This window comes from Melozone crissalis, unplaced genomic scaffold (assembly GCF_028551555.1).
Source record: "Melozone crissalis strain CALT ecotype California unplaced genomic scaffold, PUWL_Pcris_2 ptg000016l_1, whole genome shotgun sequence".
NCBI classification, from domain to species: domain Eukaryota; kingdom Metazoa; phylum Chordata; class Aves; order Passeriformes; family Passerellidae; genus Melozone; species Melozone crissalis.
In genome coordinates, this window is record NW_026535794.1 from 15,616,454 (window position 1) to 15,688,542 (window position 72,089).

The 72,089-nt window shown below is 39.5% G+C and overlaps 1 protein-coding gene across 4 annotated transcripts; it reads left to right on the plus strand.

The window, feature by feature from the left end:
* Positions 1-6,217: 6,217 nt before the first annotated feature.
* ZNF438 (zinc finger protein 438) lies at positions 6,218-58,314 on the plus strand. Of its 4 annotated transcripts, none has more exons than XM_054273483.1 (7): positions 6,218-6,249; positions 8,316-8,397; positions 8,804-8,936; positions 38,269-38,325; positions 48,250-48,354; positions 52,901-54,743; positions 56,283-58,314. In XM_054273483.1, the coding sequence occupies exons 4-7, from the start codon at positions 38,298-38,300 to the stop codon at positions 56,893-56,895; spliced, it is 2,589 nt and encodes an 862-aa protein (XP_054129458.1). In that variant the 5' UTR covers positions 6,218-6,249; positions 8,316-8,397; positions 8,804-8,936; positions 38,269-38,297; the 3' UTR covers positions 56,896-58,314. The 4 variants fall into 4 exon arrangements, with proteins under 4 accessions (XP_054129458.1, XP_054129456.1, XP_054129459.1 ...); XM_054273481.1 differs by having other exon boundaries at positions 8,883-8,936; XM_054273484.1 differs by lacking the exon at positions 48,250-48,354 and having other exon boundaries at positions 8,883-8,936; positions 56,283-58,313.
* Positions 58,315-72,089: the final 13,775 nt, after the last annotated feature.

Genomic DNA, 72,089 nt, shown 5'->3' on the forward strand with positions numbered 1-72,089 from the left:
TAGTAAAAAAACATTTCGTGATACTGAAAGAAGGGAGTTTGCTTCTTCCTGCTTGCAAGCCTGCAGGTTTCCTCTCAGTCATGTGTGTTTCCTTGGCTTCTCATTAAGAAAAACAAAAAAAGAGACAAGAACTATGTGTTCTTGGCTTGTCACAGTATTTTACTACCTTGAAGGACAGAGATCAACTTGTTGGGCACAAAATGAAAACTTTAGAACAAGCAGCTTGTGGGTTTTTAAAAATAATTTTTATTTGGCATCACCAGTCAAGCCTTTCATGTTGCTGAAATCTATTGCTGTCTCTGAAAAATCAGTCAACCTAAGCTGGTACAAAATCAGTTCAAAGAGAGATTTTTCTTACTTAACAATTTCCTAGAAGCTTTTGAAAGTGTCACCTCAAAAGAAGGATAATAAATACTTAAAATTTGTTCCCACTCTCTTCCATAAAGCAATAATAAAGGACATAAATCCTGGCCTTCGCAACACAAAAGCTACATTGAAAGAATTTTAGGAGGTTGAGAAATCACATCCTGATTCTGGCTTTCATACTCTTGATGATGATACAGCTCTTACTTATGTGTGTCCAACTTTTTTTTTAAAAAACAGAACAAGAGTTGGACTAAATGAGTGATTACAGTGTATTTACTTCCTCCTTCAGGCCAGGTGGGTGATTAACCATACAGAGTGCTGTTGTTTCGACTACTGTGCTGACCACCAGCAGTGATAAATTCCCATCTTCTGTGCAAATGAATATATATGCTTTTGGCCTTTAATCTGCAGATATATGTTATGTTAAGGGGAAATATTAAAATTAAGCATCTCTAATCCATTCTAGGATTTGGAATAGGGCATGTTCATGTGTGCAAGATTATTCTGCTTGCTGACTATGAATCAGTCCTTTCTCCTAATACCTACTCCTGCAAGTCTATCTTGTCCCTCTTCAGCAAACTGAAGACTTTTTCCTTCACTTATGGGACTCTGTCTAATCTCAGTCTCCTTGTCCAGTCTGTTTCAAGATAAGATCAAAACCATGACCTGAAAATCTCCATTTGGCCATCCCCTAACATCAGAGATACTTGAGCTCATATATCTGAGGTGGTGCCATAGGCTTCTCTTAGAGGAGAGGAAACAAGAACTTACATGGCACCACTGATCGGTTTGAGTGGGAGTTAAACTGCTGCCCAGACTTCTCTGACACATTGTCTTAATATGCATTCACTTTCAATCTTATGCAAAGGTGTTTCTTAGCAGCATATTAACCACCCTTCCAATTCCAACAGCATTTGTTTCAGATTTCTTTCTTTTTATTTTTCTGAGCTGTAAATTTTGATCTGCTCCGTCCCTTGGATTTTCCCCCGGTATTTATTTTAGTTGCTTGTTCTGCCTATTTGATCTGGATCTTGGCTTCTTTATTATCTTAGTTGGCATTTCTCCTTTTTCTTTATTCCAAGAGCAGTGTTTCAGCACTTAAATGTCTGACAGGTTAATCATGACAAAAAGGAATGTACTTAAATCTCATTATATTTTTCAACTTCAAAGAGTTTTGCTCATATTTATTAATGTATCATCACAATATTTAAGTCAGAATTACCACCGCTGTTTCAAAGGTAGGTGAACTGAAGTGCAGACATTAAAGCTTAAATCTCTTATACATTTTAAAAGTACAAATAGTCAGCAGGAGGCCTAATCTGTAGGAAGCAGGAGAAGTCTGGTACTAAGAGGTTTTTCAAAGCTTGTGTTTGGTATTGTCCAAGTTTCCCAACTTCTTTGAGTCTGTGCTCTAGTGCAGTGGATTTAAGTACCTTCGTCATCTTTCAATAACAGTGTTCTGAAGAACTACAAACTTCTACCTAAACCAACATCAACCTCAATGATTCTCTCCCTCGTCTAAAGTAAATTATTACAATGCAGTAATACCTTACTGCATGTGGGAGGATTGTCTTTACAGGTGATGTAAAATTCCTCCATGCAGACTGAAGACAGAACAGTAAGGTAACAATTAATGTTCTAAAAGTTCACAGATTATGGGAGGGTGGGAAATACTACAGTTGTTTGTTGCTGCTGCTGTCCCCATAAAGCCTCCAGCTCACAGTACCACAGAACACAGTGGTTCCCCTCTTTATGACCATGTTTTGGCATTTCCACTTGCACTGATACATGGCAAAAGCCCTGCTGTGCAAACACCTCTATTGATTTAATTCTGAAAATATAACACACTGCTAAATACAAAAAAAAATTAATGTGAGCATTGCAACTATGGATTTTTTATTACCCTGAATTCCAGGTAGTGCACATTAATACTGTACATAATAAAACTCTTAATCATGTAGGTATACTCTTCAGTTCATACTATCTGATAATACACTACCACTCTTCGAAATCATTACCAATGTAATCTTTAAAACAGTAGTTCTTTGTCCACTGTAGGTGATAAACAGAGAAAGTATTATCTTCATCAGATATCACAGCCTTGATTTTTTCTTATGATATTGTTTATTGGTGACTAAGGTCTGCTTACTTTCAATTCTAAGCAGGAACTCACTCTATTACTTAGCTTTTAAGAAAAACTCCTTCACAAAAGCCTGTAAAATAAGATTGAAATCACTGATACACTTTTTTGAAAAGTATTCAGGAAACAGTACTACTGAATATTATAAGCTCAGATGTTGAGGTACTAAACCACAAAAAATATTTTCTTCAACTAGTCACAATGAAATATTTTTTCCAGTGTTGTTTTAAAACATAATATTCCAGATCGACATTAATTATCACTGCTACTAATTTTCTACAGTATATAATGAAGTAAGGCTTGAGGAAAATTATTGCACTCTCTAATAGAAATGACTGATATTTTCTGTGAATACTGAAAATAGTCTATACATTAACTTTATATTATCATCAGATCTCTTTTCTTTTTCACCAGCAACAGATAAATCCACTGTTGCATTTCATTTTATTTTTAGATGAAAACTAATAGTTGGTAAAGGTTCAAACACATGTGCACATTGGAAAGTATATTTTGTTTTTCTCCAAGTGGCAAGAACCATTATTGTATACTCATTATGCCACATCTGTGGTTCAGAAAGGCAGTACATACAATGGATATAGTAACACTTCTGCGTAAGCAACAGCTAGTACTTGTATAAATCCAAAAGGAAATACAATTATTTAACAACATTTGGAAGATTCACCTTCAAATTCACTGTATTCGATAAGCTCTGTAACTACAAACCACTTCAGCTTTAGTGGTACATAAAGGTTAAGAATAAGTATGTTTATTTTTAAACTTCAGTTTCTGTTGAAATTGTCAATGACTTTTAAAGGAAGTATTCTGAAGCACCAGAACAATTATTTCAGATACAGAACTTCCAAGTGGAACACATGCCTGAAGGAAAGTGCCATACCATAAATGTTCTGAAATGACTTTGAGCCAGTCCGCCTGTTTTATCACCACAAATTTCATTTGCCAAGATGCAGTTACTGTATTCACAAAACTGTGCTCATGTTCAGAATCACTAATTCTAATTCACATTTAATTTCAGGAAATCTGAGTTCAAAAGGAGCCTAATCTTTTAACTTCTTTTTATTGTATGGCAAGACTAGAAAAAAGTGTCAGGTACTCAGGATATCTGCTGCCTTAGCTGCCACTTTGCAGCAAGCTGCAGAAACAGGTTTTCAGAAAACTGCACAAACATTTTAAATCTATTTTTAATTGTTAGCATGCTCCCTATAGCTACTCAGTTCAAATTTCAGCCTTAGGTACATGGAAAGAAATGTGACTATTTGGAAGACATTCCATATTTCTCCTATCTTCTGCCACACCGATTTCTTTTTCCACTTTTGGTGCTTTTGGGCTTACTATCACAGCAGCATCATGATGCTAAGTACATGATAGCACAAACCATCAGAATGAAATTCTTAGCTTAACACCACTTCCTCCTTTCCCTTACTCCCACATTCCAGAAGCTGTGTCAATGCTTTTCCAGAGATTCTTTGTTCCAGCTGTGGCTAGAGGATCCCTGTCACCCATTCTTCCTGCAAAGGGCTATGGCAGAAAGCTGTGCTGAGTGCAGGCTCACAGAGATGGGGGTGTCTTGGCAGAGCACATGCAAGAGGAGCTCATGAAGATGGAGACAGTCCTGCATCACAGGATGAGGCTGGAAAAGGATGTGGCCTCAATGCAATAAACTTTGAAGTGGTACAGACAGAAGTCCTTTGCTTCCCCACAAGAAACATGTAGAAGAGATGGTAGGAAGGTCAAGAAAAGTGGTTGCCTTTTTTTTTTTTTAAATTCTGAATGTTGCTTCTCTTTTTTTTTTTTTTCACATCTACACATTATACACTTCCCTTATTTCTTCTGTGCCTTCCCACCTCTCTCCTTTCAGCTTTCTCTTAAATCCCATATGATCCTATTTCTGTCACACTTTCATTTTTCCTTTCAGAGAACCACAGAATTATAGAACCATTTAGACTGGAAAAGACTTTAGGATCATTGAGTCCAACTGTTAACACAGCACTATGAATTCCACCACTACACCTTGTCCCTAGGCCCAATGTTTTTAAACACCTTTTTAAACATCTTTTAAATACCTCCAGGGATGGTGACTCCATCACTGCCCCTAGCAGCCGGTCCCAGTGTTTAACAACCCTTCTGCAGAAGACATTCTTACCAATATCCAATCTAACCCTCCCCTGGTGCAATCTGGGGCCTCATTCTAGTTCTTGTTACTTGGCAGAAGAGATTGACACCCACCTGGGCACTCACTGGCTCAGGTTCAGCTGCTGTCCACCAATACCCCCAGGTCCTTTTCCACCAGGCAGTTTTCCAGATGCTCTCCCCCCAGTCTGTAGCACTGCAGGAATTGTTGTGCCCCAAGTAGAGGGTCCAGCATTTGGCTTTCTTGAACCTTTACCACTGGCCTCACCCCATGGATCCAGCCTGCCCAGATCCCTCTGCAGAACCTTCTGACTTTCCAGTAGATCAACATTTCTGCTCAAATTGTGTACGCAGACTGAGGGTGTTCTTGGCCTCCTCAGTCAGATCATGAATAAAAGTATTAAATGTGCCTGACCCCAACACTGAGCCCTGAGGAACACCACCATTGACCAGCTGGATGGAGCTCCTTTCACCAACTCTCTCTAGGCCTGGCCACCTCAACACGTTTTTTACACAATGAAGGACACACCTGTCCAAGCCATGAGCAGTAGTTTCTCCAGAACATTGTGAGAAATGGTGTCAAAGGCTTTACTGATGTCCAGTAGAGGATGTGTAGACACATCCACAGCCTTTCCCTCATCCACCCTGTCACAGAGGAACAGGTCAGTCAATCAGGACCTGCCTTTAATAAACCCATGCTAGCTAGGCCTGATTACCTGTACATGCTGTATGAGGCTGAGAGGATCCTCAATATAATATGTTTTGTATCCGAACTAAACCTGCCCTGTCACAACTTTGAGGCCACTTCCTTTCATTCCATCACTTGTTACTTGTGAGACTGGAACCTACCTCACTCCAACCTCCTTTTAGGTAGCTCTGAAGAGCAATAAGGTCCTCCCTGTTCCTCCCGTTCTCCAGACTAAGCACCCCCAGCTCGCTTTAGCTGCTCCTCATCAGACTTGTCCTTCAGATGCTTCACCAGCTTCGCTGCCTTTCCCTGGACAGGCTCCAGTACCTCAATGTTTGCTTTAAAATGAAGGCCCCAAACCCAAGCCTGGCGCTTGAGACACGGCCTCACTGCTGCCAAGTACAGAGGCACAATCACTGTCCTCATCCTGCTGGCCACACTATTGCTGATACAGGCCTGGATGCCACTGCCCTTCAGGTCAGCTCATGTTTAGACATCTGCGCTCCCTCTGACCCAGTGCTTTCAAGTCTCTTATGCTTTTTTTCCAGCACAATTCCTGTATTTTTTAGAGATTCCTTTTTCTGCCTTGTCCCCCAAAACCCCCCTATCCCACTGCCTGACAAGCATCACTTTCGGGGACCGGCTGGGAGCGCAGTTTCCCCCCAGCAGTGGCTGCCTGGGACGGGGAGAGAATGCCTCACTCAGCACAGCGCTGCCCAAGGCCGCAGCGCCGCATCGCCGGGGCAGCGCCGCCGAAGCCCGGGCGCAAAACCAGCCCCAGTCCCGGCCCCGCTGCCCCATTCGGTCCGACAGCGCCCGCCCGCCGGCGGCCCCGCCCCTGCGCCTTCCCGCGGGGTGACGCCGCCGCCCCGCGCCGCGGAGGCGGGACCGGGCACGGCGGGTGTTCGTAAGTTCCTTCCCCCCGCGGCGGTGGGGCCGCGGCCCGGGCTGGGGGCGGGCGGCGCCGGGGCGCGGCTGTCCCGCTCCCTGCCCGCCTGCGGAGCCGGCTGGCGGCGCGGGGCCGGGAAGCAAGAGGCGGAGGGGTGGCGGCTGCCGGCGGGGCGGGCGCATTCTCCGGCCCTCACTCGGTGAGCCCGAGGGGTTTCTCGCCGGAGCTCCGCGCCTGCGGGGCCCTTGGCTCGCCCCGGTACGGCACGGCTGGTCTCGCGGCTCGGCCGAACCGCCGGGCGGCGCGGAGGGCTCGGCAGCGTCCCCCGGGCCGCCGAGGTGTGTGCGGGGCCCGCCTGGCTCCCGCCGCCGGAGCTCGGGAGCGGCCGTGCGGGGCCCGCCGCGCTCGGCCGGGGGCGCCGTGCGAGCGCTGGGCCAGCAGGGCCACCCGAGCCCCGGCCCGGGGGGTGCCACAGCCCCTGCCCGGGGTATCAGCCCCGCGGGTGCGGAAACTGCGAGAGGGCGTGACTGCCGTTGGCGGTGCTGGTGTTGTAATAAAGACCTGCAGAAAGGCCGCGTATGACCGGTTCCTACAAGACACGATGGTTGCCTGTACATCTCACGCTTTTTCGGTGGTGGCCATAGAGCGAGACCTCTGTGAGGGGTGGCAGTGGTGCCTCAGGCTCTGGGGCAGCCTTTGGCTCCCGTGCTGTCCTGGCAGCGTGAGTCAGAGCTGTGCGCCCCGCTCTTGACTCCAGGCCTGAGCGATGTTTCATAACCGTGCTGCTGCTTCCATAAAAGTACAAATACGATGCGCAGCCCTCTCGGGCTCCTCACGGTTTGGAAGGGACTGACGGCCAAAGGCGTTTTGTCCTGTGGCTGCAGAAATGAATGCAGTAAATGGGTGTAGTGTTTGTGTGCGACTTACTGAGGCCTGTCGGCTTATGAATCCATTGGAACTTTTAATAATGACATCAGGAACAAATCCTAGGTTCCGAGTGATCAGATGTGTCTGGCGTAGATAATACAAGGAGGGAAGCATTTTAAAGCCACATAAAAGTTTTAAAAAGACTCTGCAAATGTCTGCAGAGTTGCAGATTTAAAACAATATGAAAGATTGGCTTGTTTCAATTAATTTTGCCCAAAAGTCATACTCTGTTAAAAGATTTGTCTAGTTCTATACCTAAATTAAAATTGATGTGGTATGTCTTGTGCTCGCTTCTTTTCTTCTTCAACATAACTGTTGTAACTTTTTAATGTGTATTAAAGTCTCAGTCAACAGTCTAGCTCTTAATTTCTGTATAGTTAAGCTAATTTTAGTCTTGAGTTTTCTCGTACTAACTTGTTTGAACCTTTTTAATATGCCATTAAAAGTGGTCTTTCATGTTATTATTCCTTAATAAAAAGGAAAGAGGGGGATAACAGGGTAAACGCACAGCTGCCTTGCTTCACAGTAGTTTATTGCAGTTTTTTCCCCACAGAACTATTCAGCAGTGAAAATACAGAGCTGTTCTTTTGTTTGTTTGTTTTTTCAATAACTTGATTGTAGGTAGTTATTTTTAGTAATAGCTTAAGTTAATATTTTTCAAAGTTACTTTTATGTAAAGCAAAATACATCAGGGATGAGTGCATTTTTTTTCTGCTTCAGTAGCTAGAAGAATTGGATTTTTTCCATCTTAAAGTTTGTCAAAAGACAGAAAGGAAAATGGAGAAATAAAGTGTATGACAAGTCATATATTTAAAGTATTTTTTGTAATGATCTATTGTTCTTAGCATTTAATTCTAAAGGTATTCTTGGGTAATGATAACTGGAGGATCAGAAGAAAACCAGCACTATGCAAATGCGTTTAGCTTTTGAGCAGGCTGTTAAAGAAATAGATTGGGATAGCTGAAGTTGTAATTAAAGTGTTTTTCAAAGCATTTAATGAAGAAAATACTGGTTTCTTATGTTTCCTGCATCTTATTTGTGAGTGAGAATATCAGAACTAGCAGTGATGGGGAGAGCATATATGAGATATTTCTGACTTTCTCACTGAAGCCTTAGAAACATGTAGTGATTGTCACACATATGTTTTTGATGTACAGGTTCAAGGATTATGTTGTGCTAGGTGGGAGGAGTGTTCTTCATCAGTGACTTGGACTGTTTCAAGCGTTTTTATGTGCACAGGTAACACATTTATAGAAGTGGTTTAATGTTTTAAATGTCTGTATGAAACTGGTGATGGTTTTATGTATTTATTTGCACCTAAGGAGGTAGATGGTGTCAGGTCAAAGTGAAATAGCCAAGTGTTGAGTGTAGAACTTGGATTGGAAGCTGACTGGAAATATTGCTGCAGTTGTAATTAAAGAGACTTCAGAGTTTTAAAAGCGGATGGAAAAATCAGAGATGTATGAACTTTCATCAGTAATTTTAGCTATGTTTATTTAGATATTATTATTGTAATCTCTAGTCTAAAGTCCTGTTAGTGTATGGTGTACCTCAGAGGAGATGCTGTTGTATTGTGGGTAAACATGTTTTATTAGGATTCTTGTTTATTCACTGCTTCCTAAAATGTTTATCTCTTCTATTATAGATTTTCTGTCCTTTGCTAATATATTTCCTGAGATATTGGAACTTTCTGGTTTTGTTTGTTTTTTATTTCCTCGAAATAGGAATTAAGATGGATGAAACATTTCATTGGTCATAGCAGCAGCAGGACAAATAAGGTGGGTATGTTGAAAGATTACAGTAATATCTTTACAGAGTGTTTTAGATTTTGATTGTGTCCATCTGAACACAAAGGCAGTTTTTGCCTCTGTGTCTGAGTTGCTGTTTATTTGCCCATTTGCAGTTCTTTAAGTCCATTGAGGGTGTACTCCATTGGGCTTGTACTCCAGTGAAACTGATTGTTTTTATAATTTCCATAAAAGATATTAGTGGTTCAGCAGCAGGAAAGTATGTTTTGATGCTTGTCCTTATTTGCTGTCAAGACAAGACATGGACCTTATTTTCTAAGACTCAGTACTTCATGTTGGTGTTTTAATTCACTTACAGAGATCCAGAACATGTTTTACTTAAAAAGATTTTTTTAAAAACAAATTTAAAACATGACCACATATTTTTACAAGACTAACATTGGCAAATAAGAGGAACAGTGCTGATTGAGTAATAATTGAGCTCTTTCTCATGGAGTATATTTGCATGTTTTTATCAAAGTTAAATGAATTTCAGACTTCTTCACAATGTAACCACCATTAAATTATATGACAGAGATCTTTATTTTTTATATGTCTTTTTTAAGTTAAAAATAAAAAGTTGTGAGTTGTTTTTTAAATTTCATTTTTTTCTTGTGCTGATGCAATAAAGAGATTCTTGCTACCCATTTAAAATGGCATTTTGAGATGTTGTTGTCTTTGTATTGTATTTGCTCTATGACTGTTGGTCTTGTCACCTCATGAAACCACAGAACAACTGGGTCAAAACCATTCTATTCAAATATCATGAAGTGTGATATTTGCTAATTGTGTCTTTGACTTATTGTACTATAGTACTGTATTTTCTGGTATTAATTTGTCCCTAATTGGCTGATTAAACCTAGTGTCAGTAGTATTCAAGCATTACTTTTTTAAAGGCCTGATTTCATGGGTATTTATAGTGGAATTGAATGTTGTAGGAAAGTTAGTGTCGTTTTTGTAGCAATACATTGTAGTCTGATAACTCTTCCAGTTGATATCAAGAACATAATCCAAACACCATAAGCCTCACTGTGGTAGAACTGTACTGTGTATTGAACAAGGATGTGAAAGGGCATCAATTAAGGAAAGACTGTCTTTGCTTTGTCACTTCAGTCTTTTACCATTTCAGGAAAGAATGTTATCCTCACTTAAACTGTGCACTGTCCTTTTTCTCTTTGGTTCTTTTCTTGCATCTTTTTGAATGCTGTGCAATACTGAAAGCCTTGTTTGCAGGGAAGCTGGCTGGTGTCCTCATGCCAGGAGAAGTTTAGTACTTAGCTGTTAGTTCACCTTGAATTGTTGCACAGATGGAAAGGAAAGAATGTAATCAATAGCTCAGTCCATCTTTTAGAATTGTAGTACATTGTGGTCACTTCATTTGTGGTTAAACTTTTATTTTTGCAGAATAATGATGTTTTTTTTCATGGAATCATATAAAGAGTAAAATTATGGAGTATTGAATCATAAACATGCTTTTTTTTTTGAAGTGTGACTTTTACTTTTAGAGGCTGCTATAGGATGATAATTTCTGTGTATGCATCATGTTTCATTCTGTGGCTTAGCAGTTTATTGTTTTTCAGAAAGTGTAAACCCAGGGTTGTTGGTTTAGAAAAAGTGTCATGGTTAATGCCAAGAAGAGGTCATGTGGTGAGCTTCAGAGCTGGGCTGTCTCAGCCCTGCTGAAGAGCCTCAGTCACAGCAAGTCACTGGGGAGTCAGGAGTGTTCTTGTGGCTCACTTGGGTATTTGCAGGTGCTAAAAAGATGGAAAAGCAGCGTGGATAATTTGTTGGGTGGGTAAAGGAGTTGTGGGGAAAGAAACAACTTCTGGGAGACTTACTAGGATCTATCACAGAAATTGGTTTGGGATATGAGCTTGGTTGTAAGTTACAGTTCCAGGGAATATTTTTGCTGTTCAAGTGTGAGTGGCAGAGCAGTCAGAGCTGTGTTCCCATACTCAATCTTTTTCATGGAGCCCTTTGCTGCCAGTAGCTGAATGCTGCAATGTCTGTAGGAATAATTTAATGGTTTTATGTGACCCCAAAGCAGAAACCAAATCAAAAAACCCCTCAAAGGTGCATTATTTAGCTGTGAAGGACAATTGCAAGGGACTGTGTCTCTTCTTTTGGGCCAACACTGTGAAAATGGTGTATGGTGACAAATTACAGCTTAGGCTGATGTCATTGCTGTTATACCTGTGCTTCTTTGCCACTTCTCTTATATGTATGTTTGTGGTTATTTGGGATGAACTGTAGAAAATAGGGATTTTACAAAAAATGTTACTGATTTTTATAGTTTTGAGCACGCTTCAGTCTTCTGCTGAATGACACAGAACTTAATTTTGGTGGATTTTTTTGGCCATGACTGGTTGGCGTCCTAAGGTAGACTGCAGTCTGCTGATTGTGAGGGTGTGTGATCTCACATTTATATCAGGCTGTCCTTTCAAAGAGTGCTACATACACCAAGACATGAAGTTCTGACAGTTTTTGCTCTTCTTCAGCTCAATGAAAGCAGAACTGCTGGTGGAGCAATAAGGTAGATCCATGTTTTTGGGAAGCAGGGCAGTACAGCTGAACTACCCAACGTTGGTCTCTGCTAATCATGTGCAGAGTCCTAAAGATAAAACTATACAACCCCTCAAAATACTGTTAGGGAATTAAAAAGGATCAGTCTATAGAAACCTGCATAGTCCTCCATAGTGTAAGTGTAGTACTCTGTGTGTGATGAGCCAAACACTTAGAAGTTAGCAGCCTGCCAGTAAATTAATATGGATGTTCACTGGGTTGTGTTGCTTTTGTCATCAAGATTTTGAGGCTTTACTGAAGCAGGAAAACAAATCAGTATTGGATTTAGAAAAAAGGAACTGTTCTATATTACAGGACTCAAATGGAGACCACCCAAATGCCTTCAGCTGGTTTTTGTTATTTTCACAAATAGTTTGTTCTTTTAGCAGAGTGTTTAAGAACAGAGAGTCAGGTCAATCGCTCTATTATGTTTTTCCCCAAACAGCAATATTAAGCAAACTTTACAATATTGTTCATCATTGAGAAAAAAGTCTTATAGATTGTCTTGTTTTTTTTAGCTTCCAGAGAAAAATAGTGATAGGCTGTTGTGATTTTAAATCTTCAAATTATAAATGTAATGCACTGTGTTTTTGGAAACTTTTTGTAGTTTTGGCTGGATTGCACCTTGTAAGGGCCAGTGTAGTATCTATTAGATTTTATGATATTTAGCAAGTTAATTCAGAGATGTTATATATTTTCCATAGTTCTGGTAGAATAAGTAGGATGCAGAATATTCTTGTCCTCCATAGTATGATTTATCTTTTTTATTACAGTTTTAGTAAAAAATGCAGCAGACCTACCCTTTGAAAAATTGACTTGTTTTTGTGCCAAAGCATACTTGGTTCCTCACTGAAGACCTAAAAGCAAACAGTCCTGGGCAGTTACCTTTGCTTAGTGTGTGTTTGTGTTCTCCTGTAAACCAGTGATTTTCTTTCTGGGAGGATACCCTGATAGGCAATGACAGAGATTTGCAGTTTGTAGTGGGTGAGATAGAAAGAATAAATTATGCTGAAGGACAAAAAAGCAAAGACTGCCTGGCTCCAAATGATGTCTTGGCATGCTAGTAATGCCACATACTCAAAGTAGGGGACTGTGTGTTAAAAATCTTGTTTCTTCTCTTCTGATACCTGTGTTCATACTTGCAATCAAACTGAACAAAATGTGATGGAGTATAAAATGCTGTGGTAAAAATCAGTATCTTACTGTCATACAGCATGCCAACACAGTGAATGTGGTGCTGGATGCCTCTAAAAAGGATGTAGAGAAGAAGGGAATCAGGGAAGAGTTTAAAAATATAATTTGTGGGGATGGAAATTTGCTTTTATAAAGATAAATTGGAAAAAAAAAGAGACTGTTTAGCCTTTGAAAGGCATGGAATATGGACAGGTGTAACACAAGTACACAGGAAGATGAATGGTTTGAGAAGTAACTCAAAAGCTTTTGTTTTTTTTGGTTCATGCTCTAAGAATAAGGGGACATTCTGTGAAATTCGGGTGACAAAGTGAAAAGGAAACTTGAGAAAGGATCTATTTCTTAATAAACTGGTAAGACTGAGCTCTGCAGTCTAGGGATAATTTTAATTTAGAAAAATTCTAATGAAATTGAATGAGTTAGAGTGCAAGAATGTTTACACAGGCTCAGGTTACCTTTTCTCCTTAAAGAATATAATCCCTCATCTTTTTGTCACTTGCAAAATTATTTTTTCTATCATGATTTTTAATAAAGCTCATCTAAAAACCCTGTGTTGGTGGTGTGAGTGAAGGAATTAAGTCTATCCCTAGTTTCTTTATGGGAGAAAGAGTTACAGCATCTCACTGATTTGTTCTCTTTCCTTGTATTGGGTTATATCTAGGTGAGACACCCACTAGGTAATTTGTCTAGTTCCTTTGTTAGAGTGCACTGATTTACTTTGTTTCTCTTGTAGATATTGGAGAAGAGGTTTTGGGGATTAATATCAGGCTCCTCATGAAATTGGAAAGAATTTATGTAGGCCAGTTGTTTGTGTGACTTGCTACTTGTGAGACACTGCTCTGTTCAGCTTTGATTTTTCTGTTGCCTGGGCTCGTGCATGAAGTTGGTGTTCCTGCAGTAATTTAATTGGAGTCAGTACACAAGTTTGTTCTGTACCTAGTGATGGAATATTTTGGGAGGATGAAATGAGCTAACGCTGGCCTTCTGTGTCAGCCTGCCAACTCCCAGCAAGTATGTAAAAAGTCATAAAAATAGCAGTGGGGGTATCTTAATTAAATGAGCATGCTTGTCGCTTTGCCAGTCTTTTCTCTTGGCATGGTTCAAGTCCTAGAAACTGTTTGCTTTCAGTCTCTATCAAACTCAAATATAAAACTCTGTGATAAAAGCATCAGGAGCAGTGTTCAACAGGAAAAGACTGCAGAGTAGGCTTTTTCTCATTCCCACTTAAATGCCCTTTTCTCTCTGTTTAGTGCAGGCTGCAGTTTTTACTTTTGGTGTGTTTAGCAGCAGATTGAGTTAAATTTGTTGTATTTGGCTCTAGAACAGCAAAGAGCAGATGTCACGGAGATGCCATGACAGGAATAAAAAAATTCAGAAGGCTTGTGGAAATTTGGGGGTGAGAGGGAAATCTTCCTCCTATTTTTTCCATGCTAGAATCCATATTGTAGCATTTGGAGCTGGCATGCAGTTCAAAACTTGCTGTGCTACAAGGGTTGATGCACTGACGCAGACATTCTTTCCCACAGCTCAAATTATGGAAACAGAGTTTATTTATAAAATAAAACATGCCTGTGAAATTATAATTGATACCTTAATTACAGGGAACTTGCCTGAAGCATGGTAACTTAGCAATCCGTGGGACATTTTCCTGGCTTAGAATAGCCACGATTTATACTGAAACATTTTCTCTGCGTGAATCCTAGAAATGGAATTCCCCTGTCAAGGCAGAAAAACTTTAGTAACTGAGAGGTACTCTGCCAGGGATGATAAGTCTAAAGTAACAGTCAACTTTTAAACATTATTTAGAGTTGGAACCTCTGAAAAGTAAACTTTGCTATTCTGGATTGTCACTACTTGAAAAATACACGTTTAAAAGCCACTGGTGCATGTTGCCATTCTTTACATAATCAAGTGTGTCCTAGATGTGTGTGGGATCCTGGAGAAATTCCTTGCTTTGGATTTCTTTTCACTTTTATAGATTAACATAATGCTCTGAAAGTCAGTGGTGGCTTCTTCTTTCTTTAAATATTACTTTATTAAGGGCCATTTCTGAAAATACCTGGTGTAGTTTGTTAGTTAGCAGCCTGATTGCTTGTTTGTCTTTCTTTCTCACATCTTTGTTTTTCATTCACCACCTACTTGCACTGCAAGAGTATATATTGCCATAGTATAGTTTATAGAAACATAAACATGATGTAATTTATGTCATATTTACATAATATTGATTGCATGTTGCTGTATTTGAAAATGGTACCAATTCTCTGTTGTTGTATGTGTAGAATGATGTACTTGATAATTTCTGGAGGAATTTTTTTTTTTTTCTGTGAGGAAAAAGTTTTATTTACACAGCGATCTAGAGGGTAAGATCTATAAATGTACTTTTCCTTGAGATGATACTCACTGATCTTGTATTAGTGTTTTAGTAAACCATGTTGACTCCTGTTTTGGGTCTTCTGGTGGGGAAGCCGAAATCTTGTCTAGCTCTTATAATTTGCTGGGGAGATGAGATTTGAAATAAAAGGAATATATGTTATTGTGCAGTTAGGAAGGATATGAAGTCTGACTTTATTTTAAAAAGCAATTAGCATAGTGGGGTCACTTGACAGAAGCATCATATGTGTAAGGTATATAATGTGCGTGCTCTATTCTCCTCTACAAAGTGCTGGGCAGAGTGTGCTGCTGTTCAGGTTTGAGAACAAACCTTCCCATGTCTTTTGTTGAAGAAAAATGTCAGTGCACTGCTAAAAGAACACAGGACTAACTTGCCTGTTGGCTGTAGCATTTTGAGTTTCTTGGTTAGACAGCTAATTTCAGTGACTTGAAAGTGACAGGCCTGGGGATAATTGTGGTCAGAGCTGCTCCAAGAGGATTGAGTGAAGCCTTCTGGACTTCCTTAAAGATAAGGAAGCCAGGTTTGATCAACAGCTGCTGGGAGGGTTTTTCAGACACTCAGTCTAGTCCAGTGCAAGATTTTTCACCCCTGACCAGTTTAGAGCATGTGCTGCCTAAGGTGAGCTGGTGAAACTAACAGTTTTGGCGTGTTTGATTAGCATCATTTATGTTTGCCCTGAAGTTAATTTCTTATAGCTATTTTTCACCTGGTTGTCAAATTTCTTTGTGTCAGAAAGACTTTGTGACCACATAAAAAAAAGTTAGGAAAATGGTTATGTTTTGGATTCTGTATTTAAAGACTGTGTTCTAGAGGATTTAAGTAATTAAGTATTTGTAAGATTTCTTTTACATGATAAGGTTTTGCTTCAAAAGAAGCATGAAACTGTAGAGTGTTTAGGCTAGATCAAGGTTGTACCTGTTTTATTTCTCTTTAATGATTTCATGCAAGTGTCAAACCTACAGTAATGTAATAGTATGGTTTGAAGACAGCTGGGTATAGCTGGGTGGCTCTCTGAGGAGAGCTGGTCTAGGGTGTTATTAAGATTTAATTGATCTAATTCACTGCAAAAGTTTTGAAACATTTTTGAAGGTGTTTTTTGCATCTAAAAATCTTCAAATATTTGGTATGAAATATTGCTGTTTGTTGGAAAGTGAAATTTCTGTTCAGTTTTGAAAGAAAACTTTGTTCATGTTCAAGATTACAGTGGACCAAACCTGCTTTTCTATTTAAATTTTAAAATTATTCTACACTTACAGAAATATGGGTACCTTTGAAAGATTTAGCTAATCAGCTTTTGAGAAGCATAAAAATTCCGTAGATTAATAATAACACTACCAAAATTGATGGAAACTCCTGAATATACAACTGGTTTGCTCTGGTTAAGTCTCTTCCTATTCCAGGAAGCTGTTCATTTTGGAAAAGCAAAAAAATCAAAAATATAAAATCTTAGTTATACAGTTAGTTAAAACCCATTATTCCACAACTATTATTCCCATAGTTGTGGAATAATGTGTTTTAATTTGATCATCATCAAAAAATGCAAGTCAAGGAAAAAGAATAATGTATTGATGGTAATATCTGAGAATTTGTAAAGCATCTTTCCCCTAGAAAACAAAATGCAAAAAAATAATCTGTAAAGTGGTCTGTACCTATAGACTATTGCAAGTATTCCATCAGGGGACCAGGACAGGCTTAGTATCCTGAGCCTTATTTAACCCTGAGGGATTTCAGTGATGAGAGATGTAATTAACTTGGGCATGTGAGCCTTTTTTTTGTCAAAGTGGAATTATGTTTTAAAGTGTTCAATAATGAAAACTGTTTATTTGAATTCTCTTCATATTATTTCAAACATGAAACACTAGAAAGACCATTTCCAAGATATTAATTAACAATTGCAAAATTAATGAATAAACCTAAAGAATTCATAGGTGTTAGTAATGGTTGAGAGAGAAAAGCCATGCTTGTCTGATGGAGGATGTTTACAGAGAACGGTTGCCCCTCTCTCTCCAAGGCTTGTGTGTCACTGGTGTAGTTACCTGATAATTCAGTTTTTGGTAATTATCTTTAGAAAGCTTCTCTGGATTGGGAAGGATAAAATGTTTAATGTGTATACTTGCAGTAAGGAAGGCACTGGGTGGGAATATTAATTCGTGTTAGGTTGCCTGATTGTAGATGTCCCCAAAAGAGGAAGTTTTACATTTCTATTCTATTCTATTTCTAGTCATATTACAAATAACTGTATTTAGAAGCATAGTAATTTTCAAAGATAGCATCTTTGAATTCACTTTTTCATTACAAAGTGGTTTCATAGGCCCAAAATAAGACATTTTTTACTTTAAGGATTTTAAAGTTGATTACATTTCTTTCTAGAAATAAGATGAGTGCCAGTAACCTCCCAATTAAAGAGCATTACTTGCAGTGGTACACTAGAATTGTGGAATATCCTGAGTTGGAAGGGGTTTACAAGGATCGCTGGGTTCAACTCCTATAAGTTTTCAGATACAGATTCTGCAGAGATTTCACAAAGAGCAGATGTGGCCAGGTGGAAAAAGTCAATTTGCAAAGGAATCCTGTGCAGTGCCCAGTGCTGTGAGCCACAGTGCTGCTTCAGGGTGCAGCAGATGAGTCAGTGGCAGATTCCTCATGAGAGGAATGCTCAGATTCTGACCTGCTGCCTACACTGGGAGGTGCAGGGAACCCTTCCCGTGGCTGTTGCCACCAACGCCTTTGCACAGTAATAGCCCTTGTAGGCAGCTCCTGCCTTCTGACAGACTGCAGTCAGCTCACCTGGCTCAAAATAGCCTGTGGTTTTAAACACATTGAGCTGAAAAAAAACACAGTGTCACTGGGAGTACTTTTGCTTCACATGTACAAGTCCTTTGAAAATAGAATATCTTGCAACAGTACTGAAATGTTTTTTTCTGACTGATGGACAAACAGAACACAGTTTATCTGCTGTGGATAGATTCATGTTGCATTCATAGCTATTGAAAAACTAGTGGCTCATCCACTACTGCGGCTTTTTTGGCTAACATCTTGTATGAATATTGTACTGCTAAATCTTTAATCTGCTGTGGAGACAGACAAATTTAGGAGCAGTGACTTTAATCTTTGAAGAACATGTATTGACTGGGAAAGCTAGTTCAGTTTATTTTTGCAAATCACCAACCCTTAGAAGTGGGATTACGTTTAGTGCAGGAGAAGATGGAACTTTCCCTTTGTCTCCAGAGTGAGGTCACTGTGCTTGTCTCTTTCCAGCTTCCATCTCAGTAAAATAATAGAAAATATAATTGTTTCATGTTTCAGTTTTATCTGCTGAAGAATGGGAGTTATGGTTACTTGTGCAGGCCATAATGTCAGCAATTACTTCTTGTCCTTGTTGCTTCTTTACTGCACTGTCTCTGCCCTATTTGCATACCTGTAGTTGAAATTCTCATGTGCTGCTTTTGTATTTTCTTCTTTTTTTGCCACTTGCTTTTATTTATTTAGAGATTCCACTGAGCAGGTAGCTGAGTAAACATCAGCCATGCAGGAATTGGTTGTGCATGTGACTTTAGTGATGGCAAAATCCCACCCACCTTAGATGTGAAGGCAAGGAAAAGGAAACAAAACTTAATCCAACAGAAGAGATGAGAAAAGAAAGGCTTTGGTAGTAAAGAAAGGTAGAGGGGAACACCTGAGTCACAAGGTTGGAAGAGAAGAAGCTGAAGTGATACACTGGTTTTGGCATTGCAATGTATCATGATACTGTTCTGATTTGTAATTTTAAGAACAGCTAAAGAAGTCTGTTGCTTAAATAAGGTAATTCACTGATTCTTTTTTTAATTGTAAAAGTATCTTTTGACCTCATTTTTCAGTAGAGCAGCTAAACACTAGGACTCATTTTAGAGGAGCATATTTTTGTTTAATGAGGATATGTTTATGGTAATTTTAATCAATAAATTAATAAAAACAGTAGTGCTTGGTTGCTTTATTGCTCCTCTCTTATCTGACTGGGGTCATGTACAGCATTAGGTCTTGGTAGATTCTAAGGAATGCTGTTTTCCTTACTGAGTAGCTGAGGAAAAAATCTCTCACTAAAATGAATCCCAGTTCTGTGTGAAGGACAGGAGTGTGATCACTGTTCACTTTCCAATATCACACTTGAAGGCTTTCTAACTTGCCTGAACTACAATCAGGTCACTCAATGTCCCTAGAGAATAGGGATTGTTTCACCAGCAAATGCATGAAGTATTTTGAGCCCATTCTGCTGAATTATGGGGTTTATTTCAGAATTTGGGAGATTAATTTTTATGGAACAGGTAACTGAGAGTTAGCATTCTTGCTTGAATAATGCCCTACATATTTTCTTGACTAAATAAGGACAAGATATTTGACCATCTTCTAGAGGGAACACTGTTTGGTCAGCGTAAATTTAAAAGAAAATTCCAGAAGAGACAACTGACCATTCTTGTGTGATGTTTGCAACTTTTTCATGTTTCTTCTGGGCTTTAATTATACTGCATATACATGGCAAGAAGAAAGATCAGGGGTTTTGCTCTTTTCATGGAGGTGTAGTTTTATCACATCGTTGGGAATTTATAGTCTGGTAATATATAGTGTTTTTTCCAGTCCTGCATTTTGCAATTGGCTTGTGCAGCCTTATAGTCTGGCAGCTGAGAGCTCACTTTTTCATGATTTCTTTTGGCAGGAAAGGGTTACTGTTCACATTTCCTGTGTAATTCCTTCTGATCTTGCTGGGCTGTAATTACTTTCTTGATGTTAAACATTCCCAGGCTCCTATAACCTTCTAGCCTGCTTGCACTGGCCAAGTTTGTCCCAGGTGATCATGTGGGCGAACCTCCTGTTTTTAAGGATAAAAATCTCTCCTTCCTGTGGAAGATAGGCTACATACTCATTGCTTTGCTCTGCAATCCCAAGAGAAATCTTTTAAAAAATAATAATAAGGTAGCACATCACTCTTTCAGAGTCAGAATTAGCAGCCAAAATACATCACAAATCAAGTGTGTGGGTTAAGAATTTGCTGAATCTTGGTTGAATGACTGCGAGTTCACATTGAAGATATTTTTTCTTAATACATTTGGAAAATAGGTTATGATATAAAAAAGATTTTGACTGTAGCTTCTTACTTTTGGCCATATAATTGGCAAATCTTTTTAAGCTTGTTTGAATGTAGAACTACTTAGCTGAGCCTTCAGGAATCTTTTCTTTTGAATTCTTTGCAGTAGCAGCATATTAAAAAAAAAAAAAAGAAAAACCCCCAGAATCTTACTCAGTTCTGTCTTTCTTACATAGTTCAGTTATCCTGTGTTTCTTCTGATTTTCAATTTTAGTATATAAACAGTAAACCCAAGGTATTATTTTGTTTTTAAATAGAAGTGACTGTATACTACTGAAAAATGTTGACTTCAGAGGTGTGGGAACTGAGGTGTTCTGTTCTGCAAAGGCACCAAAAGGTTTTCTGTGCTGCTCTTCAGCTTTAATGTGGAGGAGACACCTGTAAGAATGTCAGTGAAGTTTGTTTTCCATGACCTTTATACTGTTTTCTCACAGTGCCAAGAAAGATGAAAGGTTGTGATGGCAGGGTTTTTTTAGGGTGTGAGGAGTTGTAATGTGCTGATACATTGACACTGGTGAATATTGGGTTGGTTTTTGGTTGTTTTTTTTTTTTGTTTTACTGACAATGTCAGAGAAAGTATTTGGAGGTTCTGTGCTCTGTTGGTTCAAGAAGTAGCCTGAATTTTGATACTTCAGTTAAGAGCAATCTCATCATTTTATTATTGTGTTATAGGTAACTTTTCTGTCATAATCCTAGTCTTACTAACTTAATTAGCTGCTTTGTGAAATTCTCAGGCTGCAGGTAATTCTGTTTAGCTGTATTATTGTACTTGCAGCACAGATACTCAGAAGTGTTCCCAGTAACTGACTGAAGTCTTGTGAATGTAACTGTGAGCTCAATGGGATTATATGATCATACCTGGAAGAAAATGCTTTGTAGGTAATAAATTATATCAGTTTGAGCCCTTTTCTTAATGTAATTCTCATGCACTCCAATGCCTGTGCTTTACTATATAAATAGAAATTAAAACAGTTGGCATGTGTGTTTTGACTGTGCTGCTATGCTAGTGAAAGATAGGAAGAATATATTTTAATGAAAATGTCTTTAATCTTTTCAGGAAGTCTTAAATTTGACGCTTTAGTTACAATTGCAATGCAGTCAGTATGCTGCCCAGTTCTTAGTTGCATATTCCATCATGTAACTGGGAACATGGCTGTCAGATCTGTCTGGTTTTGTTGTTGAACCCAATGTTCTTATGGGATATTATTCAACACAGAGAAATCCAGTCCTGGCATAAAGTATTTATAGAGTAGTTATGTGAAAAAAATCATGAAGCACTAGGTGAGTGTAACTGGTCAGAAAAGGATGCTGCTTGTAATTTCCAGTTACATAGTCATTTTATTGTGGCCTGCTTGTCATCTTCAGATACTTGGGATTTGTTAGAACACTTTGTATGAAGTGGGTTTACCTTTGCATATCCACTTGGGTATGTGTTCAGCATATTGCAAGCATGATAGGCTTCTGTGCAGCAGGGTAATACTTTGGTTAAAGCTTTTTTTTTTTTCCAAAGCAGCTCACTTTTGACTATAAGTTATGAAAACACTGATGAATTTAGATTTAGTTGAGGGGCAAACCCTCCTGAGGCCTGTTTTCCATCTAACAGGATGTATAGTTCATCTTGCCATTCACTTTACCTGTTTAATTTTGCTTCTGCTTAGATGAAGGCAGAGAGGAATTATTCACTGTTTTGTAATTAAAGGTAACCTGTTTTGAATTTGTTTTGTAAAATACTTAGAATGTAACTAACCAGACTTTGTTATGAATTTCACCTCCATGGTGGAAAGTACCCTGAGTGGCAATGAATTTTCTTCCATGAAAAATTTGTGGTGTCAGAGTCTATGTGAATTGCCTCTTGCTTTTTGTGTAGAAGTCATGTACAGGATGTAAGCTGGTTCTGTTTATCCTCTGTGTGTGTGTCCATGCTGATCTAGTGATTTAACATAAAACTCTTGTGGACTTCCTTGTCTGTAATGTACTAGAGGCAAGGTGATGCATATAATTGTGGTGCAGGGAAGAATTGGACCTAACCTTAAGTGTATTTAGTGCAGAGAAAGAAGCTCTGGTTTTAACAAGCTGCTATAGAAATAAGGAATGATTTGAATTAGGGGAGCTTTTAAGCTTTCAGACAATGCAGACAAATGTATTTTTATATTCAGAGTTGTTCTCTCTTAGGGAGGACATGTAAATTACTGTTGTGACAAAATGCATAAATGTGTCTAGGATTTGATAGTAATTAATTCATTTTACTTATCTAAGGATAGATTAAGTGCCTCAGTTTGGAACTGGCTATAAAAAGTAGCATGTAAACAAATTTAACACACATCCGGTGTAACAGCACGTTTGGTAGAACTGAAGGCGCTTTGTTTTCAAATGCAGTGGTTTCTCACTTTCAGTGTTCACAAGCTGTTCAGTCACAGGGCTCCTCTGGACTGGATTTTTAAGGGCACATTTATCTCCATGGCTTTCTTGACTTGAACTCTATATGACAGAGTCTTAAGTACTGCTAAAATGTTGACGAATTATGTTGTTTCCTATTGGTGCATAGAAAGAATCACAGAATATCCCGAGTTGGGAGGGTCCCACAAGGATCATCAAATTCATCAAATTCCAGCTCCTGGGCCTTCACAGGGCAGCCCCAAGAGTTACACCCTGTGCCTGAGAGCATTGTCCAAACACTTCTTGAACTCTGGCAGGCTCGGTGCTGTGAACATTTCCCTGGAGAGCCTGTGCCGGTGCCCAATCACCCTCTGGGTGAAGAACCTTTACTAATATTGAGCCTAAACCCTCCATGACACAGCTTCAGGCCATTCCCTAACGTCCTGTCGCTGGTCACCAGAGAGAAGAGATCAGTGCCAGTCTCTCCTCTTATCTTCATGAGGAAACTAGACTGCAGTGAGGTCTCCCTTCAGTCTCCTCCAGACCAAGCGACCTCAGCCACTCCTCACACGACTTCCCCTCAAAGCCCTTCACATTTTGGTAAAGGATCCTTTTTACCCTTTCTAACAACTTTGTCTTTCTTGCATTGTGGTGCCCAAAACTGCACAGAGGCTTCCAGGGCAGGCTGGGCCAGTGCAGAGTGGAGAGGGACAGTCCCCTCCCTTGCTCAGCTGGCCATGCTGTGCCTGATGCACTCCAGGGAGGCCCTGCAGAGAGATCTCAGCAGATTAGAGGTCTGGGTAACCACCAGCCACATGAAAGTCAAAAGGCAAAGTGCTGGATTCTGTTCCTGTGATGGGGCACCCCTGGGTGTAGAGACTGGGCAATGAAAGCTGGAGAGCAGTGCCACTGAAAGAGACCTGGGGGCCTGGTCCCTGGCAAGCTGAACCTGAGCCAGCAGTGCCCTGGCAGCCAGGAGGGCCAACCCTGTCCTGGGGCGCATCAGGCACAGCACGGCCAGCAGGGCAAGGGAGGCATTGTCCTGCTCTGCTCTGAGCTGGGGCTGCCTCACCTTGAGTGCTGGGGGCAGGTCTGGGTACCACAATATAAGAAGGATACAAAACTGTTAGAAAGCATAAAAAGGAGAGCCACAAAGATGGAGCAGGGCCTTGAGGGGAAGTCTTGTGGGAGGCAGCTGAGATCACTTGGTCTGCTCAGCCTGGGTGAGAGGACACTGAGGGGAGACCTCACTGCAGTCTGGTGAGGGGAAGCAGAGGGACAGGCACTGATCTCTGCTCTGGTGACCAGTGACAGGACATGAGGGAATGGCCTGAGATTGTGTCAGGGGAGGTTTAGGTTGGAATCCAGAAAAGGTTCTTCACCCTGAGGGTGGGTGGTGCCTGGGACAGGCTCCCCAGGGCGGTGGTCACAGCACCAAGCCCAATGGAATTCAAGAAGTGTTTGTACAATGCTCTCAGACACACGGTGTGACTCTTGGGGGTGGTGCTGTGCAGGGCCAGGAGTTGGACTTCGTGCTCATTGTTGGTCCCTTCCAACTCAGGGACTGATTCTGTGATTCTGTATTTTTAAGTCTTTTTAATTTTATGGTTTTAGATTAACAGTCAGGAAAACAGAGAACCTTACAAGGTGTTTAGCAATTTGAAAGATGTTAGGAAACAGAACACACTATGTCCTTATTATCCTTATTATGTGTTTCTTCTGTAGAGAAAGAGTCCTTTTCTTGTCATCTGCTCTCATGCTATAAGTAATGTTATGTTTTGTCATCTGGGAAATGTATATATATTGTCTAAATTTTTTACTTATTGGAGGCTTCTTCTAAAATTTCCATCCAAAACTTCACATTTCAGAAACTTAAGCTCAGTTCTTACATCTGTATAAAATGAATTTGGCTTCCAGTCTGGGAATTTTCATGGTACTTGAATACTGTAGGTGCTACAGCTATTGCAGTCAACAGTTTTAAAAATGCTTGCAAATTAAATACATATATAGCCAGAAATCCTGAAAAAATATTTACTTATTTCTCTTTGAAGGTAACTGTCATCAATGGAAATACTTATGTTTTTAGATTCATCACAGGACTGTGGGTTTGAGGGGAACTCTTTGTCACTGCAATTTTGTGTTTCATTTTTAAGGTTAATTCAGTTCTGACTTGTGGCATGGTCATTGACATTTACATGGTATGGACCATGAGGTCTGCATGCAGCAAGTGAATTCACGCAGATCAGAAATAGCTTAGAAGAAAAGTGCAAAATGTCTTTGGCACTTATCACCATTATTTTTAATCTCCCCTCCTCCCTTCCAGTGCCCTAAAAAGAAGTAGTTGAGCTGGATGAATCAGTGTTTGGTACAGAGGACGATGCAGATTGTTGGCATTCACCCAGTGCACATCTCGAAACTACAAACTCAGATCTTACATTATTTCACTACTAGTGAAAGGTGAATGACTTTGAAGAGCAGAAGTGAATGTGGTAGAAATAATATGCAGGGTTTTCTGCTTTGCTGCAAGGGAAGCACTGATTTTTGTTTTTACAGAAATATGTTTGGTAATGTTCTTTCCATATTAAAACCCTTATCTAAATCTTAAAAGATACCATGTTCTGTGTCTAGGCTTGTATCTTTTGCTATTTAGTGCAAGTTTTTGAGATAAAGCAAAATGATAGATTAAAAAACCAAATCACAGCTGTGTAAAGAAAACTATACCTGACTGAAATAATTTGTATGTTAAAACATGTTCAGTGAGTCTTCACTAGAGAACCTCTGAAAAATGAAATGTCACAGCAAAACCTTACAGACTTTTCTGTGGTTTTGTGTATTAAATGTTCTGTTGCCTGCTTGAACAGTTCTCACCATTCAGAAGGCGAGTAGAGTAGTATTGTGCCGGTGTTTTTTATTTGAAAAAATATATTGGAAACTTTTTATCAATGTAATTCAGATCCTAGAAAGATGAGCAGTTTCTTAAAGTCATTCTATATTCAGTAAAGAAAAATTAGGAGAATTCAGCCTGTTGCAGGTATTGGGAGCTTATGCTGATAAATCACTTGGCCACTAATCAAATTTTGAAGTTTCAAAAATAATTCTTTACATCTATCTGACAGTTTTCAAACAAATAAAAGCCACTCTGTTGTCTTCTGTACAGGTTTTTCTTTCTGAGGCATGTAGAATAAATAGAGCAGGTGTGTTAGGAGCTGTGATCTAATTTTGCAGGTTGGGAGCCAAGAACAAGTTCTGCATGCACATACCTCCAGCTTTAATCTTTAAAAGAAGAGCAGACTTAAAAACAAGGAGTACTTGAGCATAAAAATGTGACTTGCTTGACACCTACTTGTTCATTTAGTTACTCCCAGAACAATTCTTCTCTTAGGAAGCATGATTTGTTTGGTTGAAACAAGGTAAGGAAGGGAGTGAAGCAATCCAGTTTTAAAGAATGGGGAGCTGATGATGGCAAGCACTGTATGGGCTGGAGACAGGAGATTAAGGAGGTAAAGTTATTAATAAAAATCTGTGGGCAGTAGAGTACAATGGAGTTCTTTAAATATAGAGGATGTTCTTGAAGGGTACAGAAGCTTAGTAGTGATAGAAGTCCAATACTGGGCAAGGATCATAAATTTCTGCTGTGCAGAGAAAGGCATAAATATTCAATAAATATTTTGTTCTGTGTTCAGAAAGAGGCTGGATGATGCTTTTACATCTCACCACCTCCATCATTAGTGATGGGAAGAATGTATTATCACTGTACCAGCAACTATTAATGTTAAATGTTTTTAAATCTGCTGCACTGACACCTACAGATACTAAAAAAGAAAAAAGCTTAGAAGCTGTATGAATTATTCATTTTGAGTTTTAACAAATCATGGAACAGTGGAGAAATTTTAGAAGGCTGGAGGTGAAGGGGAACTAATGTGCCCAAATTTAGAAAGTATAATAAGTGCACCTTGAAAAGGCTGATAGTAGTATGCTGTCAGTGAAGATTTAAAGGAGAATTACATAATTTATGCTGATGAGAATGGGCAAGTCAGACCTACATTGTACTGCTGCATGGGGTTACTCTTTCTGTAAACTGATATTAGACCTACTGGCCTGTAGCTCCCCAGGTCCTCTCTCTTGCCTTTCTTGAAGATGGCTATGTGCCTTTTTCCAGTCTTTGGGAATCTCCCTTGATGCTATGACTTTTGAAAGATGATAGAGTGCGTCCTTGTGGTGACACTGATCAGCTCTCTCAGCAGTACTGAATGCATCCTTCTGATCCTGTGGATTTGTACCACTGCACCTTCATCTACTCTTGGTAATGTTATATCAGTGCCTCAGCCTCTTCCATGGCTTCATTCACCTTCTCTGCTCAGTATTAGGCCCACTTTTTCCTTAGCCTTTCTTTTGTGACCTTTGCCTTTTTTTCACACTCTATGTGCATGCTTGAGTAGTGTCCTAAATAGTTAGAACTCTGCTGTAATCTACAGACACTGAGCATGACTAGCAAAGTTTGGATTTGGACATAAAGTAGGAATTAGTGCTGCTATTCAAAAAAATCAATGTTTGGTTATTTAATTGCCCTAAGTGAGCAGAACTTGAGTGTTAGAATTTGAAGGCTTGACATGACTCAAGCAGTGTAGGTGTCCCACAGCATGGCTTTTATGGTAAGTTAATGAAAAGGTACTGTGTGTCAAACCAAAAGAATGTAACTGCTTTAAAAGCTTGGTCATGCTTAATTGTTTTCCTCTTGAAGTACTAATTCAGTTTGGTCTTGCTTAGTTTGAGATTTAACTGAATGCATTTGGAATACAAATATCTGTAGGAACAGAAGACAAAGCTGGAGGCCCATAGAGAAAGAAGAATGTTCCCAGGGTTAGCATAGCCTGCACGCCACAGCTGGTTGCTGGACAGCATCCAGGAATAATTTTGACATGTTTATTTCACATTTTTTCTCCGTGAACATGTTTTAAGGACACTTCATTAAAAATGTCCGATAGTCTTTGAAGCTCTGTGCCTTTAACGTTTTTCAGACAACAAACAGGGTGGTGGATACAAAAACGAAAATTATTTTGGCAAGGACTGTTTGCACAATGAGAACAGCACAAGCTAAGTGAGTGAAGGCAGTAAACTAGGACAGGTTGGATTTTGATTTATTCTTTTTGGTGTTTTTAACTGTATGAAAGACTTTTTAGTAAGTATGGTTCATCAGTAACGCAGTGCTGATAGACAATAAGAGACTGCAAGAAAGAGAATCATTTAAGTAAATCACAGAATATGTTGTCCTGTATATTTTCTAGGAATGGTGTACCAGTTTTGAACAACAGCTGATATTTTATGTGCTTCTTGATGCTAGTCAACAAAGCATGTCAGCAAAACTAGCTACATCTGGAATGTTTGTGTCTATTTAACTTCTACTATTTGTATTAAAAAATGTATGTATACCAGATTGACTAGAAAATACACTCTATTGTGTTCTGATTGTTCTTAAAGTAAATGACACATTAGTCACTTCAGCCCAGCAGTTGCTTTTTCAGTTGGGTCAGAGCTCTGGGAGCTCCCAACCAGGGAATTGTGACATTCCATGCAGGAGAATCCATCAGAGTGGTGACAGTCCTTTCCCAGAGAATGAGAGGGATGTGACCGAGCGCAGAATGTGGGTGAGCAGTTGAACCTCTGTGCTGGGGTCTGTATGGATCAGTCTGGGCCCAGCAGCAGGGAGGGCAGATGCTGCCTCTGCTGCCTGTGCTCAGCTCTCAGCTGGGCTGTCACTTCCCTGGCTGCTGCTCTCGTGAGGCTTCCAGAGCTGTAGTTCACATCTTCAGCTGTGGATGTTGAACTGCCCTTAATTATGCAAGATAATTTTGAGTGCAATGGTTGCATGTTGGGAATTCTTTTTATCTGCAAGTATAAAATTTACACAATATTCTTTAACACTTAAGGCACCTACTGTGACAGAATTTATATAAAATGTGACCTTTTAATTTTTGCACTAAATTTGGAACTCTGGGTTTTATGAGGGTGGTTCAGCGAGATTATGTTCTAATTTGTCAGCTTACTATTTGATGATTCTTCTAATGCAGAACAGTTTATTATGTGCTTGGGAGGCAGTAAAGGTGGAAGCTGCTTATGCTAGTCATTAGATTTTTACAGGATTTTTAGGTATGACCTGTTAAGCACATATTCCTTTCTGGTGAGTAGGATTGTGTTTGGGAAACATAAGATACAACTCACAATTGAGCAATGTTTTTAATGTTGGGTATTTTTTTAAAAAAATCCAACTATTGTATTTGCATTTCTAGTTTTAATGGCATATGTGTTCTTGAAGTGTACTGAACAGTCAGCTATCCAGAAAAAAACCCATCCTTAGCCCTGGCACAGTCTGGGCTAGCACTATTACAGGCAGAGTTTGGGGTCAGAATCAGTGTAGCAGCATAACAGTTGAAGCAGTTCTTAGTACAACATCTGATTCCTTACCTGGAGTATTTTTTTAATACAGGGCTATCTGCAAGGATCAGTTGTGCCTCATGCTGAAATGAATTCTACTACTTCAGTAAAACTTAGAAGTTGCATTTGTGTTTAGCTGAAGAAAACAGGCTTCTTCCTTCAACATAAGTCACTAAATAGTTCAGTGTATAATTCAAATTAAGAGCTTTTTTTGTTTGTTAGGCCTTAGAATTTAGTTTGCTTTAATGGTCTTAAGCATGTGGCCGTATTAGTTTTTTTTGATGCTAATACCATTTTCCTGTTCTTTGTTTCAACTTCTGTCTTAGGAGTTTGAATTCGTGTTAGAGGTGAGCCCTTTTGAGAGGGAATTCAAACAGAAAGTCATCAATTGGTAGGCAGCTTGAATTTTAACTTCTTGGAAGTACATCCCATCTTGGCATAGGTCATTTATTGCTTGATTGAGCACAGTCGTAGTAAATGGATGTTATTTTTATTTTTTTATTTGTTAGTTCTTGAATGCTTGTTTTGCTTGGGTCTGTGAATACAATATATTGAACTTAAAAAACATACACTGCATTTTAGGAAGTATAGAGGATATTGCTGCACAAAATTTATAAATGCCACAATGTAGCTTTCTTGACCTTTTAAGAAACTTGTAATGGAAATTCTTAAAGAAAGAGCTGTAGATGATGCTCTTATTTGGTACCATGGCAAAATTGAGTACTGTGTTCAAGTTTGCAGCTGTAAAATCAGAAATAATTCCATTATTTTAGTCAGAATTGCAAAAGCAATTCACCTTGCAAAGCCTGAAGTGTTTTTTTGCTTTTTATCAGCTGTTGGTTTTTTTTTCTAGGTAGAATATTAACAGCATACCCAGACTATATGAAAATAATGAAACCCTATAGAAAATCCTTCTTGAATGACACAGGAAGTTTTATCAGAAAGATGCAGATTAGTGTTGAAGAAACCCAAAATAGTTCAGTCAGAAGAAGTGATTGACTATTTCGTGTTTAGTCTCTACGAAACTTCAGGGCCATCTGTGATTCTGTGAAGAATTCAGTATCACATTTCAAACTTAAATCAGTCAAAATTGTGCGGGTGAATGTCACTCTTAATCCTCTGATTATTAGTGGAATTTTTAGGGCTGTGTTTTCTGACACATTCAAATAAATGTTTTGTACGTGGTTATGTTTTGAGGTATCAAATAGCTCCAAAATATGTTAGGACTATTAAATTAAACAGAACTTGCTCTCCTTTCAGCTTTGCAGACCTTGTTCTTTCTATATTCTAAAATTAACAGAATCCTAAAGCTTTCACTGGAAGTTGTAACACTACTAGTAATAGCTTATTCTTCAAATGTTAAAGTAGAGGAAGATTAAAAAAAAATTAGTAAAATACAGCTAATGGGTCTTTTTGATCTTTCCTGTAGTCCTCTTCAATTATTTTGGTTGGTATCTTTGTATGTTAACCTCCTTCTGCTCTTTGAAATAATCTGGACTTCTCTAGTAAAAAAACTGGTTATTCATTAGGTAAATAAAAAGTATGTATGGCATTTTATTGTAAAATGACTTTATTCTCTGCCAATCTGAAGTTCTCTTTAATCCACCAGCATAACTAAATAATAAATAAGGGAGGCTTAGGTAATTCTGAGGTATGGTAAGAGTATTGCCATAGGAATTGATGGAACAATCTGTCCTATGTATGTGGACCAAATTTTGCTGTCATTTTCAGGCTACCCTTTTCTGTCAGTTAGTAAATACAATTTGATTTCTGAGAGGCAGTTGTTGATGTTTTTAAGAGTCATCCAGACAAAGCTGTAAGGCCAGTGTTGACCCTGTTTTCAGTGGGGAAGTTGGACAGGATGACCTTGTGCAGTTTCTGCCGACCTGAATGATTTTGTGAGTAGCTGTGTACACAGCCACAGATGTTTGTCTGGTTCTGTGAGGTTTTAGTGTAACTCCACTGAAATTGCTGTTTTAGTGTTTGTGATATTGTCTATCTGAAAAGAAAGCTAATGCACTGCAGCAGGTACACAGTGAGAGGTAAAATACGTAGTCAGGTGAAATCGGTAATTAATTAAGATCAAAAGCCAAAAAGTCTCAGAGTTTAATTAGGTATTACAAACTGAAAACCATAGTTGTGTGCTGCAGTTCCACTATGAATGACGCAATATATTGCTGACAGAAGTGTAAGATACACAGATTGTGTCTTAGGAAACTGCTGAGAATCCCAGCAAAGCTTCTAAGCAGTTTGGACTCAAGCAATAAATGAGTGCTTAATTAAGAACCAGGATAATGTGGTAGTGGGGAGGAACAGGAGTAGAAGGAATTGTGCTGTTTGAATTATAAAGTGAATTCTAGATTAGTCATTACCCACTAAGAATGGTACACATTTCTGTTTCTTGTTTTATTTTAAATATTAAGTTAATTTGAATTTAAATTGTAAGAACTGTGGGCAGCATAGATTTCATGTAATATGCTATAAAAATGAAATTTGTATTTTCCAGAACTATTTTTTTAGCTGTCCTAAGAGTCAAGAACAAAATCTATCCATTTGTATTGATTCGTCATTTCACAGTTACTTTCACACCAGTAACAACCAAGATTGTATTTTAAATCAGGAACTTTGGCCTTTTAATACAAGGTAATGGCAAAGATGTCTAACCCAGACATGGAACTTACTAAGGAAGACATAACATGGCAATCTGTCCTTTTAAATTGGAAATTTGGGAAAAAAGATGTTATTTTTTGACATTCAATGAATTGGCTAATATTAGGCATAATAGTGACCAGGCTCTTCTGAATTTTTTCAGAATGGAGTTGTTTTCTTAAATGGAAAATAGTTGAAGTTATTTATAGTCATAAAAACTGTTCCAGTACACTTTATTTTAATACACATAACATTTCATGAAATGAAGACTCAATATTGCATCTTCTTTAGCCTTCTCTTCTCCCAGTGTCTTTTTGAGAAATTTCACTTAAATACATTTTTTTCGCAGGTCCTTGAATTTGCTTTTTTGGAGGTAGTTATAGTTGTAAAATAATAATTAGCGAGACTGTATGCTAGTTTGGCCACAATAGTAGAAAATGTGTGAAACAACCACATTTCTTACAGTGTATGTGCTAGTCTTTGTTCATACAAGTAAAAAACCTCCAAGCTGATTTGAAAAGACTTATCTCCTCAAGAAAAGCAATCATTTTTCATTTGCCTGCTATTTTAAGCCGAACGTTGATGTTGCCCTATGTTGTTTCATAAATAAGCTTTTATTCTCAGCAACATGTTACTGAAAGTGGCATAGAGCCTGTCGTGTAGGCACAGTTCCACTCTGACAGATGGGCAGAGTGTAGGCTTGCCAGCCAACCATTCCCCACATCACCCAGCAGAGTATGAAGGGAAGCATTTTTGTCCAGGATTGCCACTGTGGCATTCAGTGCATGTAAGGCTTGAAGTTCAGGAAATGCGCTTGGGCTGGTCCATCTCACAGGATGACCAAAAGTTTAAAAATAGCCTGAGTTTTAGGTTCTGCTGGGTTTGTACTGATCTCTTTCTTTTTGTGGTTCTGCTGAAGTCATCTAATGGGCTCAGCCAAAAGAATTCTGCCATGGACGCGCATTTCTCCGTGATGAATTATCTAAGTATGGAAACATAAGCAGTGAGCAATTTCACACGCTGTTGTTTGTGACTACATGCATATCTCTTTGGGTATAGAATAGGAAGACTAGGATCTGAAACAGGATCAACTCCTGATGTAAAAATATGAAAAATAGAAAACATGGAGTAAATCAGACATTTGAGACTGAAGATGCGAATGGTGAAATGCAGAATATTTTTGCAGGTTTTCAGAAATGCAAATCAGCTGTTGCTTGGTTATTGGGATTTAGGATTTTGGAGGGGTTTTTATTTTTTAAACAAATTGGCTTAATGCCTTGTGCTTGATTTTTATAAAGTAGCCAAGCACTGCAGGCTTTTGGCAAATACACATGCTTGAACAAATGCTTTTGTGTGTTACGCTAGTCAGTCATTGTGTCTGTCATTTTTATCTTCCTCTCTATTTTTTCATAGCTTCAATGTTTTAATCTTTTATTTCAAGTCTAACTTGGCCTTTATATAACAAAGGATTTTCCCAACTTTCCTGGAAGCTGTGCTGATTCAATACTTTCAGGCTTTTTGGGGAACTTGGTTTCAGTTAAAAAGTTTCTAAATTATGGGAAATACTGTTTGCATGGCACTCATTTACAAGATGGCATGATATGTGAAAGAACAGGTGTGAAAAGTGAAGTGTATAAAATTGCTTTTGAAATGCAAATGGGCATTTCATGGGCTTCTGTCAGGACAATGTCTTTTCTAAACTGTAATAAGTATTTAATATTTCTTTTTAGCTGGATGCTTTCCTTCTGAAATTAAATTACATAATATTTCTTTACATGCTTAGTTTAAATTAAAATTCATAATTAAGCCTAATATAAAGTTACAAGATTTGATTTAATGCTTTCTTCTAGTGCCTGTACTAACGTACACTGTATTAGAAGGTGCAGTCGTCATTGAGACGCTTTGTTCTTTTAACAAAAGGTACCAAAAATAAATTTGGTTAGGGTCATAGTGGTCTAGTTTAATACTGTTATGATAATAAGTCCTATAATTACTTTCAGGTAGTTCTTCCTTCCCAGAGGATGAGGTTTTTAGTTTTGATATCTGCTTAAAGCATGAGGATGACAGTAAAATTAATGTCATAACCTTTACAGCCTATTTATCGCTTTCTCTGTAATATCCTAAAGGAGTTTGTGTAACATCTAAGATAAATGTCTTAGTATGGACAAGCATCGAATTAGGTTAATTGGGTTCAACTGATATTCATATTCAGTGTGTCTATCAGGACACCTGTTTCATATAAAAGACCTGTGGGTATCTTCCTGTGAAAATTGCTTTGAAATTATTACACGTATATGCTCTGCTTCCTTTGGATGTTAAAGACTGAGTTACAGTATGGGATTTTTTTTTCCAGTTTGCTTGCTATTTTTGCCTCTTAGGAATAATGAAATTTATCCTTTCATTCTCTGGTAACATGAGGAATAGTACAGGCATGATAGAGCTTATTTTATGGCATTAAGAGAGATTTTGCTTTCTAATTCTGTCCAGCTTCAACTCCACTTCACTTGAAATTCTTATAATAGATTTCTTTTCATCTCTGCGTAGTCAGCAGCAGATTTCCAGAAAACTTATTTGAGATCTGGAACACTGAGACTGAATGATTTTATTTAGGGCCTTACGGTAGAGTTATAAACTGAGCAAAACAAATTTTAAGATTATATAGAATTTTAAAAATCTTTATCATTTTGAGAAGCTCTCAGGTGGAGAAGAATTTATGATACTGGCAGATAGAAATTCATGTATTTGGAAAAAAACAGTATTGGATTGAAATATAACCAGAGAAGAGTGAAAAAACATTTGCCTCTTCAGTAGTCAATGAAAGTATCAGGACATACTGAATTATTAGTTGCTGACCAGCCTAAATCTTTTTCTGGATATAAGAATGTAAAAGGTTCAAAATTTAATTAGTAATTTTAGTTCTAAGTGTAGCTTTTTTGAACATCAGCATGTTTTTCTTTGTTTGGTTGGTTGGTTTTGGTTTTTTTTGTTTTAATGGGAAGTAGTCATACCAGACCAGATTTTTAGTGAAATGGGAAAAAAAACTTCCAAACCTGCTCAGGGCAGGCATAAGTAGTTTTGTGGTTATAATCTTCAAATTCTAAAAGTTTGATTCAATGTAATGTACCGAACTTTTTATTTAGACTGCATTTCCTGTTTAGGACATGCATAAAATGAGTGTAGACAATAAATATCTGTTAAACATGGTAGGGCCTAGCAGAAAAGTGTCAAAAACTGTCAGAGGAAGGATCAAAAAGACAGAATCACAACTGATGTATTTGAAAACAGTGTAAAACACAGATGGGACCAATGCACAATGTTTATGGTTTGCTTTGTAAACTATATTTAGTCAAAGAAAACATGCTTTAACACATAAGACATATAAGGATGGATAGAAAAAAATGGAGGGATAAGAATTTGTCCCGATTTCAGAATCTTGGACTCTTCAGTTTTTCCAAAAAGGGAGGGTACTTGATTACATATCTCCAAAAATAAAGTGTAGTGAAAGGTTCTTTCATATGACAACAATAATAAAAATACTATTCATGAATTGCTAAAAGAAATTATCAATGTTAATTGGAGAAATTATACTATTTTAAAATTATTATGATTATTATTAAGAGCAGGTGATCAATGTCTGTCAAATAAGGAGTGATTTTCTAAGTTAATACCATTACCTTGCTGCAGTTAGAGTTGAATTCAAATCAGAGATGCCTCTGGAAAATGTTTGGATTTATATGATTGAATTTCGTGTTGTAGTGTAGGGGTTTGTGAATGTGTCTGGGAAGAACATTGGAAAAATGTCTGGAGCTTCTATTTCCTATTGTATTCTAAGAACTGTTGATCTGTATCCTGAAGTCTGGTTTGTTGTCATTCTAAAAGTAGATAGTAACTATAGATGAGGCACCCTCCTAACATTATTTAATGCTCCCATACACAGGGAAAGACCATGGAAACCTAAAGAAAAAGGTGACTTTGAAATAATAATTTTGAGAAGCTTTATTTGAATATAATTTCTCAAATTATTTTTACAAGAATATGTGTTGCTTTAAATGTTTCAGTGTGTTTTGGAGTCCTGTAAATACTGAGGGGGGAGAAAAACTTTAGACTTTGATTCTCTGAAAAGCTGTTATTGATCAATATGGCCTTAGAGAAGGATGTCCTACAATGTGGGTGACAGAAGTTGGAAACCCACACTGATTTCTGGACATGTCTCACCATTCCAGAATTACATCAGTGTGGCCAATGTGTTCCATTCTTGGATGTGCAGAGGGAGCTGTCTGTATGTTCCCACAAGATCCATCTGCATTTAGATGAGCCAGTGTGTGTTTGGGTGCTGGGCCTGACAGCTCATGGCTTGGCTGCTCAAGTACCACGGACAGAGGCTCTCTGAGGCAGCTGGGGATCTGCTGATGGGCATCAGGAAGCCACTGCCAGGAGGTGCTGGTTGATGTACCAGCATGCATGTTAGCCATGGCTCAGGACAGAAGGTACAGGTGCCAGAGAGCTTCTCCTGTTTGCTGTGTGAGAGGTCTCCTCACAGCAGCCATGCTCAGTGTTCTTCTGTGCTTTTGATGCTGAGCTTCCTGAAAATGGAACTGGTTTTCCTTTTACTTTACTGCTACCTACAGAACCATCTTCTTCCAGAACCTCACCATTGCTTTTTGAGAGTCAGTTGCATGACAGTAAAGAAATATGTTCAAGGCTTATTTTGTTTGGGATTTACATCACTATTTGTCCTATGTATTCTGTATTTAAGCAAAACTAATCTTTGGTACTTCATGTGCTCAGAAGGTGTGTCTTGAGTGCATGTCTGGCATGTTCTTTATGTAAGGTTCTCCTGGCTGTTGAATTGGTCAGGAAAGTCAGCAATCTCCACATCTGTGCAGCTGGCTTTGTTTGTGGAAATATTGTAGATGTTCATTGGTATGAAAGCCAAGATCTGAGTAAATCCCCAAGAAGTTTTAGTTCCATCTGTGTCAGTCAATGGACTTTTCTGTTACCTTCCCGAAGCCTCTGGCTGCATCAGAACAAGAGCTTCATACCCTTTTTGATGTCTAACATGTTACTGGTGTTCAGTTGAACCAAACTACGATGCAGCCATTCCAAAAGCTAGGCCATTTTATGAAAAATAAATCTAAGTGGATAACAACAATTTTATATTGTCATGGTGTTATCCTGTGTCTTTCCTCCCTGACTGTTGAATCCCACTTCACCAGAGCTTGAACAGCACACTCAGCTGCCCTGGAAAGAAGCAGCCAACTCTTCATTTACTGGGCGGCCATTTGATGTAAAATGCATTTTGTCAAATGCAGTGCATCACATCTTGTTGTAAATACCAACAGCACATTCAGGACAGGTAGCAGTGTAATGTTTGGCTCACAAGAGCAAGGTAGTAGCATTGTAGTCTTCATTGTAGCATCCATGGAGGATTCTGCTGGTCAGACAGTTGTGTGGGATCCGTGCAGTCACATAGGATCACAATGATTCGGGTTGGAAGGGACCTTAAAGGCCCCACTGAGTCCCAAAGCCCTGCCTGGGCAGGTAACCTGCTAGATCACATTGCTCAAAGCTGCATCCAGCTTGGCCTTGGGGAGGCGTTCATGGCTTCTCTAGGAAAACTGTTCCAGTGCTTCACCACCCTTACAGTAAAGAATTTCTTCCTAGTATCTAATCTAAACCTATCCTCTTTCAGTTTAATGCCAATACCCCCTGTCCTATCTGCAGATGCACTTGTAAAAAGTCCACTCCAGCTTTTCTGCTGGCTGCCTTTAGGTACTGGAGGGTGCTATAAGGTCTCCTTGGAGCCTTCCATTCTTCAGACTGATCAGCCCCAGCTCTGTTTGCATAGAGAGGTGCTTTAGCCCTGTGATCAACACTGGGGCTCTCCTCTGGATCCTCCCCTACAGGTCTACATGTTTGAGGGGAAATGATTGCTTAACCCTATATTGTCTGTGCTTCTTCAGAATGTATTGCCATGTTGTGTTGGGATTTTAGCTGACTAGAGAATTGGAAAAGTACAAGGCCGTGGCTAATTTCAAGTCCTGCACCTGCAAGATAGCGTGTCCTTGGGCCTAGCTGTAGTATGATAACAAATAATGAAAGAGACATGAGAAAAGAGAGATGTAACCCCTGAGGAATGGGGAAGAGCTGGTGTTGTGGTGTGGCCAATGGATGGTGTAAATTACAGAATATTCATGAGCTTATTACTTGCTGTATAAGTGTCTGATGCTCTCCTCAATAAATGGAGCTTGCTGATCTCATATTGAGCCCCGAGTTTTCCCTGCACCCAACAAATGGCTCATCCCTGACAAACGGATCATTCTGCAACAACGTTGGGATTCATGACTGTCCTCTTTCCTAGCTTTAAGAAGGTTGTTCAATCACAAGAAGCCTAAGTTAGTAGAGTTGAAATATGGAGAGCACATATAGGGGTCCAAAGAAACCCTTGGCTTAAATCTCTGGTGGTGTTTTCATGAGCGCTGTGGATGTATTTGGATCCATTCTGAAATGCAATCTGGAAACTATTGCTATTGTCCTGTTCATTTTTTTTGTTAGTTTGTAAAAAATTATCAGAGCTTCTAAGTATCTGTATTTCTTTCTAGGAACATTGTCGTAACTGTTAAAGGGCATAATGCAGAATCCGTTAACAGTTTCTGCAGGTATGGTATGCTTTCTATACTTTATCTAGAAACTAGATGCTTGTGGTTCAAAATGTGGAAAAAATATCATCATTATTAATCACTGTATTACTTGTGTCTAGTATTCTGCTGTGGTATGATTTGAAAAAAAAAGCCATTACTGCAGCATTTATCACGTTAAACAATTACAATAGCTAAAAGTGTATTCTTCTTTAGGGCTTTGCTAATAACTGTTAACACCTGAAGTGCATAAATCTGCTTCTTCTTTGATTCAGCAGAATTAAGTATTCAGGTTTTATTAATTTTTTTAAAATCTTCATATATTTGAAAATCCCTGCTATATTTGATCCCCATATTAAATGGGGTTAAATCTATCTGAAAATTATGCTACACTGTTAGCAGAAATAGGAGGAAACATTAACTTGGATTTTTTTTAATGCCTTTTCTTCAGCATTCCCATCCTTACTAATTTTTTTGTGTGTTTAGTTCTTTCTTCTATGTGGTTTCTTCAAAAGTTGTCTTTCATTTGATTTAGTTTTCACTAGGGTTGATGTCTTGATTTTTTTCCCCTCTGTTATTAGTAAGGGTATTTATGTATTCTCAAGCCTCTAAATGTGTAGCTGTAACTTCAGTTTCCTTTCTCTTTTGATCTGTGTCTCAATGCTAATGTTTAAGTATGATTTTAACATGGATGTCATTTTTAATGATACTTAAATGTGAGTGAATGTTTGATGGGTATGACATCAGCTCTAATGGACCTTTCAGAACCATTGCTGGTTGTCAGTTAAGTTTCCATTGTTAGTACTTATGTTAATTAGGAATAGCACTATCTATTACTTTATTTGAAGCCTTGAGCTTTTACTGTCATGTAAGTTTATACTTTACCTGTTTTGTGAAGACTGAGTATTTTTATGATGCTTTAATAATTCTGAGAAGCTGTTCCAGAAGCATGTCATTCTGATTGATCTTAGTTGATGAGTTCTGTGTCTCTTGGGACTATTCTTTCAAGGAAGACAGTACTTCCTGTTGGGTAAAGCTGCCCACCCCAGAGTGTGCTCTACATTCTCATACTTGTGACTAAAGTACTCACTTCTAAAACTTAAAAGCATTAATTTAATTTTTTCTTTAAGTAACAGGAATTTGACCCTGTTTATAGTCTTACGTTAAAGACATCTCTGAATAGTAATAGAATAGAGACTGTGAAGCTGGATGTAAACTTCAAATTGATTAAGCATTTGCTTTGAAATTTTTTTGAAGGCTTTTTCTTTTTTCTCCTAAATCAAAGTCCATTCCAGTCAGTATCCTGTTACTGACTTGTACCCAGAGGGAATGGTAAAGCTCACTTGGAAGTGAGCTTCCATGTTAGAAGTCACAGAATCACAGAATAAGCTGAGTTGGAAGGGACCCACAAGGATCACAGAGTCCAACTCCTGGCCCTGCACAGCACCACCCCCAAGAGTCGCACCATGTATATGAGAGCATTGTACAAACACTTCTTGAATTCCATTGGGCTTGGTGCTGTGACCACCGCCCTGGGGCGCCTGCCCCATGGACTAACCACCCTTGAGTGAAGAACCTTTTCTGGATATCCAACCAAAACCTCTCCTGACACAACCTCAGGCCATTCCCTCATGTCCTGCCACTGATCACCAGAGCAGAGATCAGTACCTGTCTCTCCTCTGCCCCTCACCAGACTGCAGTGAGGTCTCCCCTCAGTGTCCTCCTGCCCAGGCTGAACAGACCAAGTGATCTCAGCTGCTCCTCACACGGCTTCCCCTCAAGGCCCTGCTCCATCTTTGTGGCTCTCCTTTTTATGCTTTCTGGCAGTTTCATATCTTACTTATATTGTGGTACCCAGACCTGCCCCCAGCACTCGAGGTGAGGCAGCCCCAGCTCAGAGCAGAGCAGGACAATGCCTCCCTTGCCCTGCTGGCCATGCTGTGCCTGATGCGCCCCAGGACAGGGTTGGCCCTCCTGGCTGCCAGGGCACTGCTGGCTCAGGTTCAGCTTGCCAGGGACCAGGCCCCCAGGTCCCTTTCCATGGCTCTGCTCTCCAGCCTCTCATTGCCCAGTCTGTCCATACACCCAGGGTTGCCCCATCCCAGGAACAGAATTCAGCACTTTGCCTGTTGAATTTCATGTGGCTGGTGGTTACCCAGACCTCTAATTTGTCCAGATCTCTTTGCAGGGCCTCCCTAGATCATGACCAGGAGCGATATCAGTGTGAAATGATGATACTCTACAAACACTTTAGTCTCCGTATATTTTTTTACTATGATACTTTTCTGTCCTTATATCAAGTACCACTTGTGTCTTAAATGTAGCATTTTCAAAACATGCAGGGTATTAGTAATTTGTGATGATTTATGTACAGCTCTTATGTTGGTACATTTCTTACAAATAAAACTTTCAGAAATAGATTAGATTGGAAATAGAACCTATCCATCAGTTGCATTCCATGTGGCATATTTGTCAGTGTTTCTGTACTTGGAGTGTGCTTGTTATTTTTCAGTTAAGTATGGAAGTAATGATTAGTGCAAGTTCTTTGAGTGACAGCTAAACACTTCACTGCTGCCATTTGTCATGTAATAGCAGGTGTTCTGTAATTTAATCCGTACTCCTTCAAGACATCTGTATTTTTCTCAGTTTTAAAATATTTTTTAAGAAGCGTGACTATCTTTTAAGTAGCAAGCAATTGTAACACCGTATTCAATTAGATGCACTTTTCTGAACAATAAGTATTGAACTTGTCAAATTTTATTTCTTCCTCAGGATTATGAAATTATCATTTCATTCATATGACAACATATGACATGATAATAATCACTGAAGTATTATATTTGACTATTCACACTCATGTTAAATATTTACCATTGAGCAGGTGTTGGTATTTTTTATAATGCTCCATCATGGCATACAATACCACTGTGCCTTAGTGAACTGAAATATCGTTGGCATTGTCAGATTTTCTAAAATATTTTTGTTAAATGACTCTAACATGAAAGAACTCTGTATCTCAGACAAATATTTTGCAAAATATAAGGCTGTCCTGGTTTGTTTATCTAATATGTTTTGTCTTTTTAAAATATCCATTGGAAAATGGTATCACACACTAAAGTAATAGTTTTGTCCTTCAAGTATGTTTAATTTAGGTTTTTTAGAATCATAGGTCAAGTGTGGTTTTGCACATTTTGTATCCATGTTAGTATGGTGTATGGTGCTGGGAGATCTCAAACTTCCATTAGCCTTGTAAATGTGTTTCTTAGCATCAGCTCTCACTTTGCTGGAACCCCTGCTGCCTTTGTATCATTAACATAAATGCAGGTGCAAATAGCATTTATGTACTTTGATAGAAAGCAGTTGGAGACGTTTCACTGTGGGACACGACACTTTCAGATTGTGTACATCTGTTCAAATAATGTATCCAAGCCAGTGACATGAATGCAAGGATAAAAACATCTGCCCCTGAGACCATTTGCCATACAGCAGATGCTTGCATCTTTATTTATGCAGATGGTTTGTGTGATGAGCTGAGCAATGATGAAAGCGAGAAAGTTTGACAAAGATTTCAGGGTATTCCTTGGGATGGGAAAATCTGTTGGTAACAGTGCTTTGGTTTTAAATGTCTAATGAAAGAAGAACATCTAGTGTAAATAGTGGTGGTTCTAGTAACGTGGACGTGCCATTTCAGGCATTGACCAGATTAACACAAGGTCAGTAAAGTTTTTTTTTTTTTTTAATCTCAGGCACAATAATTGTACTGCAGTTATAGAAGATGTTAATAGAATTTATTACTTTCAAATGGGAAGGCTCAACTGCTTAGCTTTAGGCTGCTCTCAAGTTATACAAAACAGTGAATTGACTGAAGAGTTTGCAGAGGTAGAATGTTTTGGAAAACCGAGCTAACTCATCACAAAGTTGTTCAGAGGTTGGATGCGGTTCTGTACCTGATTCTGTGTCTCGGGGGATTTTTCAGGACAAGCTGTATTTAACATTACAAAATATTAGGCAAATGATTAGGCCTGTGTGTTGTTTGGAACTGCCAGTGGGGCAGGGCCCACTGTGAGCCGCGGTTGAGCCGGGCTGGCCCCGGCGGGACGGGCACCGACTCCCTCTGCTGGCTCCGCTCCGGGCTCGCTGTGCGCCCTCACGGACACGGCAGCGCCGGGCTCGGGCGCACGGCCGGCCAAGGGCACCATCCTCTCCTTCCCATCCTCTCCTTCCCATCCTCTCACTGCCAGGCCTTCTGATGCATTATCACCTGTCAGCAGTGTGTGTATTCCACTGTTCTTTACAGCACATCCAGCCCCTTCTCATGAGAACCAGCTCTGCCTTTAAACAGCATGGTGGCTGGCATGAGCGAGCTAGCGATGTCAATAAGCATTGCAAATAATTGTAATTATGCACTGGGGGAGGAAAACCAGTCAGATACTGTAATGTAAATTGTTTTCTGCTGCATCCTACTGCCAGTAAGGTCAGCAGCAAGTGATAATTTTTTATATTAGGAAAACTAATGTTTGCCTAGCTAGGACCATAGTATTTCAGAAGATGTTTTAGTTTTCTTATGCTATGCAGAGTCACGTCTGTCTTTGAAAAAAGATACATACCTATTTGAATCACTGTGGAGATCCTTTAATTTTTATTTTAGTTTTAATCTTCAGCAGAATTAACTACAGGTAGCAATGTTATGTGTATCTCAGCCAGAGCTGGAGAGTTTTTCTGAAGAAATCTGGCTCCTGAAGAAAGAAAAGGGGGCACATTTAGAGCAAACAAAAACCTTAGATAGGGATTTCCCATTCAAAACTTAGACCACTTAGGTAATTTTCAGTGAAATTATCAATGTAAAAAATCCCCGAGAAGATACTCTCCAGCTATCCTTGGCATTTAACAATTTTTCCTTTCCTTGGAGAGTGATAAATTTGTGTATAATTTATAACAGAGGACTCGAAATAGTCCAAGCCGAGACTGACAGTCTTTTGATCCTCTGTTCATGAGGGAACATTTTTGAGGTTTGTACTACAGAAGTCACCATGCAGATGTTTTTAATGCCTCAAGTAAAATATGGTTGCTATATTGAGGCAAAGTGGCAAATTAATTGTTATCTCTTGCATACAGTCTTTCTTTAGAAAAAAGTGCACTGATTCTCACAAAAAAAAAAAAGTACTCTTTAACAGGAATAAAACTTTTGCTTTTTTGTTGTGTTCTCTTTTGTTTGCATGTCAGTATTGAAAAATATTAAGTTTTTGGAATAGTAAGAGGCCTAATTCCCTTACTGAAGTGAGACATGCATGTCCCAAAGAGGGTTGAACTCTCAGTAAGATGTAGGTATGTTCTCTTTTTTTGAAAGAAGAGCAAAAATCTAATCAGAAATTATTTTATGATTTTATTTATTAAATGATTCTACTTGACCTTTTCACACTGCATAGTTTTTGAAGAATTTTGCCTTCATTTTTTAGCAGTCTTGGTAGTTACTGTTTCCTGTACTTAATAGAAAATAAGTCCATTAATTACTACTTACATGAGGCATATTGAAATTTTGTCTATGCTGATTTGATCTTGATAGACCCTTTAAAAATAACTTTACATTGATAATAAACTTTACATTGATAAATTTACAGTGGATGAATTACTGTTTAGGTCCATATCTTTCCTGAAGCTCACTAAAAGAAATATCCACTGGCAATTCTCTCAGGAATTTTGAAAAATCCAATTTCAGGTGTTTATCTCCACTTTCTAAAGTACCTGATTTATATTTGCAATGCTGTTTGGGGGTTATGAATTACTGGTTTATGACCAATGCTTCCATTACCTCTTTCAATTATTTTCTGAACAATTAGTTCCCCCAAGTGGCTGCATCACTGCAGCCTTGCTTTGCAAATCTTCAGGGATGGTGTCCTCTTTGGAACAGAATGACTGAGCAAAACCAACAAAGATAACCACTGGACTTGCAGTGATAGCAAAATAATTTCCATTCTACTCACTTGCATCCTGTCAGATCACCAAGGTTTCTAGATGATGCCCACTTTGAGGCTGACATGGTTGCTTGCTGAAACTAGCAGAGGCATAAAGAAGCTGAAATACAGTCTTTGATGATCTATCTAACAGTCGGTCTCCAAAAGAAGTTCTGTGCTCAAATAGGAATTAAATTCAATCATTTATTTGTGTGGTTGCAGAGGCCAGGCACCATTTTGAGCCCTTAGTTCTTATACTGCCATAGTCAGAAAAGTCTGTGTAGTTTCTTCAGCTGTAAAGGTGGAAAAGGTTATTAGTAATTACAGATGCTTTATGTCTAGCTTTCTTTATGCCAGTTTTTATTTCTTGATATGAAAATATTTTGATCTGCTTAAGACCTATTAATTTTGTTGACCTTAATATGAAATGAGTAGCTTATCACTTGAAAGGCTGTGCCTTCAAAAAATGGAAAGCTTTTAAAGTTCACAAACACTGCATGAGAGGTGCTAAAAAAGCATTTAGATCTGCTAGTAAATGTATTTTAAATTCACTGCAAAAGTGTCTAAAAATCTCATATGTATATGTATTATGACTCTTAGGAAAGACTTTGGAGACTTTCTTCCTTTATACAGTAGCACAAAAAAGGCTTTTTATAATAGGAGGTTGTGTTAAGCCATGCATTGCCATACATTATATATAGGAAGCTGCTTTTGAATAGTGATTTACCTATAGTGATTTACCTATAGTGATTTACCCAAAGTAATGTACCTATAGTGATTACCTGTAGTGATTTTTGAATAGTGTGGATTGCCTCAAAGCTGTTGGCCACTTGTTCCCTGCAGAAATAGTATTTAATACATATTTTAAAAGTTATTTGTGATGGGACGATACAAAGATCCATGAAATATAAATCTATGAGAAATGAAAAATTATATCTTAATTATTCCTGTTGCTAATGGTGCTAATATAGTGACTAAATTTCTCACAATGTGTTAACTTGTGTTTAACAAGTCTGTTTTAGTATGGGTATTTTTTATGTTATACTTTTCTCTGGGGACAGAGGTACTGAAGCTGAGATGCTGGTGAGAGTGATGGGCAGGTAAAAAATTTCTTCCTTGTATCTAGTCTGAATCTACTTTATTTTAGTTCAAAACCATTGTGCCTTGTCCTGTTTCTGCAAGCAACGTAAAAAAGCATCGCTGTCTTTCTTTTCAGCCCATTTCAGGTATTTCAGCCCATTTCAGGTATTGTAAGGCCCCAGTTAAGTCTTCTTGGAGCCTTCCCCAGACTAAATAACCCCATCTCTCTCTCAGCCTTTCCTCATACAAGAGGGGTTCCATCCTTCTCATCATTTTTGTGGCCCTACTCTGGACTTGCTCCAGCAGGTCCATGTCTTTCCTGTGCTGAGGGCCACAGGGCTGGTGCAGTGCTCCAGGTGGGTCTCAGTAGGTCAGAGCAGAGGGGCAGAATCCCCTCCCTGCCCTGCTGCCCACGGTGCTCTGGATGCAGCCCAGGACACTCTTTGGGCTGGGAGTGCTCGTCTGCAGCTCACAGTCAGCTTTTCATCCACCAGTACCCCCAAGTTCTTGGCAGCGCTACTCTGAATCTCTTTGGCCCTGCCTGTATTGATGCCAGGGACTGTCCTGAGCCATGTGCAGAAACTTATGAGCTTCCCATGGGGCCACTTCTTGATCTTGTCCAGGTGCCTCGGGCATCCCATCCTCCAGGTGTGCCAGCTGCACCTCTCTGCTTGGTTTTGCCTGCAGACTTGCTGAGGGTGCACTGAATGCCATTGTCTGTATGGACCCAAGGGACACCACGTGTCACCCACCTCCATGTGGGCATTGGGCTGTTCTCCATGAGCATCAGCCAATTCCTTATCCATCCAATAGCCAATATCAACAGAGTCTGTTCCTCTCCAATTTAGAGAAAAGGACTGTGTGAAAGGCCTCTCCTCTGTACACTTTCAAACAACAGAGGAAAGCAATTCTGGAAGCTGAGAAAGTAGTGTAATCTAATTTCTTTTTCTTAAGTTATGTTAGACCTGGATAAACTTTGGCATATATTAATCAATATATGGTTAATTGTGCAGGAAGAATGTTTCAGGCAAAAACAAAAGACTAAATTAGAGAGGAAACTGGAGAACTTCTTAAATGCAAACTATATACCCATGATCTTGGATTACTGTATGACTTACCTCTGCAAGGTGACAGTTTATACTAAAAATAGTTGTAGCTTATTCCCATGCTGAAAAACGCCACCAGAAATTTTAATGTTAAACATCCTCTTTAATGGAGTCCAATTAATGTAAAAAAAAAGTGAACCTTTGTTATTTCAATGTGCTCTTCTGCTAAGAAGAGTCTTTTGGAGACAATTTAAGCAATCCAGAAAGTATTCCACTGCTCACAGAATTTCTTGAAATGCTCTATAATCCTAATCCCTTAAAATAATAAATTTGCACAGTCTGTAAAGAGGACTTTCCTAAATTATAAAATGCTTATTGCACAACTAGCAAATCACATTTATGCTTAAATCAGATTTAATTATATATAGCTTTAAAGATACAGCTTAAAGCTTCTAGAATTTTAACAAATTATTTTATTCCTCCTTTGGAACACCAGAATAAGTTTTGTAAGTGTATTTGCACATTCTGTATCTTAGTGTTTATGTGAATGATCTACAGAGCTTTTCCAATCTTGCATTAAAATACTTTGTTGTATTATTTGTTTTTCTATGCCAGTTTAAATTGCACAAAAACACTCTTATGTAAACATAGTTACATTACTCTTTAAAAAATCAAGTACTAAAAAGGTAAGAAATGTGAGATTCCTCTTTTGGCCTAAATGCTTCTCCTTTCCACCTCATGTGTAATGTTGGTTCCCAGTCTTAAGTCTGCATTTAATTCCCATATCCCACTCTGACTCTTTGGCCTGGACACTTTTCAAGTCTCATTTCTAGCCTTGTGCTTTTTCTGCTTGCCCTGTATATTCTCCTGTTTCCCTTCCACACTGTCAGCTCTGCAGTTCAGAGATAAGGAGAGGCCATTTCCTTTTCCCAGCTTGGGTGCTTGGACCTAAAGCCATAGTTCAGGGAGAATCCAGCCCAGCCTGAGCAGGAGCACATTCAATAGGATGTAATCATTGGAAGAGTTAGCTGCTTGAAGTATGTACTGAACACATGCCCAGAGTCCAGAGCTTTGCCTAATTTGGGTAGTTTTCACAGATCAAAGAGACATTGCTGTGTCACATATGAAGGTCTTCACCTGATGCACAGATGTGTCACTAGATTTTTTTTTTCTTTCCTTTACAATTTTTTTATGCAGCCATACTGAGAATGGCTGGTATTTTCTGTTGAAATTAATTTTAGAAAATTTTCTGAATCAAATACCCAGAACATTCCAACCAGGTAATTATTATTAGCAAAGGTAAAAGCAACTGCAAATTAATTGCTGTAGTGTATAGAGCTGGAAACTCATGGTTTCTAGGCTTTATTACGGATCTCATTTTGTACAGGTGTTTGGCAAAACTGCTTTTGAATAAAGAAGTCCAAATTCTGTTTTCTATAATATCTGCAGTTTATTTGTATGGAATCATGGAAAGTGTAAATGAGCATAGAATTTAGCCCCTGTATTAAAATTACTCAATAAAGCTACTGAATCTTCATTTTTTGAAGCATTTTGTTTTGCTGCTGTTGACTGTCTGCCATGACACTGAAGCTAAACCATCCCATCTGTTTGCCACATTAACCAGCTTTACTCAGTTATTAAGCTATCACCTTGCATTTGGCATGTAACATATTCAATTTTAAAGTGTATTTTGAGGAGAGAAAAATGGCAAAGAGCAAAAAGCCATAGTTTTCTTAATGCATTAATTGCAAGTTAATGTTTTATTAACATTTTATATTGTCTTTTTCTGGGTTTTGTAGGTTTTGGGGGTTTGGTTGTTTTGGGTTTTTTTGTCCTGGTATCTATTTATAACTGAAGCACTTTTGCAGGTGGTGTTTTTTTGCATGCTAATCCTGCAGAGAAACATTGTGTCCAACAAAGTATGCTGGGTCAGCAAAAGCAAGAAACTTGTGCTGGAAAGACAGTATCCACAGGTATTTAGTGTGTATGGAGATTTGGCAAAATGAATGATAAACTATCATTGGCAGAAAAAGATCTGATGTTGTGTGTTAGACAGTTGTACATTTTTTTCTTTCCCACAGAAAAGATACTCTTCCTTTCAAAGTCAGCAAAAGACTCAGCAGTATTAATATGCATTGAATACTCATTAATCTTCATCTGTATTCTGCCTTGTCCTTCAAAACAAGATTATTCTTTTTTTTGAATTCTTTTCTTCTCATATGTCAATTCCTACACAAATACATATGTGCACAACTGAGGTAGATCTACAAGGATTATTTAAAAAATGAACACTATTACTCAGTGGTTTCTGTGGTGTCTATTTGGTGGTTATTTTCAAAATTGACCAGATAGTACTGAAAATTAAATTTCTTCTGATATATTCTATGGCATCTGAGTTCAGCAATGTTGTGTGCTTTACATAGGGAACAGACTAAAGGAAGTCCATTAAATAAGGCAGACTAGGCTGAGGTAGACCAGACTTGGATGATTTGGGAAGGCAGGGGAACCTTGAACAAGCAGCAACCCATGGAAACTCCATTTCCTCCAGAGGAGTCTTCCCAGCATGGATCTGTCAGAGAATTTAATGCATCATTGATTTTTGTGTTGGTGTGTCAGTGTCCACTTCTATACAATTTTAAGGTTCTTTAGAAGGGATGAAAGCTTATGACATCCTGCAAGTATCTGAGGGATTTGATACTTGCAGGTCCTAGCATGGGAACCATTAATCTTTTAACAGAGACTTTTAAAGTAAATAGGTTGAACTGCATTTGCTTTAGCCTTGTGTGTAATTATTTAAAAGTGTCTACCTGTTTGCCCCACCTTCACACTCATGTGAAAGACTGAGGACACAGCAGTTAAAAATGAGCTTCACATCCTTGAGATATTAAATCTAATGCTTTCATTTATTTCCTTTGTTATTAATGAGAATTTTAAAGAAAGTATAAAAATTGTTGCCTTCCAGTGAAGGATTTGCAGATTTACTTGTGGAAAGAATGTTGTCTAAAATGAAGGACCATCCTCATAAATGCCATTGCAGAGCCTCCCTTAACTGAAACTTCCCCATCTTAGGTGAAAGACTTCATGGGATTGCATAGGCACCAAGGCTTTTCCTCAGGTCACAGATGACAAGTTAAAATGAGTCCTTTGAATCAGAGACAGAAATAATTTGGAAGAAATGGAATGCCCCTGAGAGATGCACATGAGGTTTCCAAGCTGCCTTTGCACAAGCCAGTCAGCCAGAGCATATTCAAGTCCTTCAGTGTGGTGAAGACATGAATTACTATAGCTCTTGCTGTGTGCAAAGGGAGTTGTGGAAACTTCACCAACTATAAATGGAAAACAGAATTTTGGTCACTGATGATAGTTGTATGCTCTGGGTGGGGTCAGTAGAACCTCCAGTCTGAATTGACTGGCTGCTTTCTCCTGGTCCAAGATGCTAAGTAGTCTTGCACCAGTTCTTCCAATTAGCTTTCCCAGTCTGCAGGCAAAATGTTAAAATGTTATCAGAGCCTGGAACTAGTCTGCATCTAGCCCTGCTCTATATTTAGGCACTGGCTAAGCAGCTTAACTACAGTAGCTGTGTTGGAGGGCAGGGAAGTGCAGAGTTGAGTATTCCTTTGCTTACCAGAAGCACTGCAATGAATATTTGTGCACTAAAATGTCTAATGTAAACTTGTGAAAAAGGAGGAGAAAAAAAAAATTGTACTGAAGGCTGGTACCAAACACAGCTTGCCTGGAAAACTTATGATAAAATTACACTAGTTGGAAAAAGTGTCTGCATAAAAATCCCTTCTCAAGCAGTTTTATCCATTCTTAGTATTGTGTTACCTGTGTAAGAAGGGTATTGATCTAAACAGACCTTGTTTCAAAGAGAATCTTGTGTTTGATATCGGTGAAGGTCTTGGCTTTTAGAGCAACACTGTCCTGTGGAATGCTGAGAAAATCTGTGGAGATACTTTCTTTATAGAAAAGTGATTTTACTGCTTAATTCTGCATTAGGCAAGTCAATGCATTTGAGAAACATATGGTTCTTTTTAAAGTTAATGCCATACATTATTTCTACAAATATTTCCTCCTAACTTCAAATTAACCTTGCTTTTATGGCTGCCATTTGTAGAGATGACATGTCCACAGCAAACCTTCCACCTTTTCCCGTTACCATTGCTTGAAGAGTGGGTGCCTTGTAACGCAGAGTAGCAGGGGTAGTAATCTGCTGAAACTCCAGCATTCCTAAAAGTTTTATGCAAAACAATAAATGAAATTTTGAAATAAAAAAGGAGAGGAAAAAGAGAAATGAGAGAGAATGGAAACAGCTTCATGTTGAATATTATGGCAAGCTGAATAGTTGCTGACTGACAGAAAGTCTTTATTGTCAGTGTATGACAAGCATAATTTGGATAAATAAGAACTGATTCTGTCCCCTAAAAGGAAAGTACACTTATTCTGTTGTCTGCTGTATTTAAGCTATATGGTTTGACCTGTAACTATCATTAAAGTTCAGGGCTAGTTTGGTTAGCGATTACAATACTTCACATAATTTTATTTTTCTTCTCACAAGTACTTAAATTGTTTACTCAAAAGCAGCAGGAAGATACCTTGTAGGAAACAAATCATCATCTGACTAGCAGAAATCTTAGTAGCTGAAAATGTAAAGATTTCTATATATTTAGTGACTAGATTAAAAAAATATTAAAAATTGAGACTAAAAATGCTGTAGGGAAACAATTCTAAACATATCATGTTTCTCCTTTTTTCAGGTTGCACAAACCTGGATTTAGCCCTGTGTGCAGGGATCTCTGTTTATGTAGGACTTCCAGGTGTACAGTAACCCAGTCTGCACAGAATGTCTAGAAATTCAGAAGGTCTCTACAGCCATTGAGCAGAGAGAAAGTTATGGTGGTGCCCAGTAGTTTCACTTAACTGGAGTATAAAGAAAGTGCATAATGGTCTTGGGGTTTGATGCAACAGAAGGCAATAAAAGGATCAAAGGCTTATGCCCTGCATAGTTATTGCTCTATGAATCTGCTGATCAAAGAGTTTTGAAAAGCATCAGGTCTACCAAATATGAACAGTTCAGTTTATATGTGATTGCTCAGTGAATCCAGCATGTCCTGAAGGCAGTGGCTTTACTGCACATGTGCACACCATGAATATGGATATGTGTGTGTCCAGGAGTTCTGGTCATGAAACATGATAGGTCTGTAGCTTGCAGTGCTTGTTGCAAAGTGTGTGACGTCTGAGAAGAACATCCAGGATTAAGATAAATTTACTGGAGTTTCCAGTGTTGGTACTAATTCACAGTTACCTTTTAAGTCCAGAATCACATATAAATGCATTTGTAATACAAGTCTTTAAAATGGCAAGGAATGGAAACTTTCCTGTGGAATTATCGTACTACAGTATTTCAAGGTTGCAGCATTTAGTTTCACGTATTCAATTCAAATGTGACTCCTCTCTCAAATGATTTTTGCTTATGTCCAAATTGCCTTTCTGCCTGGAATCTTTGTAGCTGAATTTTCAGTGGTTGCAATTTCCATTTTTCCAGGAAATGTATTGCAGGTTTGGAGAACTGGAAGCATCAATAATTGAATTTGAGAGTGGGTAATGAGACTGATAGGTGAAATGGTAGTGGTACAATTAACTATGTATCAACTCCTTTTCTGTGGAGTCTGAAAGGTCAGCAGGTGCCTTTGCTACCTAGTGCATATTATAGCATATGAATTTTATAGTTTTCCTTCTGTTTGTTTTCATTATCGTCACTTTTTTTACTAAAAATATTTGTGACTTTTATGAGCACAAGTAGAAACAGGAAGAAATTGTTATATAACCTTGATAAATTGCATCTTTCAAGGAAGTGTTTAAATCATTAACTGCAGTAGTTCTGTTGTGCATTAGTGTCACCTGAGTAATTTTTGTGATTGGGTATTAAACTGTAGTTAATATTCACATATTTTTTCAAGTCCTCTTTGATTTTATTATACATTGTTTGCATGTTTTGTAGGAGGAATTTTTCTAAGACTTCATCAGGCAAACTTTGGTCTGTATCTGATAAAACCCACAAATTCTAAATAGCAGAGAATGTCTGAAAGATGGCATGATTCTGTTTGAGATACATGATCAGAGCTGGTGCTCAGAGAAGTTCTGGGTCATGGAGCTTAAATCCTGTCCCTGCTTTTCCAGCAGAATATTGCCAGCATGCTCTCACAGCTTTTCCGGGGCTGAAGAGGCTTATGGGTGTATTTGTTCTGAAATGTCATGTAGTTTCTAGCCTAGAATGATACATCCAATGAAGACTGGATTTAGAGAAGGTTTTTTTGTTCAAGCATGTTGCTTCAGACAGTACTTTTGTCTATGAAACTAGCAATTCTAGATTTAATTTGGTGGTCATTTGGTGGTCAAGCTTATTTTTAATAAGCTTGTGTGTAATAGTGTCCTTCATAAGCAGTTTTATTTTTTGACAGAGTAATTTTTAAAAAATACTGTGTGGAATTTTACATCTGTTTTATGTTATCCTTACAGATAAACAGAAATCCCCTTCGGATATAATACAAAGCTTTCAGAAGAAAAGTCAGTTTAGGACCATTGCTCCAAAAATGGTACCAAACATTTTAACATCTGGAGTGGTTTCTTGCCTTCAGTCATCTTTGCCTGAGCCAATGACACCAATTTCAGCCTCAGGCTCTAAGCCCCTGGTGGTGCCAGCTCAGAACTATGCTGTCATGCAGGTGGCTGCTCACAAGGGCACCTTTTCCCTGCTGGCTGTGCCCTGTGTTGCACCTGCCCTAACTCAGCAAGTTCAGCAGTCAGCTGTGGCCCCCTCTGAAAACCTAAAGCTGCCCATCCCCAGGTACCAATCTGTAAGAAATAAGTTGCTGAGTGACAAAAAACTGACCCAAATCTCTGGTTTGAGTGCACGTAACAAGATTCTTACCAAAGCACTGATCTCATCACAGACTTCCCCCATGACTGCTCTACATGAAGACTGTCCTGAAGCTCATTGTAGTTCAGATTCAGCTGAGCAAGGGATGGTAGCAGACTGTGACTCAGCTGAAATTGGAGTTGCAACATTAATGAATAAAAGCAATTGTGTGAAATCTAGATCTCTTTTAATGAACAAAGCTAAAATTGCTAGCAATAATATTTCTGGACCATCTGTAGTTGAAGACTCTCCATCCAAGCCAGCAAGTACAACTAATCCCATGAAACTGAGTCTACATTCTGTGAAGACAGCATTGGAAACCACAAGAGAGTCATTCCTGACATCTGAGAAACTAAAGGAAAAACCCACAAATTCTGCAAATCCTGTTGCTGTCTTGTCACCGACGGTTTTTGGCAGTACAATTCAGATGACTCCATCAGCACCAAAAGGAAAGCTTCCTATTTTGCCTTACTCCAGAATGAAAAATTCAGTGTTCTGTAAATCTAAGCAGAATATTAATGTTAGGGACATACCTGATCATTCACTAAAATCTGAATGTGAAAAGATTCCATTTTTGATGAAAACCAAAGGCTTTGATAAGCAATTAGGTGTATCATTTACACAAGGCCCCAAACAATCCATTGGAGAAAACACTTTCTCTCCCTCCAGCAAAGAGGATGATGTCGACAGTCTTAAAAACTTGAGCAGTGCAACCTCTAAAAGAAGAGGCAGGAAAAAAAGAGCCCCGGAAGATTTATTGGCTTTTCAGGCCAAGCGAAGGAAATGCATCATTAATAAGTTTAGAGAGGGAAGAGAGAGGGCCAAGGTTGATACTGAGGCACCTGAAGACAACAAAGCAGGAGCAGTGAAACGGTACCGCAGTATCAGACCGAAGCCCGTGGTGCTTGTGCAGGCGCTCGCACCGCTGACTCCCGCAGCCGTCGTGGCGACGCCGTCTCGTGGGCAGGACTCCTTTTTCAATGGGTCACTCACCAATAAATGTGTGAGTTCCAAGCACAGTGATGCTCCATCAGCCAAATCAAGTGATCTAAGCAGAAATGCACGTTCAGCTGTCCTTAGGGTGGTGCACAGGTGCCATGTTTGTAACCACGGGTTCCGCCTCAAGCACCACCTCAAGGACCACATGAACACGCACACGAGGAGGAGGCCCTACAGCTGCAGGATCTGCAGGAAGGCATATATGCACTCTGGGAGCCTGAGCACCCACATGAAGCTTCATCACAACGAAGGCAAATCCAAAAAGCTGGTGTGCTGTGAATTCTGTGCTAAAGTGTTTGGCCATGCCAAAGTGTACTTTGGGCACCTCAGAGAAGTCCACAGGGTTGTTATCAGCACAGAGCCCTACACTAGTGAGCAGCAGGTGCAGGACACTTCAAAGAAGAGAGACAGGATTATAAAAGAGGCAGAAGAAGCTGCAGAGAGGTGAGAGTTTTCACTGATTAAATGCTAATGAAAACTGGATTTCAAGTTGTCAGTGGAAATTAGTAAACCTCACCACTATGAAAATTGTTGCTTTTTTCCACCAAGTGAGATTGCTAATAGTTTAAATATTCCATTTGAATCTAGTCAATCCATTAGACCAACCAGTGTATTTTAGCTGATTTACTGACTATAAATCATTATTGACACTTGAATATCCAAAATAAATTTGCATATAATCTAGTAACACCTGATATGCTGCCACATTTGGGTCAGTTGGTTTCTTGTAGCTAGTGCTTTGTCTTCTGTCCTAGGGGTTTTCCCTAGAAGATAGAGGAACCAATTGCAGGAAGCAAAAGCCAATTCATATTTCAGTATTAGCCTGTAGTTTGCTTTCCCGGTTAAATATCATTATCCCACTTCCTTTTAGGGAGTGCTGTGAGCTAATCTGACCTGAGTTTAATGCTGTTTTTGCAATCACTCAGCCAAGTAGAAAAGTTAACATGCACTATATTAAGATGGATAGAACATACTTTTACCTTTGTATTATGATTTTGAGGTGAAATCTTTTGATAAAGTATAAATGTTGCCTTTTTTGTTTGCTCCAGTGCATTTATTTTCACTGAAGAACACTCAGGGCTTCAATGGGATGGCTCACTGCAACACTGCAGTTCCATTCTGCTCATTTTACTTTTCAGAGCCTCACTCTCTGGAGCAGCAGTCAGAAACTTTTATGGTTTGAGACTAAGAAATACCAGTCCTCTTCTGTCAGTCTTTGTAGGTGTCACACAGTGAATCATACAGTTTATCTGTTTTGTTGGGTAATCTGTCTGATATGTATAAATACACAGTGTTATGAGGTCCTTCTTGTAGATGTTATGAGAGGTTGTCTGAGGAGATCTTTTGATTGTGTTAACCAGGGACTGCCTGTGTATCCTTTATACTCAGAGCTCTGCTAAATCAGGGGAGGGTCTGTCCAATTGCCAGTTAGGTATTTAAGCTTTTCTAAACCATGTTACCAACTTGTAGAAAAAAAAGGCAAGAAACTTTGAAATTTCATAGTTTCCATCTTGGAAAGGGAGGTGGTTTTGCCTCAAATTGACCTAGATCACTCACTGTAAACAAATAGATTTCTCTTACTTGTACATTGCAGGTAATAGTAATTTCCACTTTTCTAGCACAGCGCTAGAAGTATTTGGATTAACCTCCCTGAAACAGAACTTTAACAAAAGTTATCAGCCTTTTATTAAAGGCTGGTGGTGTTAAAAGGTTATTTCTACCTAAGCTAAGTTTGGAGGCAGTTCTTAAACTCAGAAGTGTCATTTGGTTTCAGTTTTTTCCCTAATCAGCCTTACTAGTATTTATTTAGTTTCTCTTTTTTTAACTCTTGCAAAAAATTAGATCCTGTAGAAACAATGCCCTTTTTTAATTAAAAGTGTTTCATGATTGTATCTCTTCTTGGAATTTGTAAGGGCAGAAGTTGCCATTCCTCTTCTCTGCCTGGCTAATACTTACATAGTTTGTATTTCCTTTCTTTAACAGGGGAAATAAGTGCAATTTTGAGGACCTGTTCCATGACCCGGGAGGAGTGAAATTACAGGTCAAATGTGGTCGATGCCAGTTTATTGCAGAGTCTTTTGGTGAAATGAAGTTTCACTTATTGTGCTGCCATGGAGAAGAGATTCAGGGAAGAGTGAAGGAAGAGGTTTTGCAAGAAAGCAGAGGAACAAAGGGGAAACTGGTCAAACATACAAGCCACGTGTGGAAACAGCACAATGAGAGAAGACATTTAGCACAGTGCAGTGCCCATCAGGAGGAGCTGTATAATGTTCCAAAACCAAAGAGACAGATGCACTTCCACCATCAAAATAATGTCAATATTATACCTAAAATTGAACCAACCCAGTCAGGAAGTAGTGAAGCTTCTAAGGAGATGCAAAATGTGGGATTTGGCACACAAAGGAAAAAAATAGAATTTTGGTCTAATGCAGGCTATAACTGCATCTTATGCAAACAGTTGTTCGGAAGAAAAGAGGATCTTTGTAATCATTGGCAGAGTCATCATAATTGTGAAGACCCTTCCACTTTATGGACAATTTTTACTTTGATATCAAAACAAGGAATTATTGAACTTTCTGATAATGGTGAATATTGAAGCTCAACTCTGCTATGCTATGAAAAACCTTCACTACCTTACCAAATTGTTCTTTCACTGTCTTGCTAAACTAACTCAACAGATGTATCACTTAAAAGGTGTTTTAGTTGGGTTTGTAGGGGATTTTTTAAAAAGCCATATTAACCTTTATTTTGGTGACTAGAAAATGTGTTTATTCTGTATCATTCCAGATGGATACATGGAAGCTGATTATGAATCCTTGTACTTAAAATTCATGCTTAAGGAACTTTATAACAGCAAATACTCAATACTAATTATTAACCTCAATGAAATATATTTGCAAGTTAAAATATACTGTACACTCAGAAATAAATCAATTTATATGAAATAATCTCAGTCTTAAATGAAATTAAAAACTTGACTGGAATTCAGGTCCTGACAGTGCTCCCAGATTTTGTGGTAAATGAATATTTCCATGCAGTTCTCTCAATCACTCAAATGTGCATACATGCAGCCGGCACTCAGGAGCTTTGTAGTCTATAATTTAAGAACTTTTAATTCTTGATTTCTTTATTTCAGTGTCTTCAAACATGTTCATTGCTTGCAGGTGTTTTTGATGTTCAGTTCTGTCCTGGTAACAGCAAAGATATTTATATTTTAGAAGTAAAAGCTTCACATGTATTTATATGCCTGTAGCTCTTTGGGTTGAAGGTGAGTTGCCGCCCATCGAGATGGAGCCCAGACATCTCCAAGGGGGCTGGGCCTGTCAGGCTGTGAGAGGGTGGAGTTCTGGAGCTTGGTTTTCATGAAAGGGTCCTTGAAACCACTGACTCCAATTTGAAATTGATGTTTAAACTGCTTAGAGCCTTATGTTCCTCTGAATTATTTTGGGAGCAACAATGGAGGCAAGTCTGAGAAATCACCACATCATTCTCCAGCAGAAGTCAGAGCATGTCAGGGAGCAAGCTGAAAGATACACCAGTAGTGTCCCTACAGTACCACTCTATTCATTCCTTCTTGTGGTCAGCTGTAATGGAGGGGTTGCAGTGATAAAAGACTCATGCCTAAAATGGCATGGCTTGCCTCACTGTTTTGCAAAAATTATGGTGATGAAAACATGGGAAGAGGTCTAAAAGTGTTGAGATTTCTGAGTGCGATTCCACAAGCTGCTGCAATATTTTGTGTATGTGTTTTGTTTTTAAACAGTAAAGGCAGTTTTGATTACCTAATAGTTTTGAATGTGATTTCTTGTTGTGTGGTGCTTTGCCCTGAAGTTGAACTGTAAAGTAGGAATCAAGAATAACAAAAGACAAAAAGAAAATGCCCACAGAACTGTATTTTCCCATGTATTTTCAAAACTTTCTTCCTACTATCTGTTGCTATAAATTCAGATTGGTAGCTGTTTCTTTGCTTTCATATATTGGGTTTTTAATGCTGAATTACCTTAAAAGTAGTAATTGTTCTTATTCTTGACACATTCATCTTTTAATGTTGCAATATATTATACACTATTTATAATGTTACAATATATTCATATTTATTTTCACTGGTGTATTTGGACAGGAACAGCTATTTTTAAAGTCAGTGGTTCATATCAGACTGAGGCTGTATTTAACTTGGTAGAGTGTGTTGCATTTAGCAGCATTTTTTGCCCTGCAACTTAATCCTTTAACTTTAAAAATCAAACAGCAGGGTGTTTTCCATGAAACAGAAATGTGAGAACAATCCCTCCTTCCCAGAGTTACACTGTGTCAAAGGAAGGTTCATTCCCAGCAAAAAGCATGCATTTTATGAATTGGGAAAAACCATTTAAAAGTTTTGATCATGGTATTTTTTTAGAATGAACATTAAATCACCCATCCCAAGGTATAGTTTAAAATGAGCTGACATAAATTTAATACTGAGACAGAGTCCCTTCTGTTCAGGAACAGCAGCAGCATGGCAGAGTGGCCCTTTAAATACCTTTATGTTCAAAGGTATTTGTTACAAACAGTGGTGCATCAGAGGCAGTGATGTAGGTGATTTGTCTGGGGGTGCACTTGCCCTGCACGGGGAGGTGCAGGGATGATGGGAGGAAGGGGCTGGAGTGAGGGAGTCAGCTGCATTTTCTTTAGTAGAAATATTCATGTGCAGTCTTCTCTTCATATTTTTGTAGTTCTCTCCAGGCCAAATGGGTAAAGGGGTCTCAGCTTTCAGCAGTTTAAAACCTGAAAACATGTTTTAAAGCATGCTTCTAAGCCGCTTCTCAGTGTCCTCATAAATGTTTAAAATTAGAAGCCTTTTTTTTATGAGCCTGAAAGCATTCTTATGTTTCAGGCTATTGCAATTATTGTAGATTATGAAAGGTTGGGGTTTTTTGAAAATAGCTTTGCATTAAATACAGATGTGTCCTTTGTTTAAAATGTTTGTTTGGCATTTGTGTTCGTTTTGATAAGCTTTGGAGGCCCAAAGTGAGCCTCATATACTGCAACATTTAGTGGTGTGTGTTTGCTGTCCAGCAGAAGGGTTGTTATAAATACAGTTTGCTGTTTACCTTGAAGCTGGACAAGTTAACATCTGGTTTTTGCACACAAATTATGTTTTTAAATTGTTAAACCGAATGTCATTGTTTTTGTAGCTGTAGTTTTGTTCCCCTCTGATTTTTCATTAAGTCTCTCTTTCAGCTCCTCTGTTCAACTTTAAAGCCATTCCTCACATGGAAAATTGTTCCTTCATCATCACACCATAAATAACCAAAGCTGGAGGAGTTCCATCACTTTTCTGGCTTGCAGAGTGTTGCCCTTCTCCAGCTGCAGAGCTGCAGTTTCCTATGCCTAACTTGACATAGTTGCTGGAAGTAAATGTTTTGCTTCATTTATTTATTAGAATTCAGCTTGCTGCTTCTTAGCTCAGTCGGAGTTTCTGTCATACCTCATTAGATACTTATTTTATCTACTATTCACTGAGCTCTTTGAAGAAAGTGTCATAAGAAGGATGAACAGGTATTTAAAGGAGCAGATTTCTGCCCATTTCATGCAGATGATGCTGATGTTTGAGGATCACCAGCTTATCTAGGCTCAGCCCTGTAGTACATTGTATTTCTACAACACATCCACCTACACGTGCATCTATTTTGGAATGAAATGTATACTTCAGATTCAGCTGTCAGTTACTATTATCCCACCTGTGCAATGCAGGTTTGGGATTGTTATGCATAAAGATTAAAATGCTATTAACTCTAGTAGGTTTACTTGTCAAATTCCTATAGCTCTGAAAAATTAAAATCTCTGTGTGCTGAGTATGACACAGAAAAAATCTGGTCTCATGAAGAAGTCTAATGGCTTAAAGGTTGTCCTCATTTCAGTGTGCACTTTTATAGCTGATCTGTCACATTGCAGGATTTTCTCCACTTTTTATTAAATTGCCATGATTTTTTTTTTGGTGAGGAGTACTGAAGAAGACCTGAGTTTGCAAGCAAGTTTCAGAGAAAAATATGTCTCCTTTTTCTAAACGAAAAGACATGTTCCATGGACTCAAAAGTCTTGGATTACATACATACATATATATATATATATATATATGCACATATATATACACACACATATATATGCACAATGTGGGGAAACATGCAAGGTTTGGGGTTCAGTGTATGACTCCATCAGGCTGAGCATTCTGCAGTTTTCAAGTTCTCAGAAACTCGAAATTTCAGTGTAAAAATAACTCGGTTTTCAGACTTGGGTGAATTTCTAATACCTTATTGACAAACCTTCAAGAAATCCTGAAAAATGGCAATAACATACTTCTCTATTTGTGCTTTTGTTAGGCAATTTTTTGGACATGGTGGTACCAGAGGTGGTGTAAAATGTGATACTGCTGATGCTGTCGAGTACAAAGGAAGCTTTCTCCCTTTCATTTTTTTTTAAATTTTATTGACTTTTCTGTGTAAGCATTAGAAATGATGGGATGAATTATGATTTTTGCTGCTGACAAACCCAGATACATCATTCTGAAGTTACTTTGCAGAAACCTCCCATTTTCATCTAGAATAACAGAGGAAACCAGAAAAAGCAAGTTCTATAGGAAAGAGGTAGGTGAGCAAAGTGTTCCATATGAGGCTTGCTCTGCACACTTACACTGCTGTGGGTGATGTTTAGAGAGGACAGGTCTTCTACTGATGGTACAAACAATTTGTTCTTATCCAGAGGTTCTTGGCTTGGCCCAGGGAAATAAGAATTAAAAAATGTCCATGCCTTCTCTTTTACTTGAATTTTTCTGCTAATATTTCGGCTGTTGTGCCAATCCAGATTGTGGTCCAAGCCATGAAGACACTCAAGCACTTTCTAGGGGCCATAGAGCAGATTTCAGTGGAGGAAAGGGAAGGAAATATGTGAGGGGAGGAGTGTTGATGGAGGGTGGCACAGTGTTTGTAATGTAAGTTCAAGCTTCTGTAGGACTGGCCTGTGGTGAAAGTGTCCTGGAGCCCTAAACCTCTCCATTTCACCCCCTTTGTTCCATCCTTCCAGACTCTGCTTCTATGTGAGGTACCTCAGTCTGGAGCACCCTCAGCTGCCTTAGGGATGAGCTTTTCCAAATGGCACAGATTCCTTTGGGTGTCTCAGTTACATGCTGGTAGCTGGGTGAGCCACGTGCTGGCTGCTGAGACCAGCTGCTGCCAGATGTGCAATGTGGTTGTTCAGCTTTCTGAGGAAAACATCTCTTAGCTTTAGTCCCTAAAAATGAAATCAAAAGCTGTATCTATGCTTAAAAAAGTAGGAAAATGGTTCATTGCAGATGCAACACTGGTAAGTAGTAGGGTAAAAAAAGTGAAGTGTTGCTATAAGAAAAAGCAGCTGCTGAGTGTTAATTGGGGTATTTATGTGCCATTGTAAAAGCCTAGAATGTCCTATCACCTGGTTGGAATTGAAGAATGGAATCACAGAAGTTCCATAAAAGTGTCTCACACAGATATGATGGCATAAAGCAGCAGTGCAGACACACTGGGACTGAGATCTCACCCTGCCTTGCCTTGCTTTGCCTCACCCTGCCCCTCTTTTTCATCACCCAAAGCCTGGGCCTGGGTAGCTCTGACCACTCCTTTGCAGAATGTGTCAGGAAAACAAAACAGGTTACAGGGGATGCTGGGCCAGCCTCCTGCCCCAAGCAGGCTTAGCACCAGCCCAGGAGCAGAGCAGAGGTTTTTGCTTTTTGGAAGCCACTTCTGTTGCAGTTCCCACTGGTCCATTGCCAGTGTGAGGGTCATGAGTGTAAACAAGGCTCCAGTGTGTGAGCTGACACTTCAAGCACTGTCACAGGCAATTTTTTTACCTTTTTTGAAGAAAACGTGATATTTGAGACAAAAACATCCCCACAACCCCAGATAAAGTCCTAGTTTCAGCTGGCAGTCCTTCAGTAAGTGTGAGTTTCTCTCAGCACACCCCCCTGGCTTTGCTGCTTCAGGCCATGGCCAAGCCTCTTGTCTGTCCATGTGAAACAGCTCACGCTCCTTTGACTCTGCTTTTTCTGGGACTGCAGGCTCCCTACTTTTCACATGCAGTGAATAGACTACTTTTTTTCCCCCCTACAGTTGATTTAAGATAAAAATTAAGCATTTAATTTCCTGAATGCTCAGTAATTTTGTACAGGTTCAGGTTTAATCTGGCTTTTGAACATACACCTGATCAAGGAGATCCATAAACTTTCCTATTGCTAGGAGCAGTAAATGACACAGTGAGGGAGGAAAGAAATAAATGTCCCTGTGACAATACCTTTGAAGGAATGCAGTTGCTTGCCTTTCACGGGAAGTTTAATTTCTTCATGTTTTTAGTTAAAAGCTTCTAATAATTTTAACTGCAGCAAATACACTCCTATACTTTGCTATTCAAATAAATCTTTTTTCAGCTCCAAGTCCTTGGAGTTTGAATCCTGTCCAGCCATATTCTGCTATCTGCCAATTCCTTGCTAAGTGCAAACCCGACACACTTGCCAGTAAATCCACCTCTGTGCCATTTAAAGTCATCTGCTCTCTTTTCTCTGGAGCTAATCAAAGTTTGCAAGAAGACTTTTTTAAAGGGGAACCGGCTCTAGGATTCAACCAATTTAAATTGCAAGGTAATTAAAAGAAATTGCAGTGAACTATAAAATAGAGAATTGGTACAGACTGTTTGAAAGCTCACTTGTTTTTAATCTCTTTTATGAATATTTGGAGACAAAGTTTTCTAGGGTAAAACTTAGGAGGTTTATGCTGTTTTATGTGTTGCTCTCCTAATCTACTTTTTAGGCTCCCAAACCCAGTACAGCAGAGCCCAGCCCTCCTCCTTAAGTTGATTGCAGCCTGTTAAACTGAAAGCACCCTTTTATTTTTACCTTGTGGGACAGCTGGGCTGATAAATGGATGGGATACCAGCACTACAGGAGAGAACTGCAATGACTGCACAGGTTAATAGTCTCATGTCTTTCAAGAGCGGTGTTTCCAGTGTCTATACAGGCATGCACACACAATCACACACACAATTATAAAAGGATTAAGTCTCTGGAACACTTCTAACTTGTATGTTAATGTCACACTGGACACTATATTCTAATTATTTTTATTAAAATGCAGTAACAGTGTTATTATTGTATTGCTAGTATATGTATGGCTGATCTGAACCCTGAAATACACAGAGGTCACCCAAGTTCTTCCAGGAGATGAATTAATTGTTGCATTGTTGGAATTTCTTTTTTAAAAATGTGCCGCTCCTGCTGGTTAACACCACTTGAAAGGTTGAAATGATATTTCTGAAAGTGATTTACTGGTCCAGCAGAAAAGGCTGGTGCTAAACCTTTCCACTGGGATTTGCTTACATTAGGAAGCAATGCAGGTGGCAGTCAATTTCAACACGGAATGGATTTTTCCTCCTTTCTTTCTGATAAATGAAGTGCTTATGTAAGGTGAGAGATTGAAAAAAATGAGAAAGCTGCAGGCCTTGGAGGATCCATCTGAAAGCTGCACATGCAGGCAGAGGGCACAGGGAAAGTGCTCCAGTTCCTGCTGCCCCCTGTGTGACGGGAGCCCTGGGGGAGGCTTGGCCAGTCTGGAAATGCTGCCCAGCAAAAGCTCCTCCTTGCAGCCAAGGGTTTGGGTTTGGAAACACTGAGCATCGTGTGCAGCATGGAGGGTTTGCTGACAACAAACTCATCTCATTCATCACTTGGTAATAAACTGTTCCCACACCTTCATGGTAGGAACTGTTCATCCTTTGAGCTTTTGTCCTGTGCTCATTTTGTGCATAATAAATAGGATCTGGGTTTGAGTTAGTGCTCAGCAAAGTCTCTATTCTGAAGCTTCATTGTATGCCAGGCTGCTCCCTTTGGCTCCTGCTGGTACCATCTTCCAAATTATTCATTTGCTGTCAATGACAAACATCTGATGGTTTTTGCTGTCAAGTATCATATGCAGATCTCCTAACAGTGTCATATTCTTAAATTATTGTAGCATTTGATCAAATTAGCCCCTTTAAAAGGGATCTGGGTACACTAATAGTGGTTGCTCTAGTACACATCTCTGGAGAAAACCTGAGATCTGACTTTAATAGTCAGAACCAATTAGGCTCATCCTTTTTTCTGCCTTCTCTCTGCATTGTTCAGATGAATTGCATTTTTCAGGCATTTTTCAGGCAGTTCAAGAAGACTGTCAGGTCTCTGGGGCTCTCTGACTCCTGGGCTCTGCATTCCTACTGTCAGCTGTGAAAAATAATTATGCTTTTGCAGTTGTGTCCAAGGAAAGTAAGATGATAAATCAACAGGTTAGATTTAAGAGGGGAAGTACATTATTGTTTACTCAGCACTGAATAAGGTTTTGTTCTAGGAGATATGGTTGACATGAGGCATAGGGAAGCATTTTCTGTTTTAAAGCTTTCCAGCTCGTGAAGTTTTTTAGGATTCATTCTCACTCAAAAGAAAATTTAGGGGTTTGTTACTCAATACCTTTTCAGAGTCCCTGAAATATGGCAATGATTTTGAAAAACACCAGGCTGGAAAAATTAAGACAGGAAAAAGAAAGTAAACTGTAAGCAGAGAGAAACAAAGCTTAGAGAAAAAACTCAACAAAAATCCCCAATGCACACAGGATCTCCGAGTGCAAGCAACTACTTTTGGATAAAATTCATAGCAGAGTGGTCTGGCTGTTCAGCTACTCTCATGAAATTGCAATATAATTGAGAACAACTTCTGAACCAAAAGAAAACATCAGATCTTTTTGTGTTAAGGGGAACTGAGAAGTTCTCCCTGAGGCAAGGGAGAGCTGCAGGTACAAAGTTAACTTGGAATCACTGTTCAGTTCTCTGTGCAGCATCTGATTGCAACATCCTTTCTTTGCCATAATGCCATAGCAGTACCTTTCCATGGAGAATAGATGGTAGAATTTAATCACTGCTAAATCTGAAAATTGATTGAACCTTCAGTGTTTGGCAACAGGAGCCTTCAGGAAAAGAAAAGGCATTATAATGAAGCTCCAATTCTCTCATCATTCACCTTTTCACCTTTCAAGTTTTCTGCCTGTTATATCACTCATATATATGATCAGCTCAGCAGAGCTACCCAGCATCCTGCTCTGAACAGGCAAACCCTATTCTAATAAACCTCTAAATGTATCCAAATGCTTCTAAAGACTCAGACAACAGAGCAGATAGTGCCTTGTTTGCTGTCAAGTGGAAGTGATTAGTTTATTTCTAAACACCAAGCTTCTGAGAAATAAAGCGGTGTGGAAATCCAGCCCCTTCCTTCTTGAACTTGGCTTTAATAACCTGCTGCATTAATGGCCAGAGCTGTAATTGGGTGGGAGAACTTTGAGCTGCTCCATAACTCAGCTGGTGGAATATTAATAAAATAAATTGGAAACATTTTCACAGCCTCAGAGGCAGATGTGTCTCCAGAGCAGGATTCACTCAGGAGGGGCTGAGGTCACCCCTGGGTTTGCCAGCTCCAGGTGAGCCAGGCACAGCCCATCCTGTGCCTCCCTGTGCCTGTCCCTGGTCCAGGCAGGTTTTTGGTGCTTGCAGGGGGTTTGTGGCTGCCCAGGGCTGGGCTCTCCCTGCTGCTCAGCTGGCACAGCCTGGGCAGGGGCTGCTGCTGCCCCAGCCAGGGCTGCCTGCGGAGGGGAGCCCTGAAACAAGGGCTGCAAACACCAAAGCAGCAGATTTAGGCAGCAGGTCCTGCAAACACTAAAAATTAGACATTTTGGGAATTTCTGTGGCTGCTAATAGTATTCTAACTGCAAGCTCTGCAGGACAGACACTCGTGATGTGACATGTGACAACCAGCCCCTGCTGGCCAACAGCCACAGCACTGGGCAAGGTTATGGGAGGATATGGTGAGAAGGGAGAATTAAGTGAATTATGGAGCAATGTATCTTATATCTTTTAATTAATTTGTGAAAAAAATTGAGTGTGAACCAGTAAAAGTCCTGTTCCTCGAGCTGATTACAGCAATCAAAACAAAAGACAAGTATCAGTACAAGAACCTTACTTGGATTCCAGTGAATGTACTCACTGGTAGGTTATATGTAATTATGGGACAAAGAGTGAGTCTGACAGGAAGGCTAAAATGAGGAAATCCAAGGAATAGTTTTATTTACTTAGGTTTGGAGAAAGATGCTAATTGCTGTATACAATTACAATATAAGCTGGAATAGACTGGTCTGAACTCACCCACCAAATTGCATTTTGCAGAAAGTACCAAACCAGGGCAATAAAAGCATGAAGAAATTTTAACCTGAAGAAATTTTAAAATATTTATAGAGCTAGATATTTATTGAGAGTGAAGGCAAGATAACTAAAAAGGTATTTTACATACAGTTTTTAAAATGTATTTTTAAAATCACTGTAAGGGATTAAAAGGAAAAGAGTATTTTAGAAGGAAATTAAAAGGAAAGTGTATTCAAAATGACTTTAACTCCATTTCAGGGTGAAGTCAGTGAGAAGCTTTTCCACCCTTCCCGTGTTCTCTTTCAGACATGGCACCATCCCTCACCAAGACCTCACCAAGTGCAGGTTCACTGTGCTCCTTTTCTAGGGTAAAACTTAGGAGGTGGGTGCAGTGGGGGTTGGCTGCTCAGGCAGAAAGCAGAAAAATTTCCTCATTGTCATTTGTGTAAAAAATCTCAGTCTCTGCAAAGAACAGCAGCATCTAATGCCAAAGAGAAATTAATAAGTGAAAACTGACTAGCCACAGGTGGCCACAGTGATTTCTTGCTTTGAAACTCAAAGACCACATGGTTTGCTTTAGGTTTTTCTCCCTCACACAGAGTTTCTCATCTGTAGCACTGGTTATTGATTGATGTTTTATAGACAGTGTAAGAAAATTAATGAAGACAAGCAGGTCTGGAGGTGTTTTCAGGGATTTCAAAAACAGTAAGATTGTAATGTACTTTCAGAAATAGCCACAAAAATGTAACAGCATGTTGGTACTCTCAGGTGTGCTGTTTTGTTGTCCTTCTATCTGTACCCTCCTCTTCTCTGCATATAGAAGTCCTTTCCAGCAAAATCCCTTTTAGTCATTCATTGTATAAGAAACTTTCAAAAGGTATTAGAAATTAACAAAACCCTGTATATCTTTTTACCAATTGGTGAGCATCACAGTTGAGTGAAGTGCCCCCATGGACACACAGTGGAATCCCTCTTTCTTTGGGGAGATGTGTGTCCAGGGAAGGGGAGTGCTACAAGCACACTGAGCCTCTTGCTCTTTCATCACAGGCTCCATCAGTGCCCAGATAAGAAAAACATGGCTCACTGCTGGAAACAGAATATTTTTGTCTCACATGAAATGCTTTGCCAGCGAAATCTGGTAGAGGCTTCATGTTAAAATAATCAATGTGAAGCTCAGCTTGGTGCATTAGGATACTTCAGCCCTCGAGCACTGGGGTTGAGGAGCAGGAGCAAGGAGCACACAGATCTCTCCTTCTCCACTGAGCCCTGGGCCAGTGCAGCAGAGGGGGAAGGATTCTGCAGCTGGTGGCAAGCTAGGAAGACCAGAGCATCTCTTTCACTGCAAGCTGCAAGGATGGCTTACAGGCTTGGCCAAGTTTTTGAGACAGTACAAGGGTTCACATTGTTTCATTTCTTTGTCTCTCATTCACCACATTAAGTGTGAGTGCTCTGAGCTGGCACTCAAGGAGAGAGTGGCTGTCCCTGCAAACTTCCCTGGGAGCTCTGCCATGCTGGGAGGGCTGTGGCAGCTCCCACAGGAGCTGCAGGCAGCAGGGAACTGTGAGGCTTTTCCAGCCCCTTGCAGAAGAAAGCATGAGGGGCTGTGCATGAAGCTCAGAGTAATAGGAATAAATTTCTCAGGTCCTAGAGTCTGATCTTCCATACTGCCTCACTGTGCTGGTAGCTCATAATCCTCTTGTGAGCTAAAGCTCTCCCCTTTTGATGACAAACCAAGTAAGTGCCCATGTGAAAGCTACAGTTCCACTTAGGAGTTTCCAGGTATGTGATGAACAGTTGGTGCAGTCAAGTTTAATCTATTTCTAATATTCAAACCCACAAAGTCATCTAGGTCTCATGCACAGTATTCCAATCTCCCTTATTAAACCAATTAACTTCTGTCAGATCCACAGATTTCATTAGGATTCTCCTACCTCATTAATAAAAATTATTAAATAAAATAACTTGAAATGCTGATCCGTCAGAAATGGTGGTACCTTGTCTTTCCTGGTGGCTCCTCTCTCAGCACCACCCAAGGTTGTTTTCCTCTGGGCCTGTCCCTGCCCATGACAGAAGTGCCTGGCTCAGTGCCCCATTCCTGTGTGGCACCTCCTCATGAGGTGCAGGATGTTTCACTCAGTGCACCCCACTCACAGAAGATCACTCATCTCGCTGAGGAATGGTGGGAGATGAGCTTGAGGGTTGACAACCAACCTTCATGTCTTTCTTTTTCTTCTGTTTCTTCTATGTTTCTTCATAAATGCTTCCAAATCACAGTTCAACATTGAGAATGGACCAAATCAGCTGTAATCATGGAGATTATAGCTTGGGTTTCCCTCTGTGTGATGCAGTTCTGTCTCACACACCAATGTTCTTCATTTGATAGATGTTTGGCAGCAGAAACAAGGGGGTCATTCCCAGTTACTATACAACAAAATCTTTTTCAGGTGGTTTTTCAGGCACTTCCAGTTTTGCACTGCCATTCCCATTTCTCAGTTTTCTTTCCATGGTCCAGCTAGGTTTGTTCACATTCCTACACTTTCCTTCCTGTACCAGTGAACTTTGCATTTTCGATCAGTTTTGTTTTCAGTAACTCATTCAGTGTTCACTCCTGCTGAGGTGACAGGATCAGGCATTTTCCTTACAAGTTTCTTCTCCTTGTTTGGGGTGCAGGTTTTTAAACAGCATTTTTATGTTTATGAAGAGAAATATCATACTTATCTCACACTCAAGTTCTTTAGTTCAGAGCTGATGCCATTAAACTGTTCCACCAGTATCTTAAAGCCTGGCATTAGAAACTGAAAATCTGATTCAAATACTTACCCCAATTGCTTTTTTTCCCCTGTGTAATTTAAAATAAATCATATTATAAGGAAGTGGGTTTGATATCTTATCTGAACAGGCATCAGCTAAGACAATTTCGCTCCATTCCACAGCAGTTTTTGGCATATGGAGCAAAACTCTTCCAGGCTCAATATCAGGTGGGTGCAGAGATCCCACTGTGGGCAGTGAAACCGCAGAGCAGAAGGAAAACATTAAATGTTTTGAAGCAGTTGTGAGAGACCCTGCAGGATTTATGGCCTTTGGGGGCCTGTGAGAGGTTTATGAGGCTGGGAGCTTTCTGGGGAGCATTTTTGTGTGGGCTTTTGCAGGTGGCTCCCTGAGATCACACAGCTCTGCTGGCTGGAACTAACGTGCTGCTGGAGCAGGTGCTGCTTTGGGTCCCTGAATTGCAGCTCTCATCTTTCTGGGGAATTGGGCAATTCTGCTGCAGGGCAGCAGCCACGGTCTGTGATCCTCTGCACCACCAGAGCACAGGCGGGCTCTTGGCACACAGCATCAGTATGGCTGAAGATCAATACACTGTTGTGGAAAGCAACTGTTTGTAAAATGTCTATACAAGGCCAGAAGGAAAAAAAATACCCTTTTATTCTGGACAGCCTCCACTGAACGAAGTAGAGCTACTTGCAGCATTACAGACGGCAGTGAGTGATGTGCTGCAAAAATCAAGTTTCATGCGTGATCTCTCTGATTCTTCATCAAAGGCCTATTGGATGTTTTCTGATTATCAATTGTTACAAATGTTTAAATACCAACAACATAATTTTAAGTGGTTTATTTAGCATAAGGCACAAAGACTGTAATGAGCCAGAAACATCTGCAGGAATGGTGGCCATGTCAGATCTTCCTTTCCTGAGATGATTCTTGCACTCCTTAGGAGCTTGCTAAAGCCATCAAGCACAGCTGCAAACAAGTGTCCTTGCCAATATTTTGTGTGCTTTTCATCCATTGCCCACAAAGGCTACAACTGCCCATCTGCCCTGACTCTCTCTGTGATTCCAGTGGGAAAGCAGCACATGAGCCTGCAGCTCCACATTTGCTGCCCACAGGTGACTGCAGTCAGTCCCTGTGTGTGACCTGTGCCACAGAGGGGAAAACGCAGCCACACAGGCACCTGGATGCTGTGACAAATTAATAAATTAATGACAAATCAGTTCTTCTCACAGACTGCTGTGTCTCCCCCTTGCAGGATTGGAGGCAACAATTCCAAGGAGAGGGAAGCTCCTGGTGTCTCCCCAGCCTGTCTCGGCAGGGCCAGGTCCCAGTACTGTGCCCCTGCCCAGGCTGGAGAATATTGTCATTATAGTTACAAGAGCTCTATTGTCCTTACATTGCAAGAGTTCCATATTGCTACAGTTTCATACCTCCTTGATGTTTCTTATAGGCAGCTCCTCTAGGCACTGACTCTTCTTTGTCCTCACAGCAGCCAACTAACTCCAGTTCCCTTAACCGACCAATCCACTCTTTTATAACACTCTTCTTATTGGCTACAGCTGTGGCCTGTTAACATCAGGCCTGCTCCTAATCCTTAATAATTAGCTCAGCTGTAACTCTTTAGGGGGTAAGATTGCATTCTATGTTCTATCCCCCTACAGAAGTTGGGAAATTCCTACCCTGGTCCTGGAGGATGGAGGTAGCCCTGATATCTCTAGGTTTGTCTCATTGGTCATCCCTACCTCTCAAACACTTCGGTCTTCTGTCTTTCTTGTCTATATTTAATATGTGCTATTTAAAGCCCATTTTTAATAGCTTTGGCTGCAAAGGAAAATGAAGGAGAGGGAAGCCTCAGCTGGTATTCTACAGGCCATGGAGGGTTCCCCAGTGTTTCTCAGACAAGAGCATCTCCTAATGCATGTCCCACCTGCAAGATGCCTGCTGGTCAGATGAGCCCAAACATTCTCTCTGCTTCCAAAAAATCCCTGCTGAGGCTGAGAGTTGTGAGGATCTATATTATTTCACTGAATCATTTATTTACACAGTTAGTGCAAGTAAAAGAGAAAGATTACTGGAGAGAGGTGGATGAGGATTTTCTTAAGTGGGTTTCAGAAAGAATATAAGAATTGATAATTCAGCTTTCTGAACCACAAGAACCTGGCAGCTAAAACTTAAACAAGGAGCTATTTAGTCACTTATAGCATAACCTGCCCTCCCTATAAAGGTATCCATCCTTGGAGAAGTTGTGCTACCTGTGTTTTAAGGGATATACCTGAACGTGCTTGTTTCCCGGGTTTTGTTCCCCATATAGTGTTAGCAGCTGGAGAGCATGATTTATGATCATATTTTGGTCTTATTTTTAATTCATTTCCTCCACCTTAAAGTATTTATCAGCTGCTGTAACCTGTTGTTTCAGGCAGCTGCTAGATCCTAGCTGATGGAGTTTATTGATTTCTGACTCTGATCCTGCAAATCCTATTTCAGATCCATCACCTGGCAGAGCCGTGCTGGGAGCCTGAGTGGAGCAGCAGTTCTGGATCAGGGGGTTCCCGGGGCTGCTGCTGCTCCCGCTGCCCAGAGGTGGGAGAGGTCCCGGAGCATCCCGAGGGCAAACCCGGCCCTTCCCCCGCTGACCCGCGGGCACGGCCGTGCTGAGCCCGGGAGGGGCGCCCGAGGGGCTGGCACGGCCACGGCAGCGCTGTGCTGGTGGCACAGCGTGACAGGCGGCAGCCCCCCCTCGCTGTCCCAGCCACCTCCAGCCCTGCTCTCCTCACACACATCACGGTCCCGGCCTCCCCA

Bases quoted from the DNA above. Each gene is read 5' to 3' on its own strand.
- ZNF438 (XM_054273483.1), top strand. From the start codon at position 38,298: ATGCAGAATCCGTTAACAGTTTCTGCAG. The intron at 38,326-48,249 runs GTATGGTATGCT...GCACTTTTGCAG, and splicing joins TCCGTTAACAGTTTCTGCAG to GTGGTGTTTTTTTGCATGCT. The intron at 54,744-56,282 runs GTGAGAGTTTTC...TTTCTTTAACAG, and splicing joins GCAGAAGAAGCTGCAGAGAG to GGGAAATAAGTGCAATTTTG.